Raw genomic sequence first — 72,089 nt, forward strand, 5'->3', positions numbered from 1 at the left:
TAGGAAGGAAATTAGACGAAAAATACGAAAAGGAAGACTCAAATCTCATTCATGCTTGTCGAGAAGAGAACAAACACATGTTAGTTTTGGAAAAAGAGGTCATTTAGTGCCCATCGCCCACATAAAAATCCCATTTAACCGTAATTGTACATGACAGTTATTATACAAGTTTGATGTATCTTTCAGTAGATACCCTTGTCTTGAGTGATATTATACAGTTTTAATGTCCTATATGTACATGTATCTAAAGTGAATGAATATGTCATTGATTTAGTTACAATAAATCAATTAAATTATGATTAGGAAGTTGGTTCAATTGTCTTATGCACTAGTGTTTGTCTGTTTGTCTTTTTATTTTTTAGCCATGTCGTTGTCAGTTTATTTTCAAAATATGGGGTTGACTGTCCTTTTGGTATCTTTCGTTTCTCTTTTAAGATAATTAAAATATTCTTGTCTTTAAGATAAATTTGTTATTACAAAAGATGTGATATGCTTGTCAATGTGAGATACGGTGTGAACAAATTGGTTCTCCAAAAACTTTGGGCTTTGGTCATTGTTTAAGGCCGTTCGATGACCTACAGTTGTGAACGTCTGTGTCAGTTGATCTCTTGTATAGATATGTATCATTGGCAATCCTACCACATCTTTGCATACGTTGTCGTTATATCTTGTTTTTGACCACTCACATTTGTGTATGAACATCGATGGTATAAATTTCAGTCGCTACTTGTAGTTTGTATTTATGTTGATGCAACACTTGCCTAGTTTAGATGTAGGGTTTACCTCCACCACATATGTATGTAACCGTCCAAACCGAAACCCCGTACCTGTAGGTCCGTTGTCGTTGAGTGCTGCTCTTTTCCGCATTTTTGTAATTTAAGTCTGGTCGTTTGTTTTTGTTAATGTTGTTAATTGATTCATAATATATATTTGCGATGCTTTTATCACGTCAAATTTGATAAGAGTTTTATTTATTGCTGACAAAATTAGGTTACCTCTTTTACAACACTATCTGTATTGTACTGGCAATTTTTGTTTCTATATAAACAATAGTGTCAAATGCAAGATTCATTGGAACTTTATTCATATCATTTGTACCATTTGACCGTGGCTTTTTTTTCCTACATGACTTCTCTTACTTGTAAATTGAAAATATTAATTATATTTAATTTTGGGATAATTGAGTTTTTTTTTCAGTCTTATAGTTCAAAACTAATGTGTTTTGTAAACTTTTTTTTGCAGATATTTATAGACATATTGTGTTTTGAATTCTCTTTTCTTTGATTTGTTTAAGTACATACATAATAAAATAAGCTTATGACTAGCCATGCTAAAAGACGGATGACTATAAGAAACGTTGCAAAGCGTTTTTTTCAATTCTAATACATGCACTGTAAAGACGTATGAATAATCTAAGATAAGATAAGAGTATATATTCTATACGTTGTTTTGCTTCATTAATAAACTATTTCTAAAACATGTAGCAATACACGATTTGTAGTAATCGAGAAAATTACATATTTATTCACCGATTTCAACATATGATTTAATTAATCTGTCAAAGTTAAACGGCGTTCCATTTTACATCGATTCGAGGGGACTAAAGAGGTACTTTGTGTTCGATTATTTAAAAAAAAAAATTAACACCATATCTTCTTGTTTTTTCTTCTCTTTTGAGAAGCTATAATAAATGTTTTCTTCGTAACAATTAAGTATCTTTTTTTAAACGTTTTTATGTACCACGTTATAACATTAAATGTGTGTGGTATGCTATGGAGTGATATCGTTACATATGACGAGCAAAGATAAACATGTCTGTAAATAGTAATGTACATACTTAGTTTTTCCTATTCAACTATAACAATTACAGAAAAAAAAAATACACCGATTTATAAGAGAACATTAACATTAGAAAACAAGTCATATCAGATCATTTTCTAAAGAGACCTCCTCATATTAAGCAGTAATTGAGATAAAATGATATTTGTCGATATGTCATTCAACCCAATTTTCCTTTTATTAATGACTAAGACAGTAACAATCAAAACCAAGGAGTAAACAAAGACTCACAAAACCAAAGGACATTTACATCAACAGTTATAAATAATAATTAAGAAACAACATGAACTCCACTTAAAACCGGGAGTGAAACCAGGTGCTCCGGAAGGGTTAGCATTTCCTGCATCGTATACGGCACCCGTCGCGTTATTTCTTTGTTCAGTTCGATAATGATGGAAGAATATCAGATATGATTTCTTACACACTTTTGTCATAATGGCCAATCAGCTCATGATGGCGACCGTAAAATGTCTTGAGAGATGACCTTAATTTGATTGATTCATAGCCCTATCTTAGCAACTTTTGAGAAAGCAGTATTCCTCGTTCAACAAAATCAACGTACGTTGAGCTAGCTCGAGAGTAACGTATCAATTGAGACACATATACTCCATATGCTGGTGCCGCTGGGATGTTGCTACACATAAATGGAAAGTTGACTTAGAAAATTAAAATCATCGCGTTTGTCATAAATTTTGGGTTTCAACCTACCATCGGTAGTCATTTCGAGAGAAAGTTCTAAATATGAATCAGATTTATCTGTGTCGGTAGTATCTTTAATATCAAGTTCATTCGGATATATTAAAAGTAAGTGATCAATGAATTTATTATTATTAAGAGACAGTAAATCATCAATATACCGAAAGGTGAAATTAAAAGACTGGGCTAATTTCTTTTCTGCTTTCTGTACAAGCCCTTGGATAAGTTCTGCTTCATAGGAATATAAAAACAAATCTGCAAGTATAGGAGCGCAATTGGTACCCATTGGGATTCCAATAGTCTGTTGGAAGACCAAACCTCAGAATTCAACAAATATGTTGTCAATTAAAAAGTCCAGCATGGCAGTGATATCCTTGTCGGTATATTTTTTCCTTGACTCTGTATGATTTTTCAAAAAGTAAGCTGATTTCCAGCCCAAAACTAGATATTTAAAACGTCTAGTGCCCTTTTTGTTAAAGAAACATGAGCTGACGAGTTCTTTCAGTCGAGCGTTAAGTTTAGTATGTGGAGTAGAAAAATCAAAGGGTTTAATGTTGGTACAATGTTTTAATGATTGAGATTGTAAATTCACCAATAAAATATCATCACAATCGTCTTAACTTACGTTACGCAAATGTTTATTAAGATTTCTTGCCTCTATGTCTATTTTCTATAACTAAAACTATGAAGATTAAATGCATGACAAATTTATAATCAATGCAAGCATCTTATTGTTTTATAAACATTTTGCTAAAATTGTAGCAACCACATAGCGAAAAGGCGAAGCAACAATTGAGAATAAAGAGATGGTAAACTACATGTCATTGAATGATAAGCAAGTGTAAAATGATTCTAAAATAAGATAACACGTGCACCAAAATATTTAACAGATGGTATCTATAAAACAAAATTTCTTTATCAATGGAAACGTATGGAAAACTTAACAAATTTCCAAGAGAATCGAACACTTGAGAACACGAATTTAAACAAATGCAATGCTAATTGTTCAGAGTAGTTAGCTACTTTAACTGTAGAAAATGCTACTACAGGCGAACAGAATAGCCCTTTCGTTGTCATTCCATAGTTTGTATTTAACTGATTTGAAAAATAGATTGTTTCTATGTACTAAACTTACAATAATGGACTTTATTTTGTTTCTTCTGCTTTACACAATGTCAATATCGGTTAATTTTAAATAAGTGCAACAAATACAACTTCCGATTTACACAATGTCAAACATTTGTTTGGTACAGATCAAGTACATCAATTTTAAAATTCCGAAACTAATATTACCAAGATGATTTATTTCCTGATTGAAAACATATTTAGTACGTTTAGAGGATGTGTCTTTTTGAAACCATCGGCATTCCAATAGGAACAAACTGTGCCCCTCTTTTCGACTTGTTCATTTATTCATATAAGGCTGACTTCATACATATGCTTCTTAGGAAGAAAGAAGAGAAGTTCGCATCACTCTGTACTCTACGCTATAAATATGATGTTATTTCACTTAAAATTCAAAATTTGGTGACTATGTTGATTAAATATGTCCCCTCGAACTTTAGATAAATGAAATAACAGATAAAGTTAAGTCTGTCTTATACCTTGATATAGAATTAGAAATTAACGATGAAGGTCTTTTTTTACATAGCAACATTACATCAACGCCTGCATACGGAGTAATATCTTCATGTTGAAACGATATTACAGGGCTTGTATTTCTTATGATGATTTACTTGGTAGATCGTTGCTGATCACAAAAGCTAGTAAAGAGTAAAAAGTTCAAGTCATTCCTTCTTAAAATTTGTGGACACCATCACGAGTTGGTTGACCGTTAAGGAATATCCGTTTCACAGATAATAATAGTTATCAAAGGTACCAGGATTATAATTTAGCACGCCAGACGCGCGTTTTGTCTACACAAGACTCATCAGTGACGCTCATATCAAAATATTATAAAGCCAAACAAGAACAAAGTTGAAGAATAATAACGGATATGTTCTTATGGCATTATTACACTCCCGTACCCATTCCCAAATGTGACAAACCGAATTAAACTAATTACAGGGTTTGTAATAACAAGAGCAATACGTCGTAACCACAATCTAGTTTTCGTTTCCTTGATATAAAGGAGGGGTTAACACACCACCAACAGTCAGCATCAGACAAAATATGTAGACAAAAAAATGGCAAACAGATTTATATTGTAAACGATCAAATAGAGGCGGAAATGTTCTATTTGCTTATGCTCCAGAATTTATACAGTCCTTATCATTTGGTGATGGTTATTTCTTTTGCTATTTTTTTCTATTGTTTGTTTACGATTTCCTCGAATGGCTATACAAATCATTTTGTGGCATATTTATTATAACTTATAAAATGTTTTCTAATTTTCCCTCCAAAGATTAAGATCTGGTGATGGTATTGAATCACAATGTAGTCTTCCTTTTCTGAAAAATAAAATAAAATAAAAGACTTGTCAAATGCAACGTTCGACATTGCCATGAAATATATCAATAAACAAGAACTTACAGTTTGTAAAGAGCAGATCTTTTCAAGTATACTATTTTTCATTGCAATATACAAGTTGATGTTCGCTATGTAAATGCAAATACAGACAGACGTTTGTGTATGGATAGTCTTTTCCAATTTCATCATAATAATGATTTCATATTATGTATATTCCAAGTAAAGGGAAAGTCATTTATTTAATTTGTGTTACAATTATCAAATTCCTTAACACTATAGTCGGGTTGTGCTGTATGGTCAAATATCTTAATCATTTAAATTAATTTCATATACTACTAATCGATATATTGTATTTGCAGTTTATAAACGAGTAATTGATTATCAAAAACGTCCTTAGTTGATCAATAGGAATAAATCAACGTACAGTTTGATGTCTTTAATATTTCTTTAGCAGCTGTCATAAAAATGGGGGGTTAACTTAGATATACACATGTAACACCAGGTTAAACCCACAGTTTTCCTTGGAAAAAATTATGTACCAAGTCTCGAATAATATTTTTGTTTCCATTTGTGTCGTTGAGTTGAAAAGTTTATTGTTTGATTTTGTCTATTTTTCTCCCTTTTAAAATAAAAGTTAGACTTCGGTATTTTTGTTTATGCTAATCTGTACTGGATGAGATCATGTCTTAATAAGCTATAAGAATTTAAACGCATGATACATACCTGCCTCCTTTTTCAAAAACCTTAGATTGTATGGTATTCAACTTAAGGCTCCGACAATAAATACCAGCAAATGTTTGTCTCTTTATATCATTTAGCTGATCTAAAAGAATATCGAAAAATATTTTTACGACATGCATACATAGTGTTTATCTAGAAAATCATCTTTATATCGAAAAAGTAACTTACAATATTAAGTATTGTGAATTTCAATAGTTTATATAGCTTTCTGAAAATGTCATCTGTACCTTGTTAGAGCTGGAGCAGTTCTATTTTCAAGCGAATGTATGAAAATTATTCGGTATATAATTGTCAACTTATGCATTTACAGTTTCACTGGATTAAAAGCGGTCAAAGTGATATTGTAAAGTCTAACCAATATAATTTTTTTTCGAGAAAAGATATCAAGTTACAAATGTTACAAGTCGTCTGAAAACATATCTTTGATTGTTTTTATTCTTCTTCATTGTAATTGATCTCTATTTTGTGTTTGTATACTGTTGTTTTTCCCTTCATCATTATTTTCATAACTAAACTTGATATGTGTGTGTTAATTGAAGGATATTATGCTTTTCTTTGTTTAAATGTGTATGCATTTGTTTGGTAGTTTTTTTTTAGTTTTTGTGTATTCCATTGATATAACCCGCCTCTCTGTTTGCATATTTCAAAACGAATACAGATCAATAGGTAACATGTGTATTAAGTTTCAAGTTGATTGGACTTCAACTTCATCAAAAACTACTTTGACCAAAACCTTGAACCCGAAGCAGGACAAACGGACGAACGAACGAACGGACGGTTGCACAGACCAGAAAAAATAATGCCCATAAATAGGGCATAAACAGAATACAAACATGAAGGCCATGGTTTCCTACCAAGACGTGTTCATTTCTAACTACGACTTGCTTCAACTCAAAATACGACCGGCTGATTTCCAACTAAGATTTGTTCATTTCTAACTAAAACTTGTACTTTCTAACTATGTCTTTGTTCAATTTTCCATATGACCGGCTGATTTCTAACTAAGACGCGTACTTTCTAACTAAGAGTGGCTTGTTTCAAACTAAGGCTTGTTCATTTCTAACTAAAAGTTGTACTTTCTAACTACGACTTGGTTTAATTCTAAATACGACCGGCTGATTTCCATCTAAGACGTGTTCATGATCATTTCTAACTAAAACTTGTACTTTCTAACTACGACTTAGTTCAATTCTATATACGACCGGCTGATTTCCAACTAATGTTCATGTTTCCTTTGATAAATGAACAAACTGTCATGAATTAAGGTTAGTATTTCAAAGGCTGAACTTATTGGAATGTAGCTATGGTTATATGGACCTTTCGGTCATTTTGCTCTTCAAATATTTTTAACTTTTAACATCCTTGGCTTACTTATTCTTGGATTTGGATGTTCCTGATGACAATTTGTCATTTAAAGCGCTTACAACGCATGACGTTGATGAAGAGATATTTGTATCTCTATCACTTTATCGGTACCTTTTCTGGTGAACTTTAAGTTGTACCATGACCTATAGTTGTTAATCACTGTATCATTTGGTCTCTTGCGGACAGTTGTCTCGTTGGCAATTATACCACATCTTTTTTTATATTTTGGTCATTGGTGATATTATCAACTACGTACAACAATCTGTAATCAGTGCTTCGGTACATGATTTATAACATATCTGTCTATAAAGTACAAAATTAACATAAACCTCCCTTAGCCATAGTTGATCTAAGTTGGATTAAGGGTTTTTCTATGTGCATGTTGGACATACAGATCTTCACGTGCTTCAGTACTCATACATCCTTTGCTTTCAAAGAAATGTATTGATAGATTGATGTATATAACAGCACCAAACTTGTTATATTGACTTCTGCTTAATTTCCTTCTACATGTATGATCTATTTCTAGCATAGATAAAACACATTAAGCTTTTGTCAAAACACTATATCACTGAATTCAAGCTCAAATTGGACTGGTAGTAACATATGCGTCAAACAAAGAAAACTACATATGGGTACTAATATTGACAGATATGACACTTTTCCAATTTTTACTAGTTTTGATTTGTTAATATCTATTCAAAAAACACTGTTCTGGCATATATGTCTTTATTTATTAGAGATTCTTACTTAAATTTAAATAAAGTGGTCCAATTATAAAATATAATTGATAATTTGGTCCCCCTTTTTTTCTACATGTTGAAAAAGGAGAGTAATTTGGTAAAAAAACATACTTTTATGTATAAACATGGATCAACAAGAATAATTTATATATCTCCAAGCTAGACAACTTGCTAAAATGGTTATTAAATGCATTTCCAGTGAGATTTTGGAATAAGTATGCACCAATTTTCCTTGAAATAAAAAAGCTCATTAAGAAACCCCAAAAAAACATGAACAATCACTACATAATTTGACAAAAAGCAATATTTATACTATAAACTAGTCATAATATACAAGATTTCTTTGGTTTAAGGGTTAAATAATGCAAAAATAAAATTTCAGGTAAAATCTGAACTGTGTGCATGCCAAATGTCCAAAAAAGGTTAAAACACCTTATTGAAGCAATTCGAAGGCTGTAATTTTTTGTAGATTGTTGAATATAATAAATAGTTTAACATGATTTCTGACAACTAATATGACCAATTCTCAATGTAAAGGGTATGACTTCTAAAGATAGAATTCCACATGCCTGTCAGTTATAGGTATAAAACCACTAATTTATAGCTCCATTGCATTCAATGTTAAATTCTGCAATTTTAAGAATTTATGGCTACTTTGTCTTAAGTTCGAATAAAGTGTCAGTTATTTGATGTCAAAGCTGTATCTTATTCTGACTTGTACTGCAAAAATCAACATACCTTTAATTGCATATTAGAGCGTACTGGTTCCCTGAAGTTTGATAGTACAAAAACAGGAACGTCTGATCTGAACAACCGGTCAAATGTGCCCTTCTATTAAAATTTCATATACTTCTTTATTATTCAAATAAATCTTTCAACAAGGTTTGTACAGTGATCCCAAGTCCCTAAGCTTTCATTTGATACCACAATTAACCAAATTTACCCGCTATTGACAAAGATACAGCTATGCGTAGGAACTACTTTGTTTAAAATATGTACTACTTTCTTGTATGTTCTTTCCGACCGGGCCTGAATTAGTGGTTCTATACTTAGAAACGACAAGTGACACATGTTAATGATGTGAAGAAATTATCAATAAAAGAAATAGGTAGGTTATGCAATGAAATATGTGAGATAGGTTATGCAATTAAGTTCGTGAGGTTGGTTATATAATGAAGTTCGTATGAGATTAATTTCGAGGAAATATGATTGCCACTGGAAATGATGATATAATAGATAGGAACAGATTTTTTTCTCTTGTAACAGGACACCTAAGTACTCATTACAGAGTTGCTGCAAGGACAATGCATACGAAGAGAGCTTTGCAATATCATTACACGTGTCATCTAATTTAAGCTCCCCATTCTTATCGAACATGGCTGCATTTACCCTGCACAACCGAATGGAAGCCTCACTTTGACAAGGGTTTTAACTGATGGGCTGGAGAAGACCAACTAAACTCAATAGTTAAGCTTTGAGAGTTCCAAATGAAAGAAAATTTAGAAAGGCCATTCGGATGCAAATTAAAATATATCAATATAGTGATGTTTTCATTTTCAGCTACGGCATGTCAATGTTCAACTACATTGTTTGAACGTCTTCCTCAGGTAATTCTACTAATTATTTATAGCCAATTTTTATTTCGAACTAAAATTTTATTTCAAACATACCTAATGTAAAACCGGTGTTTTGGAACTTATTTTCGTAAAAGAATCGGTCACCTTCTTTGTACCTCTGAAATTGTTGTGCTATCAAACATTTGAAAGTCGGTCCAAGTATTTCACCATTGCAACTTGGTTTTTCTGTAATCCCTCCAACAAATAAATCTACGTCATCGGGATGCCTATTTTAAAATATACACATTTTTTTTATTAATATCTAATATCCTATACCGAGTGAATGTAAAATTGTCTAAAAAGTAAAAAAATAGAAAATCAGAAGACATAAATTACAAATAAAACAAGAACAGATACAATCATGCTCAAAATAAAAATAAAAACACCCAGATGAAAATACATGCAAAAACAAGAAAACAATGAGACCAAAACCTGTATTTTTATAAACCGCAGTATTTCGTCATGTTGATACTTCGCTGCTTGAGTTTTTTGTATTTAAAGGTAAAGAAAAATGCAAGAACACCAATATCATAATTTGAACTTGTAATTCAAGAGAACAATAACTTAATTCAATTTGTTTATCAAGTATGTGCATCAGTGTATCAACAAATTTGATAATAGATATAGGAAGATGTGGTGTGAGTGCCAATGAGACAACTCTCCATCCAAAAAACAATTTATAAAAGTAAACCATTATAGGTCAATGTACGGCCTTCATCAATGTTTACAGTTTATGAGTAAATAGGTCAGATCGATTGCATTTTGTTATAGTAGTATGAACACACAGGTTGAGACTAGACCGAAAGATATCGTTATGATTAAAGATAATGTGAACGCTAACTGGTTTTATTTAGATCGATTCAAAATGGATCGTTTACACAAATGATAGTGTGAACGGGATCTAGATCGGAATAAATAGGACTTATGAATGATACACAGAAGAAAGTTACATTGTGCTATTCCTCAACAGGAAAAAAAGATAGACACATTGTTTTTTCTCTTCAAATTATGTCTTACACGAAGTCTTTCGGCGCTCAAAGCAGATATCGACAAAATATCAGTATGCAGACAACCTTATGATAAATACGTTTCTGTTCACTCTCATCTTCATTATTATTGATAAGCGTTACATATCCCACGCTCATTGTTCATTCAGTTACATATCAATATAAATTATATGTTATATTTCAGAGACATTTACCTGTAAACTTGTGACAGTTTCTTTACTGTATCGTGATCATGATCACGAAATCCCATTGATCCTGTGTTAAATACGTTTGCTGGGTACAGACCACAGTACATCCGCAACTTATTATAACCTGGAATTCCGTGGTCTCTTCCTCTTTGTATATTTAGAGATGCAAGGTCAAATCCATCACTGGGTCCATCAAATTTTGTTTCAAACAAATGGTTTCTAATCTGGTCCGATATGAATCTATCTCTTTTTCGCATCAGTGTTTCAGCCATCCATCGACCCATTCGAGTTGGACCATAAATGTTTAAGTCACGCATTTTGTCGTTGTTAAAGAAATCTCGCCTCATTTCTTCAAAAGCTTTAATTTTGAAATTTCTATCCATCGAACCAATATGACGTCCAACTAACGAATGTCCAAATCTAAACGCAGCTGCGCCAAATTCGTTTAAAGTACTTGGGTCAGCGTAAGCACTAAAAGAATCACGATGACCAGTTTTTGAACTTATCAAATTTGAACCATATGCCATGTCTCTACCTACAAGCAATGGCATAAATTCGTTGTAGATAATATGCTGATATATTCCAGTCAGAATTTTCTTGGACTCCTGAAACAGTTTTTCGTCGTTCCAATGACGGTTTAGTTTACTGAGTATTCCTGCTATTCTGTTATGTTCCCGCAGGAAAACGATGTGAATTACTGTCAACATTGGAATTTCCTGGAATCTGTAATCCCCTAAAAATAAATGTTACCTTAAGAGCATATACTTTACTGTTTTAATACATTTTGCCAGGAAATCCATGTTTTGCGATCGTTGGTAGTAGGTTAACGAGGTGACACAGATATATTCTTTTCTTTGTTGCATCTGTTATGCAATGATGATACGGTCATATAAAGGATTACAATTAGACCTTTGTCATTTAAGTTATAATTGTTTACCATTACCAAAACTTTTATCTTTACATTATATGCATGTTTGTTATTTTCTGTCGTCTTTGCCCATGATGTTGATCTCATCATATATTCTATAACAAAACATCAGTGTTAGACAAATTTGAGACGATTTAAATCACGGTAATTTTCGACTCTCAAAAATTGTTCGCGCAAATTAGTTACAAATGATTTTCCTTAAAGAACACAATATATTTTTATTCCTATTCAACATTCATTTGAACAAACAAAAAAGACTTACTTGTTCTTTTGATGCGTTTATAAGTTTAAATGTATTTACATGTGTGAAGCACAATGGAATGTCCAACTACCAATACGTGGGAACAACTTTTACTTTATCGTTTCGAAAATATCTTTGACATTGAATATATAGTTCCTGTCTATGTATGGCTTACAAAGACCACAGTGACTTCGCAGTATGTATTGCGTGATGAAAGACTGAACTATAACCTATTGTTAGGACACTGGTAGAGTAGCCTTAAAGTATCGAATAGATATTGAGTGAAGAAGGATGTAGCTTTTTTTTTTCTTTGGAATTATTGTTCTATATTATAAAGCAAGGGCTCTGTAGACATTCGTAGTGGTAACAATTTATTAAGGAAAAACACAAATGTCTTACCTTTAAGGAGAGTAAAGGAAAATAATACCTTACACATTTGAAGCGTTCAAAACGCTTGATTAACTTTCAGCAGCAACGCCGATACTTGAAACTTTGAAGCCAGTGAAATCGTAGAAGTAGAAACGTTAGAAAATAACGCATGTAATATACTATTCGCTCAGTCGTATTTGTCTCTAAGTAAAAGAAATATATCTCACCCGAATTGAAACACACTTGGTCTGGTAGACAATCGCCAACAGGTGGACCGTCAGGTAGAAGATCGTCTTTGCTCGCATTGAGTCGCCCACCTGCATTGTACAATAGAAGTATTGACCGTTTTGATATACAAGTGTGTTGCTCTACTAGTTAACACCCATTCTCCGTAACAATCAACCAAAGTTAAGCACGGATGGTCCCCGATTTTGTTGAAACTTTCTGACAACAACCATTGACATGAATTATGAAAAAAGTCTGTACATATGCATGTTACCCTGAATTATGTATGGTTGCCATGGCAGGCTTTAAAATGTAGAAAATATCTGATTTTTGCTATTCTAGGCTTACAGTCACTAATATACAGCCTAATATGTTTGATGCAGTTTATGTCTTATGAAATTCTTTAAAACACTTTTTGAATGACATTTTTACACTTTTTCTGATATTAAACTCAAATTGACGTTTTTAATCTAGGTTAGTAGTATGAATCTTAGCATATTCTTATGCAATTATGAACCAACTTTTTTCCTAATTGATGATGCAAACACGCATACATTCCTGAATAAACAAAATAATAGCATTTATTCAAAAAGATTGTTTTTCTCATTTATGCAAACACAATTTTTGGGGCTAATTAGATTTTTTTCATAAACATTGGATAAAAATGGCAAAAATTGCCTGAAATCTGAGTTATTTGCCTTTTAAGAACTCACCGAAGTTTAAAGATAGAAAAAGTCATTTGTTTATCTACGCAAGAATGAAAACAGACGTCTGCAACATGTTTTGCTTCTTTAAATCAATATCTGTTATACTGTATATCTAATTTAAAAAAATATCTATATACATGTTTCATAATGGATTGTCAATTTTATAACAATGACAAGCCTTTACTATGTTCAGAGGACATAAAAGTCATAACAAACTTGAGGAAACATGTGATGAAAAGGGTTGTGTAGAATGTGGTCTGCTCCCGTCGATCGCCTTCATGTAATTTACAAATATGTTCAAGCCATTGTTCAATGTACTTGGAAGCAATGAAAAAAAACCCCAACTTTTTCAAATATCTGAACTCGTTTTTTCAGTGACTTTTTTTGTGATATACATTTGACGTGACTCTGTACTTATGTATCCCGTCATACTTTGAACCACACTTTTATTTTATTTATTATTATTACTTTAACTGTTAAGTCAGTTTTTGTTATATCTATATTGCGTGACTGTATTTATGCATCCCGTCATACTTTGAACGACAAAATTATTTCATGTCTACCTGTGCGAATTTCAAACGCGCAATTTTACACCAGTACTCAAAATCCCCCTTCATGGATGAGTGCATTTTACATAGACAACTTAATCAAAATGAGGATGTTAATTTGATATATGCCTTTTTGTGCTTCTTCGTTACATTTGTTGTTTTTATAGTGATTAAGATAATAACACAATGTTGACTGCTGTACCCCTATTTTTGACATTTTTACCTATTGTGTCTATTTGTTTTGTTCACGCATCGGTGACAATATAATGGAATTTGATACGACTGTCATACAAGTGAGAGGTTTAGCTAGCTTTAAAACCAGGTTCAATCCACCATTTTCTACGTTTGAAAATGCCTGTACCAAGTCAGGATTATGACAGTTCTTGTCCATTCGTTTTTGATGCGTTTTGTTATTTGATTTTGCCATGTGATTATGGACTTTCCGAATTGATTTTCCTCTGAGTTCAGTATTTTTGTGATTTTACTTTTTAAACCTATTTCCATGACCAAATTTCTTGTATTTAAAGTGTATGTTTGCTTTGTATAAAGTTCCTTACAGGAGAAATACATTTTTGCCTTTATTCACACACCTTTGTAAAAATAATCTAACAGTGACAAGTCTAAAATTATATAAGGATCTTTTTGGGTGGTTTTAGGTCACTTATTATGAATGCATATATGAAAATTTGTCAAGCACATTTACATGTATGGTAGGTTATGCTTCCTTTTAAACTATTTAAAATAAGATGCTGTGCTGACCTTGTCAAGCTGTAACCACATACACTGAATACTGTACATGTACAGAACTAAACATTAATCATATGAATAGATATCCTTAACACTAAACATGGGAATGATAAATATCCTTAACATGAAACATGGGAATGATAAATATCCTTAACATGAAACATGGGAATGATAAATATCCTTAACATGAAACATGGGAATGATAAATATCCTTAACATGAAACATGGGAATGATAAATATCCTTAACATGAAACATGGGAATGATAAATATCCTTAACATGAAACATGGGAATGATAAATATCCTTAACATGAAACATGGGAATGATAAATATCCTTAACATGAAACATGGGAATGATAAATATCCTTAACATGAAACATGGGAATGATAAATATCCTTAACATGAAACATGGGAATGATAAATATCCTTAACATGAAACATGGGAATGATAAATATCCTTAACATGAAACATGGGAATGATAAATATCCTTAACATGAAACATGGGAATGATAAATATCCTTAACATGAAACATGGGAATGATAAATATCCTTAACATGAAACATAGGAATACAAATCCTTTACATGAAACAAAGGAATAAATATCCTTAATATGAGACATAGGAATAAATATTCTTAACATGAAACATAGGAATAAATATCCCTAACATGAAACATGGGAATAAATATCCTTAACATGTAACATAGGAATAAACATCCCTAATAAGAAACATAACAAAAAATCCTTAATACGTGTAATATGAGACACATGAATAATATCCTTAACATAAAACATGGGAATACATATTCTTAACAAGCAAAATAGGAATAAATATCTGTAAACATGGAACATAGGAAATTCAATTGAAATAAAAAAAAAAATCCTTAACATAAACAATTTGAATAAACATCAAAGGAATAAAACATGGCAATAACTAGAAATATTGGAAAAACATAAAACTGATAACAACTTATTCTTAACATGAAAGCACTTTAAAGATTTTAAAGAAAAGTACTACCAGTCTTTAACTGTCTATCATATTGTTATATGAATAACACCCAAATTAAAAATTTCATTTGAAACAACATGTACTCAAAGGTCTTCAAGTGTTATGCCCCCCCGCCGGAGCATTAAGTTTAACCCTTGTCCGTCTATACGTACGTTCCCAAGTTGGTTTCCATTCTAAAACTTTAGTTTGCCTTAATCAAATGTTATGAAACTTATACACAATGCTTATTACCACAAAACAAAGATCAAATTCGAAATGTGGTTGTGTCATTTGAATTGTCCAAGAGTTATACTGTATATTTTGTTTCCATTCTCCAACCTTAGTTTGATTCAAAAAACATTATAACACTTATACACAATGCTCATTACCACAAAACACAGACCAAGTCTGATTGTAGTAGCGTCAAATTAACCGTTCTAGAGTAATGCCACTTTAAAAATGGGAAAAATGCTGATTTGTTTGTTTCCCTTCTCTAACTTAAATTTGCATCAACCATGTTAACCTAATGTTATGAAACTTATACACAATCCTTATAACCAAAAATTCAGAAAAAGTACAAACTTCTGCAGTTATGTTACTTTATAACTTTATATGATATGCAAACGGGGGATTCATCTGTGCCCCATGAACACATTCACCATTTACTTCAATTACATGTATAAGTCCAAAATACAAGCATTTAAAACCATTTACTGAAATACAATAAAAACAATGATTTAATATTTTTTTCATTATATCATTTTAATTGAAAGACATGCAGATTAATACAATAATTCATTGTTGTTACACACTTTAAAACAAATATATGTAGTAAAGAATTAAATTTTTATTGTTATTTTCTCCTTATATCTTGATTTTATTTCAAACTATTGCAGTTAAAAGTGTTGCATTGTTAATCCTAGAAGATACATGTAGTTTGGAAACATGTAAAAGTGAACAAGCTTGTTCGAGTCAAACTTCAGATTCTTCTATTCGTAATTCCTTAAAGCTGGAAGCCTTGAATAGATTTCTCAGTTTTCATGTATAATTATTTTGGCAATCTGTATTTCAAGTACATTTTTTGGCTTTAAAAAAAATTGAACAATGTAACTCGGAGTAGGTTAGTCGATATAAGCCGATTCTTATTAGAAATATATTTTGAACTGGAATATATTGGTCTTCAAGTCCACCTATAGTCCATCTCTGCGTGTAGGATTTCTTGCCGCTTTAATTTGTAGGCCTATTTGTGGTTTTTGGCTGCTTTTTGGTCAGGTTGTTGTCTCCTTGGCACATTCCTTGTTATTCCATGCTTAATTCTATGTATTTAAAGTAACTTTTTTTTAATAAAATTTTCTGTCATTCATTTTGTTAACTAAAATATACTTTTAGTTGTAAGGTGTTACAAGAGACATCATCAATTTTTTTTTTTCAAGGTGAGCTTTTATGTGACAGCTTTAATGTTCTATTTTATGTTCATTTCAGAGAATGGAAATGGAGAAAAATGTACTATTACATGTACTACATACGCAAATGTCCCGAAGACAGCTGCGCAAGAGAATTTTCAACATCAGCAGCAGTGATGAGTATGTCCTCATAGTCGAGTGTTTGTTAAATGGTGTAAAAATGAAAATATCAGAAAAAGCAAAACGATTGTATGCAGACAAAATCCATATTTTTAGAATCAACAAATAATTTAGTGACACTTAATTCTAGATAAAGTTCTTCAAATGGGATGGGGCATCTAAGTCACCAAATCAAAAGTCACATTCAGTCAACAAATAAGCCAATATATTTTATATGACTGAAAAATCTAACATTGGAAAGGTGACTGGTAACCAGGTAGATCCTTATGTGGCTGATGATAATATGAGAAATTCCTCTTTATACAACATGTACAAAAAGCAGCATATTTTATCAGGACAAGAAATTGCTTCATTTTTCTCCCGCTTTTGTCAGAAAGAGAAAACTACTTAGTTCTAAAGACTATGTAGCAGCAGAGGAAAAATACAGAAAAGATAATAGAGTGCTTTTGGAATCAAATAAACAGTTAAAATATTCTTTAGTTTTAATTCTTTTGTTTAAAGGAGAAGGTGCGCTAAGGGCCTTTTTTGGTAAAAAAAAATGAAATGTTTCACTAATCAGATTATTTAACAAATAAACTCATCATAGATACATTTACCAAGATTGATATTTTACATTTACGCCAGATGCACGTTTCGTCTACAACAGACTCATCAGTGACGCTCGAATAAAAAAAATGTTTAAATGGTCAAACAATGTACGAAGTTGGAGAGAATTTGGGACCAACAATTTCTAAATGTTTTGCCAAATACAGCTAAGGTAATCTATTCCGGAGTTAGAAAAGCCTTAGTATTTCAAAAATTAAAAGCTTTGTTAACTGTTAAACTATTATTAAGAACATACCAATGATAACTCAAGACGGAGTATGTTGTTTAGCATCTTTAAAATGTGAACTTAAATATCTTTGAAATAAAATGATTATTTATAGAGATTTTACAGTCCAAAAGTAGAAAAATCCAACAAGTCTTCGATATTTGCAAAGAAAACACAGAAATATTGACATGAAAGGTGCTATCTTTATAAAAAAAAATATTATCATAAATTATCTAGTTAAAAAATGAACAGGAAAATTGACCAAAATGAAAACGTTTTCAGGTAAACATGCAGACAGGCTTATTTAATGGTATAACCAGTAAACAGCGTCTCGTATTTAAGTTTTCCTTTCCTAAGCTTTTAAACAAATAAAAGATAATCAAAATTTTTAAGTTCAAAGTTCCATGAAAATATAAGCCAAAAATTGTCTTTGATGCACCTTTTATTGATATTTGAATACATATATTTTCATGTGGTATTTGTAAGTTCATGAATCACTCAATGCAATGCTGAATAAATATTTTGGAAAATTATAAAAATGAATGAATCACAATTTGAAAGATTAGCACATAATTTTGTTATGATTAATTAAAATCCTAACTAAATATATTTAAAAAATATTTATTTCATTTTGTTTACAAAATGTTCCAGTACTGTCATACATAAATTAAGGAAAACAGTTTAATGTTACACTACTGTTATAGATAAAATTATGATAAAGTTTTATGTTTAACTACTGTTAACTAGAGTTATTGTATGATAAACATGTACATCTAAAAAGCTCTGGCTCAAATAATTGTGTCTTTGTAAATATTGAAGTAAAATTTATGAATACACTATTTAATTTGTCTGAGTCACTTTATGTTATTCCTCAAAATTACAGATGACATTTTTGATCAGTTCACCTTTATTGCCACATGTACAGTCTCTTATATTCGTAAGATGACTTTTGTTTATCTCTAAAATCTATTTTGATGAAATACTCATCAAATTTTTTTTTCTTCAATTAAGATAAAAATGGTTGCTTGAACTTAAATCTGTGAAATAGCATTGTCTTCTTTATCATAACAAGGCTATAGAAAACATCATGACAACATTGAAAGCAACAGTCCTATAATTTGTTATTAAAATTGTATTTCTCCTGTAAATAATAAATAAAAGGTAACGTAAGATTAAATAATTTATTGATAAACTTTAATTAACATTTTTAATGAAGAAACTGAAAAAAAATTGAAATTTTAACTTTTTTGTTTCCACTGTTACCAACCTTGGAAACAAAATCCCCAAGAACTTTGGCTATACATCACCATAAACTGTATAAATTGGGTATTACATATACCTGTTGAACTCTTCCATATATCCAAGGATCAAGTCAGGGTAACATAAAATATTTTATATTTTTAAATTCAGTCATTATGTCAATTTGTAATGATATTTATATCAATAGTATAGGTATTTTAACCAATATATTGCTATTCAAGTGCATATTAATGCCTGAAGTTGACCTATTTCATAGTTGAAAAGAAGCAATTTCGAAGGTAAAATTAGAATATCCTGTTACCATGGCAACCATGGTCCATAGCAACAATATTATTTTTTTAAAATTTATACATAAAGGTGTGAAAACTTACAAAATTTAAAACTTTTCTGAGACTAAACGTGCAACACCCTATATCTGACATGGTTGATATTTACAGAGAATCCATGTTAAATTGATGCCCTATTAAATATTATAAATATACCAACAAAACTTGTTTGACCAAGTGTTTCCAAGGTTTTAAATCAAAATTGGTACAACGAAGACCAATACTAGGATTTTTGATATCAACAACACTTACGTAGGTTTTGATCGCACCAAATTGATTGGTATAAATTGAATTAAACCAAATGTGCTCACATGTACTTCAACGTTTCTCGATTGTAATTTGTTTGTAAATCTAACATTCCTTTCAAACGTACGCGTTGAAAAGGTGACAAAAAAGGAATGAAAGGTATAGAAAACAATGAACGTATTCACTCAAAAAAACTGAAATTTGTCTACATTTCAATTTCTATCATTGCAAAATATATGCAAAGCATGTCCTAATTTCAAGCAAGTAACTAAAGTCTGCGCGTCCATGTTTGCGATCAATTATGCGAGAATTCACCATTCATTTTATAAATAAACGACTGTATGCAAAATACCAGCCTTTACTCTCTTCTTGCGTTTGTTATTGGATATTTGAGACTGGTATAAATCAGACTGTGCATTTACTTTAGTATAAAATTAAATTCATGTGTGGCTATTGATTTAAGTTTTCTGTCTATCTTCCTTTTAAATTTTGACTATCCATTGTGATCTGCAACAATACACATGTAAGTAAAAACGAAGATGTGGTATGGTTGCTAATGAAATCCAATGAAGCAGATATAGATAACTATGAGAAAACCCTATATCGGTTGTGAAAGTCTAGATATCACATAATGTATATTTTGAAGAGCTAATAAAACCTTCAAACCTATGTGTACCTTCCAATTGTCGTAGTTCATTAACACGTATCTGGCTGCTTCCATAGGTTGCTGATAAGTCCAGGAAAGCAGTTCGTTCGTTTAGTTGTTGTCTGGGACCTACAAGTGATAATATGTAATTTGTTTATTATCTTTACAACGTATTGTGTAGTGTTTTTTTGGTTTTTTGTGAACATTTTTTACTTTTACTGTTTAACTCATTTTTGGTAAAATGCGCGGCTTAGTATTTTTACATTCAGCTGTGATAATACTTTCGTAATCTTGTCTTTGGTTTTTGTGTCTGTGTTTTGTTTTTACAGTGTCTATATGCCATATTGCTTTTCTTTTTTAAGTGAGCAAGTTTCATCTCAATGCTTTACAGTTTAATGTATTATGCCTGTCTGTTTAGCTGACTCATTGTTGTCAATATAATGTAATTCTGTTTGACTGCCATTCAAAGAAAAGTTTAAGGTACCTATAAAACTAGAATAATGTACCAATATACAGGTGTATGCATTAACCATGTAAAACATAAGAAAGTTTTACATTCGTTGGATGTTCTGGAGGTTAAGATTGTGCTCACAATTAAGAATGGACTTTTTGTTTTGAATTGTCAATGGATTTTCTCTTTTGTTTTACTTTTTGGCAAAAACATAATTATTGTGATCTAGCTGAAATCTTAAATCACTGCTTTAGACGCCCATAACTAACAAAAAGAAGGTAATAAAGAACTGAGATCAGTTCTTTTAAAATTTTAAACACAAGGCCGCCAGAAAAAAATAGGTTGACCTTGGCTTTCGAAACCACATGTTGAGCCGGTTCTGAATAACCTTAGATAACTCCCATTTAGTTGTGAGGTTCGGTTGCTAATTTTTTTAGTTTTTAATATTTTGTTTTGATTAACGTTTTTTTTCTGTTATATTTGCCATGGTGATGTCAGTTTATTGACTTATGATATTGATCATGGCCTTTGAATTCTTCAACGTCCCATGTTCATCAGGCAACTTAGTATAAACTAGAATATAGGTGCAACGCTTAAAAGGTAATTCTGGATCTCAAGAGCAATTCCAATTACTTTTAAGAAACAATACTTCACGAATCGGTTGACAGTTACGGAATACCTGTTTCAAAGATGACGACGGATATGTTCCTACAGTTGTTACCATAATACCACCCTTCTTTATCCTTATGTGACCTTCTAATTAGACTCGTCACAGTGTTTGTACTTATATGAGCAACACGACAGGGACACCAGGTGATTAGGAACTGCTGAATCATGTGGAGCACCCGGAGCTAATCACTGGTTTTGGATAGTTTTCGTCTTTCTTAGGGTTTAGTTTTTTTGAATTTGCGTTTGTTTACTGTTGTCATCTTTTGGATTATGTTGCGATGCTGTTGTCAGGATATGTTTGACTTATGAGTTTGAGTTTAATGTGCCATTGTTATATTTCGGCTATCCAATACATAAATGCCTCGTGAAAAATATGAAATGACATGCTAGACGGTTCTCTTTACATATATCATTTTATGTTATACGAATGTTTTACCTGGAAAACACCATTCTGATGGGGCTGGTTTATTCCTCACAAAATGCATGCACTTAGTACGAAAATCGTTCTGAAAATGATCATCTGGAATTTCGAATGGAAAACAATGCTCCCTGAAAGTAATAATTATCTTTATTCAATTACAGGTTTAAGGTAATGTAGAGTTTATTTTTTTAAACTAACTAGTTTGTAAACTATATGTTTTTCCGAATATATAGTAATAACTCTGCTTTTCAAATGGCAAGAAAAACAAGAAATATATGAAAATATGAGACCGTTAACTCATCTATTGACAAATATAAAAACATACTTAGGTTTTACACAGTCTTCATCACAATCTTCTATTTTCTGTTCATTGAATATATCTGTAAAAATGAAAGAAAGAGTAAGGCAATATGTTTTATGTATTTATTTCATAGCACTGAATAATTCTAACTGTATTCAAGTAAGACTCGTTTGACAATAAAAATTTCTTTACATGAACCCTACGGAAGTAGCTTTAAGGTTTTTAATTCAATACTGTCCATAATTTTGCCCGGCCGAGAGATTTGATATGGTCTTTATATTCAAAATATAAGGTGTGTAAAAAATAAGAAATGTTTTTCTGTATGCAATCTACCAATATTCTTTGATTGTTGGTTGCTAAACGTCTAGTTGAAAATATTTAAATCATGTTCAAGACAAGCGAATCTTGTAATAGAGGTCAAAAATTAGAAACTGAGGGTACATTGGTTGGATACAGAAATGTTAATTATGGACTCCTAAAAGAATTGTTGCAACGCTTCTTAACGTGCAAAGACCGTGGTTTTTTCTTTACATTAGATATCGGATTCAACGTCCCCCTTCTGAACGGACGTGCCTACGTACTTGTGCATTCCACATAACCAAGCTGACGCCTCATTTCGGCAAGGTTATATTGTAATTCAGAAGAATACTAACACTAACCATATTTAAGTGACGACATCAAAAGATCGATGAAGGATAAGAAACTTAAATCAAATATTTTGGGGGTGGGGGTAAAATTGCTGCAAGTTTTGTATATTCAAAATCGATTTTACATATATCTATATTGACCAATCAATTTTTCCAAAATTAAGTTAAAAAGAGGGGGAGGGGTTAGTGAAAACACTATGTGAATACAATGTTATACCTACATTGAACTTTTGATGTCGTCCCCTTTTGTCAAGTATAGGCTATTAAGATGTTGATGAAGTCGAAACATACACATGCAACACCATAAATTTTAAATGTTGCAATGAAACCACCCGTGAGAAAATGATGAGCATTGCATGAGTAAATATAAATATATAAGAGAGTCAAACTGATAGATAGAAAATAAACTGACAATGCCACGGCTAAAGACAAACAGACAAATAATAGTACACAAAACACAACAAAGAAAACTAAAGACTAACTAACATACAATACTCGATTAAAACGTCAGTATCAGTAATAATATACCTAAATCGAACAATATATGATGTAATGGTCACACTACGGTAAACATGACCACGGAACCAACTTAACCTGATTTGCTTTATAAATAGCGTTCAAATTCATTGACCGCATACACAGGAATAGCAAAGATGGACTAACCTACACCCCTTTCAGGTCAGTTATTTTTATATCAATGAACAAACCGTTTTTGTCTTTGTTTACCTACCGTTGGCAGTAGAATTAGGAATCTTTGTTGCCGGCGTTTTGATAACGTCATGATCCACAAACTGTGCAAAGTGAACTAAAGTAAGAGTATATCTTGTACTTTTAGGAGATCTAAAATCTTCTGTCGTACTCAATACCACATTCGAGATTTCTCTGGGACTTGTCAATTTACCATTTTTACCATAAATTCTTGGAATATGTCCTAAATTATCAGCTAAAAGAGAAAAAAAGAAAACGTTTTGAAAATACCTGTTTATTAATAATCATGTATTTTATTGTATGCAATCGATCGTGTTATTAACGAAAGGTTTGTAATTTCATTATATTTTCAATAAGATTTGTTTTAACAGCTTTTGCCTTGTTTCAGTATACCTGTTTAACTTGTGTTGATACCTTTGTTTGAAATCTTTTAGCTTAGTTTACCTTGTTGTCTGTAAAATTTAAAGGATATCAAAATAATTTGTTCACGATTTTATGTTGCAGGCCAATGATTTTGTCTCTCCTTTAAGAATTCGGGGGCCAGCTGAAGGACGCCTCCGGGTGCGGGAATTTCTCGCTACATTGGAGACCTGTTGGTGACCTTCTGCTGTTGTTTTTGTTCTATGGTCGGGTTGTTGTCTTTTTGGCACATTCCCCATTTCCATTCTCAATTTTACTTGTTTTTTGTGTGTTTTAAATTCAAAATCTGCTTTTAATGTTATTTGCAGGTTGCTTGGAAATTTCTGTAGAAGATTTTAAGTCACTGTTACATGTATAAGAATATATTGGTTATTATTTGATATTTTATAAACTACATTACCTATAGCTACATGCATTTATTCCTTAATCTCGTTCTAAAGTTACTTCGACAAATTTTTCATACAATCATGTACGGAGTCAACCTTAAATCCACCTTATCCGCAAAAATGATAAATTTACGATAACAAAGATGATCAGACCTGTAAGGGTCGTCATGTTAACACTTTCGTCTTATACGTTTTTAATTCAATTCTCAGGTATTGTAGACCAAATACGAACAATGTTGGCCAGAATTTTATTCTAAAAACTTTTTCTAATGGTCGGAATAAACAATCAAACTTTAAAAAATCAACCCCTAAAAATATAATTAGGGTCATTTAATCATAATTATACATATTCCAGAAATAAAACCAATATGCTTAAACTAATCTGGGTGTAATTTTGAAAAATGAGTTATTTCCCCTTTTTGAAAATCTTTGTTCAAAAGATTGAAAAAACTGTAGCAGACAACTTGATTATACTATTGCTTGATCACTCTTCCTTGTTTAACAACAATTATCGTTGACATATTCCATTAATGAATTATGAATGTTGCTTGTCCATTTTTTAACAATTTCCTTTAGTCTAAAAATCAAGCAATAGCCAAATCCAATAGTATATCTGAACTTCTGAAAAGAGGGCTTTTGTTACGGTAGACTTGGACATGACGTGTCTGCCAATTCAATACTGTGAGAGACAAACGGCTTGGTTTGCTAAGCGTGGCATCACCTGGCATATAGCGGTTTGATTGGCTAAAGGCGAAGAAGGATTTTAAAACTTTGACTTTTTACATTTCTTTGCCAACCCAACTGCACAATGTTCAGTCACTTCAGCATTCATATAATGTGACATTGCCAAAGAAGTTGTTAAACTCAAGCCAGAGTTAACAAACGTCAATTTCTACTCTGATAATGTAGGATGGTAGAAAAACACACTATCAATTGCACTACTGTATGCCAACGCTGGACCATCAATAACATCATATTATTTCTGACCGGCTAAAGATGGGAAAGGTCTGTGTCAGAAAATCTTCACACGTCAGAAATATAGCGATACGTCAATGAGGAACATGCTGTACTAGATGCAATCGACGGGAATGATACATGTTTTATTAATTTTTTTTGGGTGGCGTTTTATACAATACAAGAATTTGTTTGGTATAAACGGTGCAAAAAGCCAACATTTATTTAATTGGTAATATGAAAAAAAATATGGGGAATGCATGAGTAAGACAAATTTGCATTAAAGGAAAAAACAGATGGATGTCAGCATCCTGTAGTGCTTAATGGTCTTCAACAGTGAGAAACAGTCCATACTGCATCACAAGCACTAAAAGAGGGATGAAAGATACCAAAGAGACAGTCAAACTCATAAATCGAAAATAAACTGACAATGCAATAGCTAATAGTTATCAAAGATTATAATTTAGTACGCCAGACGCGCGTTTCGTCTACATAAGACTAAATATGAAAAAGACAAACTCACACCACATCTTCCTATATCTATCTATAAACAATAGTACTCATGACACAACATAGAAAACTACAGAATAAGCAACACGAATCCCACAAAAAACTAGGGGTGATCTCAGGTGCTCCGAAAGGGTAAGCATATACTATTCCACATGTGGCACCCGTCGTTTTGCTTATTTGATTAAAAAAATCCGGTAAAAAGTCTAAATGACCCCCCATCAATGTCAAACTGTATTATAGTAACTACAAATCCAAAATAAACATTACCTGATTAAAATAAATATCTAGGGAAGGAAAGTGAAGAACTATAAGAAATATCCTATGGGAAGGCTTTTTTGTTGAGGTTTGTTCTAATATTCAACAATGGGGAATCACATTTTTCTGAATGGTTAGTGAAAAATATGAGTTAGACTGTTGTCAACCTTATTGTTTTCACATTTCATTTGCATTTTATCAATTGTCGAATAGTTGGATTGTTGTTGGAATTTTCAATGCAAGGGTTTGCCCTTCGAAAGATTGGCTGACAATAATTTGCTCAACAATATATCTCTCTGACTGAATGATATCTGTAACAATAAGTGCAACTACAAAATTCTAAATGTTATGTCTGCCTGGTTGAGAAATAGTCTTGACATTTTAGTCACTGTAATAGTATTTTGCACATCTTATATTACCTGAGTTATCTGATTAAAATAAGAAATTTGTGTTGTGTTAATATCTTTACAACTGTATCATGTGTATGATAGATAGATTAATGTGAAATATGTGTGATTTTGGAAGAAAAAAATAACAAGTTATATGTTCAACTTTGATTCAAAAGAATTTTTCTTTATTACTCAAAAATAATTTAAAATAATTTGAATCTCATAATCCCCAATGTTAAACAAAAAGAAACAAAATTCTCGTTAAATATAATGAACCCAGTAATAAATAAAACAACAGTAGTATACCTCTGTTCAAAAATCATAAATCGCTTGAGAGAAAACACATCCAGGTTACCAACTAAAACTGAGGTAAACACATCAAATATAAGAGGAAAACAACGAAACAACAGAAATACTAAAGTGCAACAAACAAAAACAAACGACAATGCAACACACAGAGAATTGAACTATAAGGTAACAATTGCCATTTTCCTGACTTGGTACAGGACATTTAACAGTAAAATGGTGGGTTGAATCTGGTTTTGTGGCTAACCAAACCTCCCGCGTTCATGGCAATGTTAAATATAACACTAAAATGACAATATGACATGACTACAATACAATAAAATGGAAAAACATTCAGGATAGAGAAATACACAAAATAACAATATAAAAAAACATGTTATTAAAATTATAAGGTTTATAATTTAATACGCCAGATGCGTGTTTCATCTACATAAGACTCACCAGTGCACTTATGAACTCAGTTGTTTAATCTCAAAACTGTATTTTAAGATCATCATTAGAAGTCTCCATTCCATAATTCATTGATATTGGTGCCCTATTTCTATTTTTTCTGTTCCATAAAAACACAAACAAACCAAAAAAGTCGATGTGAAACCCTGACCCTCTTTTATAAGGTTTGTAATAATGTTTCCATGTCTAAGCCATAGGTCAGTCATTTGAACAAATATATTTAACACACACTAATATCTATATAACATGTTAGTTGGTTTATATGGTCGAAATTATCCGTTTTAATAGGAAAGATCTGCATTGGTCTACATAGATATAGGAAAATGTGGTATGAGTGTCAAATAGACAACTCTCCATCCAAGTCACAATTTATAAATGTAAACCATTATAGGTCCAGGTACGGTCTTCAACACGGAGCCTTGGGTAACAGCAAGCTATAAAGGGCCCCAAATGAACAGTTTACACCTCCTTCTATGACCCAATTTGAATTATCTGCCAGTAATTAAAAATATATGTACCCAGGGATATTTTCTCATGAATAATTAGCTGAATACCAAATCTTTACGTTACGTGTACAATGGTGTAGTGAGTCATGTTTTGGATATGGTATTGCCAAAATAAAAACTGTAGACCGAAACTTGGTCAAATCTTAACCTTTTTATCACAGATCATCACTACCTATTGGCTGTAATATAAACAGATCATAGATACCATTTTTTTTATATTTACACCAGACGTGCGTTTCGTCTACTAAAGACTCATCAGTGACACTCGAATCAAAAAATGTTTAAAAGGCCAAATAAAGTGTGAAGTTGAAGAGCATTCTATACTCATTATCACCATTTATGATCTACTTAATTAAATGTGTTTTTATCAAGCATATGCTGTTTTGTTTTTAATGATTAGCTATTTGAAGCTGTCTGCAATGAAAACTTAGCTGTTCGGAATTGAAACCTAGTCATTGTGAGGAAATTATTTTTTTTTGTTGCTAAAGAAAACTTGTTTCCTTAGCAACGACAGGAAGGACCTGGCTGATTAAGATTTGAACCTAACCTTTATGAATAATGCAACTAACTTTGATGTTTGAAGTAGTTATTCTATCACATTATTTTTTTTTGAAGTGGTCAGATGTTGGTTGGTGCATAGAGATTGACGTTAAGATATTTACACTTCTGACAATAATACACAATCCAACAATATATTTGATTAGAATGATAAACCTTTATAACTAACAATCTCACATTAAAAAATAAATAAAATAAATGTATATGTTGAGAATGCTAACTTCCATAGCAATAAATAAATAAATAATGATAAAAAAAACAACAACAAAAAACTGAAATTAGGCAGGTATGTTGTTTAAAGGATAATTTAACTTACGGTCCCCATATTCAGGATCCACAAACCTTGCCTGAGCTGTTAATGCGGCACCTTTCAATACATCAGTGCTAGGATTATTGCATGACCCGTCTGGCATTCGATAAGGATAACTCGATTTACAATTCGCCCTTTGAGGTTTTAAATGGTTGCATATTTCCGATATTTTAGGATAAAGGATTGCAAGAGCCTCTTGCACCTGTTGACTCTTTAAAGGTAGTCCGGTACTGGAAAAAAATGTGCAACAAAACTTGTAATTATTAAAGCAAAAGTTAGAAATAAAGTCAAGTAAACTGTAGTAAAGAACTACATGAGTTCATAATAGCTGGTAACATATATTTAGAAACCCGGTTAATAACATTCCTATATGAAATGCTATTTTCTAAAAATGTTCCTGATAAAAAGTTCGTACCGATAAGTTTTTTATACCCCAGAAACACAGATTTTCGATGCTCAAAGAAACGCTTCTGTTCTTATATCTACTACAGAAATAATTACAGTTCCAGGCAATTTCTTCTTACGGGAATATTTTTCTTCACCTATTTATAGTGAAAATGTGTAACCATTTTACGCTTCCTGTCTTACATTTACGGGAACAGCAAATATTTGGCCGTTGAAAAACATTGGAGAACAAGTTTTATTGACAAGTACATACCATAAATTGTACTGAAAGTGTAGAACAAAAAGACCAAGAAAAAATATCGACAGCAGAATGCATTTATAGATGATAAGTATAAGTCAAATGCATGTCTCTGTGACACATGATTATATGTGTCAAATAAAATTTAATCTATAGCGTTTAGATGGAAGGACTTGCAAGCTGACATAACCTGTTTTTATAGCTAGATAAATTTCTCACTTATATGGAAGCCGCATACAATTTCATTATGTTGACAATGTTAATAGGGTACAGCACTTTTCGCGGTTTTGCGAAGATTTTTAATCCTTTAAAAGCATTATAACTGCTTGGAAGAAGGGCGTTTACTGGTACTTTGCGATATAACAGATCAATGCCTCCGAAATGAATTATGTCCGGATTAAACGTTTATATAAAGGAGACATTGGTTTGTGCATAGTGACAAGACAAACGTAAACAAGTTTGCTTAGTGTCATCATTTGCAAAGCAGGAGTTTCACCACATGGCAAACAAATCGCTTAAGAAAAATATAATTAAAATATGGATCGATCGATCTGATATGTTAACAGCGTTTGACAAAACAATCAAAATGTGGAAGACACTGATGTTTAATCTTTTTTCAAAGATGTATGTTAAATTCGTACTTTATTTGGCCTTTTTAACTTTTTTTGGATTCCAGCGTCACTGATGAGTCTTTTGTAGACGAAACGCGCGTCTGGCGTATATACAAAATTTAGTCCTGGTATCTATGATGAGTTTATTCGTTCATTTTTTTAGTAGATGTTTTTGTGTTCTGTTAAATTGTTCCTTTTAAAATTGTTACACGATGATGACTGCTGTACCAATATTTTGACTATTTTATTCATTTTGTCTGTTTAGTTAACGCATCATTGTAAATATAAAAAAGGAATTTGATGAGACTGTCATTAAAGTGAGAGGGTAAGCGCTATAGAACCAGGTTTAATCCACCATTTTCTACATTTGAAAATGCCTGTACCAAGTCAGGAATATGACAGTTCTTGTCGTTTCGTTTTTGATACGTTTTGTTTTTTGAATTGCCATGTGATTATGGACTTTCCGAATCGATTTTCCTCTTAGTTCAGTATTTTTGTGATTTATCGATTTCCGGGATATTAGAAAATCGGCAGTAAGAACTTTGAAGATTAACTAACGGCAAAATTTAATATTGTGTCGTAAATTCTTATTGAAAAAAGGAAGTAGGAAGCAGTGAAGATAATAAAAAATCTACAATGTGGTAGATGCTTTCGCGGTGTACACAGTCTGTTTGTTAACCTACATTTAGTTATATGCGTCGAAAAATAGTAACGTTAATTTTAAAAGTAATAAAAATTATCAAATAATATTAATTTTAGCTATTATTTTAAAATAATGATTTCTGGAATAAGTAAGTATTATTAGTAATCAAAAGACTGGCACAAACCTAAACAAAAAAGCAACCATACAACACTTATTCAAAATTAAAGATATCCTCCCGCCAAAGGTCGGTGTTTCTTAATGAACATCCCAGTTTTCCTCCAACATAAAAATGACAGTCACATAAAAGCCAATATAGAAGCGTCAAGAAAACAAACTGTTTTTAGACGTTTATATTTTTTGATCAATCGATTTGTTATACTTTCATCAGCTTATATCTATACTTCGTATGTTTATTGCTCCTACCCCCAAATTTCATTAACAATCAAAAAAACAGAATGCAATGAATACTTAGCATGCGTCTTACGCATAAAGAAAGAGTTACAAATGCGATATAGGAACGTCAACGTTGAAAATGTGATTTTTTATTATCATTGTTGTAAAATTATCACTAGCCTTTTCATTTATTGGGAATTAACACTAAATTAATAAACATAATTATTTTTATAGATATATATGTACATATATTTTTACAGTTTATGATTTCTGATTATATCTGCAATTGGGATAATTGTCAATTTGAAGGTCCACAGAATCTCGTCATGCGACACATTATCTTAATACATGCTCCAACAGAAAAGGTACCGTATTTCTGCAACTTCAGAGCTACAAAGGTGTAGGTCCGGTAATGGCCGATTTTGGCCTCAAATTCAGGTTCATCGGACGAAAGATTTTGATCACTTTTTAAACACTTAAGTGTCTATTTTACTTGAACCAATTAGTTTATGTGAAAGATTTTAACTGATTTAGTCATAAAAAACGCACAGATTCAAGCTAAAATATGAAAAATATACCGAAAAATGTCACTTTTCAGATGGTTTTTGTCAAAATGAAAGTGGCCACATCCGTGTTCATCCTCAACCTTTATATATGTTATGTATTATCATAAAATACAACTGACATTCAATATTAAGGATGAACACGAATGCGGGCACTTTCGTTTAACACGAAAACCGTCTAAAATTTAACTAAAATGCAAGAATTGTGAAGATTTCGGTAATTTAGCATGACTTAATGGTACTAGTACCCGATATATGAGCATTGCATAGTCAAAAACAGCCCATATTTATGTAGCAGAAGCATTTTACTGTCCAAAAAATAACTAAAAGTTTACATTTTAACAATTTTGTAAAACTGCTATATTTTGGGGCCAAAAAGGGGTCTTACTGGACCTACTCCTTTAAAAGCCTTTGAAAGACGTCATTGCCTAATTTTGTCCACACTTTCTGTTAGAAACAGAAAATTCACAGAACTAAGACTATCTACAAATAGCAGGGGAATGTAACAATGTAACTTGGGGAAAAATCGTATCTGTGATTTGACTTTAAAGAAGGAAAAAGATCTTTACCCCGAACCAACTATTGTTCCAGTTTTGTTAAAATTAAATGAAGATTATACCGTTTACAACGAAACTGATGATAAACAAGAGAACACAGAGAATTAAATTGGAAAATACAACACAGAAAAAGAAATGAACATATCAGCCGATAACATAGAATAATTGGAAAAGAAGTTAGCAGCAAAATACCATGAAATTTTAGACTTGAAAAGAAAATTAAAAAACAATAACCTTTCATGCAAGGGTTCAATGAAATGTGGGAGGATCAGGTTCGTGAAAAGAATGAACAAAGAGACAGGAAAAGAGAGGATTGGATGAGGGGAAGGGTAGCTATAGAAAATATGGACACCTTTTCACCACTATCCAAGAAACTTTTTTGGCATTCTGTGTTTTATATTATTATATGATATTACTGATGTTTATTTTTGTATTGTAACTCATTTTAGCTGTTTCAGGGGTTTTGACTTGTATTTAAAGTTCAGGTAATTTTTCTCTAGAGGAATGAGAGACAGATGTTTTCCATTGTTGAATTTTTAATAATAAGTTTTGTGTACACCAATAAATGGTGAAGTCCTCGGTTGTACATACAACTATTTTTTGTTCTTAAAAATGTTTGGAAACTTTGTAAACAAAGACTAAGAGATATTGGTAATTTAAACTTGTTTCCATGTAGTTAAATGGAAAACATTTTTTGAATAACTAAAAGTTAAATTTTGATCCGGAATTGTAGTACAATTTTGCCTATATTATAGTGGAGTTAAATGGTGAAGTCCATCCCACTGTTTAAATATTACAGTAAGGCTACTAAGAGGTGAAGTCCTCAGTCCAATATGTTATATGATAGCTGTTCCATCAACCTGGCTAAAGAATTTTTAACAAAATGCACATGTTTTACTGGAACTTATCGCGCCAATCGTCAATACTAAGCTCATTAAAGAGTTCGGATTTGCAGGAATAGGAATGGGTTGATATCGCCAAGAAATTCTTAAAAGAGTTTCCAAATACAGCTAAGGTAGAAAAGCCTTACTAATTCAAAAAATTCAAAATTTTGTAAACAGTTAATTCCCAATGTTCTTAAATGCATGATTTTGTGATTGATATTGTGACACAGGGACTTTGGAAATGCATTAATTTCTTATTTCTTACAAAAAAACTGTTCATTAATTTGGATGGTATTTTTAATAATTTTCGGTCATTTTGATATTTGAACTCGCTCTCCGGACAATGTAGGCCTGTTGTTTGTTTGCTAATTCCTTAATTTTGATCTGAAGCACTAATGAAGATTCATTATTCGGATAAACGTGCACTAACAGTGCTATCATTAATGAATGAAACTTCTCCATTTCTTTAATTTGATTTTTAAAATTAAACGAAACAGAAAAATCAGCAGAAAGTCCACAAAATGAAACCTAATTTAAAATTACTTACTTACTTAAAAGTGTCGCAGATGCATCTAAAATAAACATTAAAAAACACTTTCCATGCAAAACGTTATGTTTTGTTCCGGCACAGTTATTTGCCTGTGTAGACACTAATGTTACACAAAAGAGTCAACGTCACCGAAGTCTTTCTATCTCCTTTGGCTTTAAAATCCCGGATGCAATGAATTAGTATCGCGGATAGTTTTGAAAGAAGTTTCGAAGTGTAAACCATGCAAGTAAACAATGAATCTTACGTACCGACCAAATACCAGTGTTTATGATATGCAAATCTCAAAAAATATATTGTTTTCTAGTTAATAGAATTTGAAGTCGGTGTTAGAATTTAACATGTTATCCTAAAGACCAAGCACGATTTCGCACTGGCGTATTGTATGGACTCATTTCTATGAGTATTAGTTATTTGTATCGTTTTGTTGATGCGTCATTCATGCATAAACCATATTTTCTTTAAAACTAAAAACAAAAGTGTAAAAGTGTCACTTACTCGCTTCGTATCCTCTTAGCAAAATCAGCAAATACGAGACCGGATATGGCAACGCTAAAAGCAGCTGCCGGATCTTCCATTTGGCCAGCAAATATGTTCATTCTATCTTTAGGGGTTCGACCAGATTGTCTTACACGAACAACAGGAGACACAGGTAATGGCACTGTAATGGCGGATATGTACTTCTGTTTAACATACAACGTTTGAATAATACATGTCGGGTACATAATTTGAACAAACCTAATGGTTGTAGGAAATTAAATAATTTCCATTCAAATTACTGTGACCGCGATATGATGAACTCTTGTCGATTTAACTTATCCCAGTTATGTATTTCTAAGCAGGTGTTGAATACAACACGTAAATTGTATAATCTACATTATGGCATGTAAATAAATATGGCAGATAAATATATGCAATGTGTACTTTGTTACTACTTTTATTCTTAATATTATAAAATTAAATTAAAAGTTAAAATGTTCAAAGATACATTAAAAATTGACTTCACCATAAATAATCAGTATTTAAATGTTCTCAGTTTTGATATTTTTCAAATTAGTCTTGTCATTAAGTTTTGTGTTTTTTTTGTTTTTTTTGTTACTGTCATAAATAAGTTTGTCCATTGTAATTTTTATATTTCTACAAGGATCCATACAGTTCTGAAATAATATCATCATATATAACTATATAAGACATTCTTGAAAATTTCATGAACCCATGTACTGTTTTCATCGTATTGGAAAAAAGGACCAATTTTAATGTGATGAAACATCGAGAAGAATATGTTCCGCAAAATTTTAAAATAGCAATGTCAACAACAAAAAAGGCACGGAAATTTCAGTTCTGCTTTTTGGTGCTGTTATTTCTATACCCCAAAAAATCCCATTTGTGGAAAAATTGAAATAATAAAAAAAGGCTCAAGTTAATTGAATAACATATCGAGATTATATTTTCCGAAAAAATTTAATTGGCAAATTAATAAAAACAAAAATTGACACGTACTTTTCATTTGTTCTGCTTTTAAGTTCCGTTTTTTATATAATATATAAAAAGCCAGTCTTGAAACAGACTGACATTTAAAAACAGAGCAGAGCAGCTACAATCATTAAAATGACGCAACTTACGTTTTGACCGATACTGTCGGGGAGCATACATGTCAACTGCGTCATCTAACGCCTTGTTTAAAATTTTGTACAATGTAGCATTTCCTCCTTGTGTTATACATGTTGTCTGTGTCAAGATATAGAATAGAAACAAAAGATAATGCGTTGACCGATATCATTCTGAAAAGAAATATCAAGTAAAATATATGATGAGTTCATTTACAACCACTGGGTCGACGCCACTGCTCGTGGAGTTTGTATTCCTCGTGCCAATTATTTAGCACTTTGGTGTTGACATGAATTATCATTGATAAAGATATATTTATAAATAAACTGTTTACAAATCATTAAAATACTTAGGCTGTTCTACATCAGGAATTGATTAGCTTGGCTGTATGGGTCATACAATTTCAATCCTGGTATCTATGATGAGTTTATTTTACATATATACAAACAGTCATTACAGTTCCGCGGAACCCTGTGTCTCGCCTGTGATTGGTGCATTCATCCACTCAACATTTGCTTTGTCCCTGTCTAATATGTTTTCGTGTATTTTACCAATTGGTTTTATGTATAAAGTCAAATATACCTAACCGAAAATGCACAACTTAAAAGAAATATATAGATGGACATATTTGATTTTGCAATCATTTTGATCTGGCCAAGTCTTGTTCAACTATATTCGTCTTGTGTTACGATGCCACAATAATGTGGAAGATCAGCAACTGGTAGAGCGAGCAAACTTACACATTCTGTTCATGGACTTGCTTCCCAGTGGTTTCAGTCTGTCATATTTGTTTTTCGTTCATTGTTGTAATACAATCGTTTCAATCATGATTTATAATAATTATAATTTATAGTGATCCAAACACGAATGGTGACCAATTAGTGCAGTACATCAGATAGTCGGCAGGGTTATAAATCACTGTAACAGCTGAGTTGAGACACAGACATTACACTTCGGAAACCAATTTGTGATGGTACGGTAAATAAAGGCAACAGCTGTTAAAAGTCATATAAATCGATTGAAATAAAAACAAATCCGGGTTACTTACTAAAACCGAGGGAAACTCATCAACTATTCAAACTTATTTAATGCTGATTTCAGTCGGTCTTCGTCGTGACTTTTTTTTAAGTAGTTTTTGTGTAAGGAGTGCATCCTGGTTAATGCCTCGATACAAATAAGAAATTGATATTATATTTTAATTTATCATGGTTATATCTATACAAAAAATTATCATTAAGATGACGACTTTACCTTTACTGTTTTTTTCTTCGAGTTCCTTAATGTTGATGTTCCATTGACTCCCTGAGATGAAGTGAACATTTCTAGGCTGCTTTGGGTATGTACGTGTTTCCAATGACGTTTCAAATATTATTGACATTAACATATTCACCTCTTTATTGTTTATAGTGTTATTTTCATATAAGTTTTTAATGTAAAGATCTCAAATAAGTATTAGCGTTTGTTTATAATCCATATCATAAAACAATACAATTATGTATACGATTCCGGAAGGTATTCACCGATCAATTGTCGGTACGATCTAACTGTTTATACATACAATATTTCCCCCGTATTATCACGATAATCGTCATCTATGAGGAAAACGATACTGTTTATGCTGTCATAGGTGACAATATCAACATTTTCTAAAATACCTCTTTTTATAATACAAACCTGGACCACATAGTTATGTGTGGTGTTCGTACTTCATTATTCTGATTAAAAATTGAAGCCAAATATTTTCATGACGAACTTCCAACGGAGCTTGTTTATGTTATCCATGCCCACCCTCATTTTTCACCAAAGTTATGAAATTTTGGAAGTCTTTTCGAAGAATTATCTAGAAAATATTTTAATGGGTTTGAAAATTAATAAAAAGATAAAAACACAAAAACTATATTGTACACTTACATTCATTCACAGCGATTCTTAGTTGACTTCCTTCTCCTTCACCCGCATTGGGTACACACAAGGCCAACTTAATGCTGAGACAAGTTAATAGTACTATTTTCCTGGAGAGCTCATATAATATGAGACGAACTTCGTCGGATTGAAATCGGCATTACTTAAATGAATTTAAGTACATGTACATGTGTTACCTTATTTTCAGATAAAAGGAATTTCTATGCATTGTCATGTTAAAATTATATTAATTAGTTATATATATATCTATTGCTTGCAGTTAAAATTAGATGGAAAGGTATTTTACAGTTTTTTTTTAAGAAGATCATATTTAACAGTTTATTCATTTTTTATTTAAAGAAGCAACGACAAAAATTAAATTGTGAAAATGGAAATACTTACATGGTATTAGAATTTAATTGCGAAAATTGAGTAGCGGTTATTTTTTAACTGCGTTTTCAATAAAAACCCTTTTACATGTCCAAGGTCAAACAATATTCAATATAAACATACTTTTAATGCGACTTCCCGTCAGAAAATATAGAAAAATACGTGACATGATTTATGTGATGTTTAATGATAATTGAAGACCCATAACTTAGTATTAAACGAAGTCTTGTCAATATTTGTAGCAGTTATTTTATGTGAAATATAACCTTTCTTAACTATGATAAAGAAGATTATCAAATGGTACATGCATTTATTTCCTTAAGTTTAGAGTTCTCAAAAGATGCTTTTTTTTTGTAAAGTATTATAAGTTATGAAAGTTATAAATCTTTTACAATTCAAAGTGAGCCGGTCTTGTTTTACACACCTTTCTATTTGGAGGGATGCAAACGTTAAAATGAATTTGTACCTTAATGAATGTGAGCATCTTCTGATTCAGAGGATTTAAGAGGCGAAGAAATATAACACCAGATTATCATTAGGACTACAAATATAGATACCATGATCCTATAAAGATGGAATACACACTTTTTGGGTTATCTCTTTTTCTACTGTATATATTTATGGAAAGCATAAAAACTTGGCGAAAAGTCATTCAAGTTATAATCTACTCCCTCAATAAAAAAAAAACCAACATATAATTGAGGCGTATGTGTGGTTCGTTTTATCTCTTTTTCATTGGTTAAAATCCGATTATAACGTTGAATGTTATTGTTTTTCCTCTAAATTTCCTATTGTGATGGCATAAAAAAAGATGACCATGTCTTATGACGTCACACAAAAATAACGAATAACAAATCAATTGGATCATGTGGGAGATTTAATTTTTTTTGTCAAACTTTATTAAGTCAGTATTTTCGAGTCCTGAGTAACAAAACGCGTCAATCAAACGGATATACATGTATGTACATCACAGGAACCTTCACGTAACTCGAAGGGTATTTTGTAGGGATGCTGTGTATGTTCCGGACCATATGAGTATTTGGACCATACGCGTATGGTCATGACCATATATGTATATACTCATATGGTCCGACCGTACGCGTATGGTCGGGGTAATTAACACTCTCTTATTACAGTTTACTTTTAATACTTCTTAACTCTTCATATGGTATGACCGTTCATTAAAAAGACGCTATCATAAAGGTAATTTTATTATTATATTATAATAAAAAGATTAGCTAAATAAATATAAGAAGTTTCACATAGTTAATTTTACTTACTTGTCAAAACTATAATAAATACAATTTATACCGATGGTCATTACCGATTTGTTATTACGAGTGAATGGCAATATGTCGACTTAAAAAATAAATTCAAAAAATTTCTTAATGAACTGTTACACAAGAAGTCATTGGAAAGTAACATAGTTTATTTAAAAGTTGTCTTGTGAATATGGTGACATGATAGCAATCATGTTACCGGCAATATTTGAGATCTAGAGCTTCTTAAAACACCGTAGACATATCGGAATGGCCAAAAACCTCGGTATCACTGTACGCAGCTACAAAAAGACTAGCTTTCCACTCGCAAACAAAAGGTGTAAATGAAAAGGATCGTGCACAACCAAGACTTGCAAATGCAAAAAAGCTATGATACCATTTGGAAGTACTGAAATGTCACCCCAAGCCTACATGCAAGAATGTAATTAGCGATGAAAACTAACTCTGGCATCAATATTTAAGTTTTACGTAGTATTTGAATTATAAAAAATATTACATTGTCATGTAATCGTCATTGTTTTTTTAGATAAAGTTTATGTATTATTGAAACTTTTATAACTTGATGTAATTTAAAAAAAAAAATACCTATATGGTCCAAATACTCATATGGTCCGGCCCGTTAATAACCAAACAAGTATTATACGCATATGGTCCGACCATACGCGTACGGTCGGACCATATGAGTATACCCATATGGTCATGACCATACGCGTATGGTCCAAATACTCATATGGTCCGGAACATGTATACCATCAAAATTGAAATTATTTCATTCTATTTTTAGAACACACTCAAGTTTTGGCATCTGTATTTTCCCGTGAAATAGGGTAAATTTTCAAATAAATTTGTTTGGCTAATTATGCCAAAATATTGTATTTCTATAATAGAAGGCAAGTTTAACACGTTTAATATATTTGAAAACAGTTTTTGTAATCAAACATTTTAACGGAAAAGCATATCTTTTATGGTGTCCTAGTAAAAATTGATTAACCTCCCCTGATTTTACTCTAATGTTTACATTGTAGTCAAACAGGAATCACATCTGCGGTTTTATATCAAGGAACATCCGTTATTGATGTATAACCATGCAGAAATTGAGATCGTTCTCGGGAATCGCTGTCATAAACTTTTTCGAGTACGTTCTTAATCCGATCCTCTTACTTCCGGTGACTTTGTTTACAACGGAGACCACTGCTGCAGACGACCAGGCGCCGGTAGCAGTGGTGGACGATGTATCGATAGTCAGGCTGAAATAAATAAATAAAGGACCATGTGGGGAACCGATGAACAGGCCCGTCTCATACCCCTCGTCCTTGAGGATGAGAAAACTTTGGGGGGGGGGGGGGGGGGGCGGGTTAAGCGGATACGGACAAACGTTCTCCGTTAAGAGCAGTCCTGCTGGACAATAACAAAACGAAAAGTGCGATCAGACGCAATATCCGATGAGGACAAGCGATTAGCTTACAACTTTTGGCTGTCGACGGAAATATCTAGACCAACAGGAAATAAAAAAGACGTTAAAAGAGAAAGGCTAGAGCCCCTTATATATGCGAGTCACATGATTCATATCTTAGAAAAAACACCAACTGAAGTGTATACTGCTTTTTTGGCCGAGTATCCTGATAAAAATGTCCCAAAGGTTTTTCGAGAAATGCAAACCTTTTTTTGTACGCCCTGTTAGAGAACAGGATCGCACAACATGCTGCTGTCGGTACCATATTGAGTTCAGAACTATTTTTTTCAGAATGTATGAAACAAAGAAAATTGATTCTCGAATCTACACACGATCGCGCTATTGTAGAGGCACGCTATCCCATTTTCAAAAGTCAAGCAGATATGTTTGCTGAAACTTTGTGTCCTAAAGGTACAAATAAAGAGCATTATAAAACAGAATGCTTGAACAGAAAATGCCAAAACTGTGGTGTTGCAAATCTCCTTTTAATGCCAGAGGAAAATGACACAACTGATGAAGCTATTGAAGTTACATGGGAAAAGTTTGAATATGTTAATGTTTGTACAAAGGGGAATCTGGAAAGAAAAAACTAATGCTAGTAAAAAAAACAACAAAAATAGGAACACTTTTCAAATTTCTACTGGAGCTTTTATCTACCTTTCCCTCACACCAATTCCGAGCAGCATGGCAAAACCAGCAACTCAAGGCTATTATATCGAACCTTTCTGCCAACGATTGTATTTGTATACACGACTTTTCAGAAAACTTTAGGTAAGTTTTCAATATAGGTATATGACATTAATCCTTTCAATATATCTGTCGGTAATTGAATCAAGCAATTTTATTATATTACGCATACAAGTACATGTAATCACAAAACTGGCATACTTGGCCAATATGTAATGTTTCTCAAAGCCTGAGGGAACAGACACACTTCGCCAATTCAAAAATTAAAATCGAGAACACCCTTGCATTTTTCACAGCCTAGTTGTCAAATCTTAGAGAAGATTACTATTTTAAATTGTCCGTAAAATTAACTCCGTATAATTGTTTGAAATTCATGTACATGTATTTATATTCCTTTTGACAAAAACTTGTAATCAATACAATATCGGAAATGCCAACAATTATTATTACAATTTTATGATGTTCTAAAAAATTCCATGCCGTGATTTTCAGCTGTTGAATTGAGAAAAACGATAAACATATTCTTTATTCTGTTTTAAAGGTGTTCAGCCAGAGAAGAAATACAAAGTTCCTATTTCCAATGCACAGAGGTGTCTCTTCACGTGTTGATCATTTATAGACACGCAGTTCTTGAGTACGACGGAAAGGACAGCACAACTGAAAACCCAAATATTATTAAGGAACATTTCTTTGTAGTTAGTAATGATGATAAGCACGATCATCATTTTGTCCATGAAGTCCAAATTAAGATAAAAGAATACTTGAATTCCATATCCTATAATGTGTCAACAATGCACGAATATACTGATGGTTGCCAATGTCAATACAAATCAAGGCACTGTATGGGTGATGTGTCAAATGGACAGCAAGATTTTGGATACGACAGACTCATAAGGAATTATTTTGAGACTTCACACGCTAAAGGTAAGTCGAAGATATCTTAATGATTTATCTATAGGTTTGTTCCCTAAGAGACAGAAAACTCATTCAACACGTATTGCACTCAGATAGTGGACGCACAATAATTATAAAAATAAGGAGATGTGGTATGATTGCCAATACTCACTTTCGTCACCACGGCACACAGTTTTTATCATTCTGGGATTCCGGAAATAAAACATCCATCTTCGCCAGATTAGATTACTAGAGGTGCGCGCCGCCCGCTTACCTTCAAATCTGTTAAACATGAAAAACTATCCGAATTTCAATACAATATTTAAAGAAATCATACAATAAGGTCAATTATACTGAATTTTACGCCGTGAAAAGACCCCCCTTTCCAACCCTTTCAAAATTCTGGATCCCCACACCAAACACATCTGAAAAAATTCCAAACGTGTCGCTTCTGTAATCTTCTTAACATTTGCAGTTAGTGTATTTCCAATACTTGTTTATGCCATAGTATTTACAATATCTGATCTAAATATTTATATTTTTCACTGTAGGCCCTCGAGATGCTGCAGGTGGATATGTTAAAAGACAAGCTGACTTAGCGATTTTAAGGAGGAAAGCAACAATTCAAACAGCTCATGATTTTTATAAATTTGCAAATGAAAACCTACAGGAAACTAGAGATTCGTCAGTTTGTTTAAGGTGTGTTTTCAGATTCATAGACAACATAGATCGGAATCGCGACAGGTACTTTAAGTCCATACCTCAGAACAGAAATATTCATCAAATCATTTCAGAACGAGAAGGCTTACTTTCGGTAAGAAATTTGTCATGCTACAGCTGTGATAGCTGCTTGCTCAACATGACTCATTCCTGTCAACATACAGAACTTGTCGGCTTAGTAAAAAATATACAAACAGAAAAGGAACGCAGGTGTGCAATTGTTGAAGATATCTCCCCAGATGACGATTTCGAGGAAGTTGATATGATCCGAAAAGGAAGTTTAGTCGCCTTATATACAGACGATGAAGGAGAAGACTTTTATCTAATGAAGGCAGGATCATGTCAAAAAAACTGAAAAGTTCGGAAACTGACGATTGGCAGGGTCAGTACCCAGAAGGAACTACCGTTATTCGTGGATTATATTACAGAAAAACAGGACCTTTATCGTACAGTTTAATTAAACGTAAAAATGTAATTGTGAGTGTCAAATCTGTCTTATATGTAACAAATGATATTTTGACGGACTCCGTAATTGATTTGTCCTTGGCCATTCACGAAGAAATAATTGGACTGGCAGAGCAAAGCAGTTTATAACAGACTATTCGGAATAAAATTGAACGAGTTATTTTGTCTTTGAATTGCTCTTATATTTTGTAAATTTCTTAAAAAGTAAACAAACAAACATTAAAAAAAGACAAACTAAAGAAACAATTAACGTAAACTGAAAGGGAAATAAACAAAACAAACATACAATCGAATTAAAAAACATCAAATTCAGTCTTTCAATGCCGTCGTTTTCAACGTTTCATTTTTCCATGTAGAAAACGTCGTAATTCGACGTTACGTTTGGTGACACCAGTATCGTGCGTAACGTCAATGCGTAAGTGATGGTTTTTAGAGTATTATATTCCTGAAAAAAACATTGATGTTAGGCAGCAACCATTTGATTTTCTTGGAGGGGGGTATGGATTTTTTTCTGGACAAACTTTTATTTTCGACTTCGGCGAAAAACAATATTTTTGTTTTGTAGACGGTCGAAAACAATTTTTTTATTTTAATTTTAGAACAACATATAGTGGCAGCTGAGGGTGAAACAAGCAATTTTTTTTCTCGGGGTAAAAAACAAACTATTTTTTTCTCCAAAAACTGGAAAACCTTTTTTTCCAAAAAAAATCCATAGCCCCCAGTATCAGTACAGTATTTGAAAATATTGAAAGACTTAAGACAAATGAAGTCTTGTTTTTTTCTAGAACTCAAAACAAAACAATATTTTGGCTTTTGCTCAGGAATCAAGTGAATAAGCTGCACAGCAGCATGCTCAATTAGTATGCTAACTTTCACAAAAAAACTGACTCGAAAGCCAGACGGTCTTTTGATACTGTATAGAAGTGGGATATTTTCTATAGATTGTTCATCATGTAACATTTATATAAGCCCGAGACTTAGAGATTGTTTGGTATCTATTGGAGGCGACAGCAAGAAAGTGTTAGTCACCTGTATATAGTATTCAGAGGTTTGATATAAGCAAGCAGAGGCATACATGCATCAATATGTAAAGAGTTTTTTTGAATGAAAAAATGGGGATGTGTTATAATTCATGTATAATAATCTTGCAAAAAGAGAAATAAGTACAGTGATAGTAAACTGAAGTGAAGATCATTTAGTGGCCTTCAGCTGTTGTCTCTTTCTCGATTGCAATATTAATTTTATAACAGTGATTGTAATTCCGCAATTTATAGTATTGTTTTTCTTTTTTCAACCAATTGATCCTGTATTAACCACGTTTTTTTTTGTTTTGTCAGCTTTATATTTACGGTTAATAGTTTCCTCAATATTATCAACTTTGTTTACAACAAGTGTAATAACTCTAGAGTGTGATATAATCCTATTTAATAGCTTAACCTATTTGTTATTTATTTTATTTTGATGGCAGTCACACCTGTGATGACGTTAAAGTCAATGGGTGTTTAACCTGGAACTGAACCCAAACATTTTTTTTCTTAATGCGATTTTATTTTAAAGAATATTATATGAAATAGGTTTTACATTTTTACTCCCAACAAAGTTGTAATAAATGGCATGAGACAAAGATTAACGTACAGTAGTAATTATTTCATGCTTATTGAAAACAAGACTATTTTTTTAGAAGTAATTCAGTAGTAATATCTTACAAGATTAAACAATCATGATGAAGTTTTAAAAATTTAAACCTGCCTTTGAAAACATAGGTCTTTATTGATATGGATAAAATTTGTGTATTGCAGTATGTCGCTTACACTGTACGAACCCCAAGGTACAATGTAGTTGTAGAAGGTCTTTAACGAACAAAAAACTTTGCACTGATCCTACACGATGTTGTTCTGAAAAAAACGGTAGAAGTCAGGAAATAAACATTTCTATATGGGTTATATTACGTGACGATGAAAAATTTTAAAGGGCAACGATAATGCGAATCAGATAAAAAAATATCTCATTTTAGGACATTTTTATCACCATTACTAACAGATTTGTTCTGAACAAAATATTGTAAGACACTCGAGATTATTCCGTCATATACTGGACAGTGTACGTACGAACGCTCAGGGGATGTACCTATTTAGGCGTAAAAGAAAGCCGACATTGTTATCAAAGGTACAGGAATTGTAATTTAATACGCCCGACACGCATTTCGTCTAAATTAGACGTTGTAAAGCCAAACAAGTACAAACTTGAAGAACATTGGGACCCAAAATCACAAAAAAGTTCTGCCAAATACGACTAAGTAAGGTAATCTAGTCCTGGGAAAAGAACCTCCTTAGTTTTTCGAAGAAATAAAAAAGTTTAGACAAAAGGAAAATTAATAAATAACCATATAAAGGAAGCACGATTCATAATTCGGCCGGTTGCATTAAACATGTTCGAAAAATTTCCCTAACCTATTTAGCTAATTTGTAAAAATAAATGACTGAAAATCGCAAGAAGGCTCTATTCACTGTTACGGTACAATATTGTTCTTATATCAATTGATGTTTGATTGATGTGGTTGCTCGACTCCAGTGTCAATAAATTCATGGAGGTTTTGTAATAAAAACGCCATTCCCGGGTAGATTGGATCTCAAGACAAACATTTGATACTGCAACGATCAACTTAATGAGTCCTCACGCAGTAATGAAAGCGCTGCAATCTTTAACAACGAGGCATTGGATGTTAAGTTCTTAAATCTGAGCTGACGTGACTGTGTACTTGTACATCTAGCAATACAACTGACTGCCGTACTTTGACGAGGGGTTAACTGCTAGTCGGGAAGAAATCAAAGTGACAATTGGGTAGAATTATTCAGCCCCTTTATGTTACGATGTTGATTTAAACGTATTAAAAACATTATTTTTGTTTACAAAAAAAAAACAGTTGTAACTTTCCCACCCCCAATTTCTTTTTTTAAAAGCCCTGTACCAAGTCAGGAATATGATCATTATTATATTATAGTTCGTTCCTGTGTGTGTTACGTTTTAACGTTGTGTTTCTTCTGTGTCGATTGTTTCCTCTTATATTTGAGTGTGAATTCACATTATTATAAGACGTGTCACGGTACTTTTCTATCCCAAATTTATGTGTTTAGTTCTGATGTTATATTTGTTATCCTCATCGCATTTTGTCTACTACACAGTTTGTTTCTTTGTAGTTTACATTTTAATGTTGTGTCATCATTCTCTTTTATTTAATGCGTTTCCGTCGGTATTGGTTTGTGACTGTATTTGTTTTTTTTTCTTTCGATTTATGAGTTTTGGATATCGGTATACTACTGTTGCCTTTATTTATAATAGGGAAATACAAGGCATTTTTTTTACTGAGAACATTTACAGATAAAAACACCACTTAATATCTCTTTTCAAAATGTTATCATCATTTTTGGTTTTTGAGCACAGCTATATCATGTTATAGAGGCGTATTTGTATTTGCGAAAAATACCAGTCAAGGGACTGTGAAATTTACTGAGCCGTTGCAAGGGAAAGTTGGTTTCAAAACTCTTTATTTTTTCTTTTCACAAATACTTCTCCATAATAAGATGTGTCTTCCATTAATGAGAGGTTTAGCGCTATAAAACCAGGTGCCATCAACCATTTTCCACATTTGAAAATGCGTGTACCAAGTCAGAAATATGACAGTTGTTGTTCGTCCGTTATTGGATTTTGCCATTTTATTTGGGACCTTCCTTTTTAAATTACACCTTATCGCTATTTGTTCGCCATTACTGAATTCCCGTAGAATTTTGACGTCATACAATAAAATATCTGACGCTACACTGGAAAAGTGATTGTAGCTTGCGTCAGAAGTTCAAGCGACCGGGTCAGCCGGGATTACCGATAAGGTGTAACGAGAGGGATGAATATTAAATGCATTCAATCGGAGTCAGCTGTAATCAATAATAATGTTTCCTTGGAATTGAGTAGTCACCTCTTATCCATAATAATGTTTCTTCATTATTCTTGTATCTACACGTGTTAGTGTTGTCTTATTGTGACGTCATGCATCTAAATGTAAACGTCATTGTCACCCCAACATTTAATCGTTCATTTGTACAGACGTCTTTTTTCCACTTAATACACACTACAAGACCCAGAATCTATCATTTGTAAAAAAATAAAAAAATAATCATTAAAACAAATACCAAGGCATGTGGAAGAATTTTAGGAATTTTCACTGGCATTGGTGAAAACAAGCAAATTCGTTTAAACTCAAGAAAAAAAAGGGTTAGAAAATGCAAGAAATGCTCCGGTCGGCTAACAATCTGTTTAAAATCTGACATTTTTATATAGGATTTAGGGTGTATTAATTAATATATTCCGCCTACATTATTATTATTTAGATCTTTACAGTCAATATCCTGTCTTATACAACAAGGCATATATATCTGAGCAATCAGTATTAACATTTTCTCAATACACCTTATCGCTATTTGTCCGCCATTACTGGATATCACACAGGTTCCCGTAAAATTTTGACGTCACAATACAAAATATCTGACGCCACAATGGAAAAGTGATTGTTGTATGCGTCAAAAGTTCAAGTGGCCGGGTCAGCCGGGATTAGCGATAAGGTGTATACTCAATAGGATGAAATCAATGTACAAGTTAAACAATCATCAGTGTGAGATGCAAGGCCGAAGAACGACGGTGGCATGTCATTATTGTATACTCTATTGGCCCTATAGAGAGTCTAAATTGAAAACTACGTTCAAACCTATAAACCTATGATTGCATTGGATAAAAACCCGCCTTTTTATACGCGTGCATGTAAAACAAAAGAGTATGGTCCAGTAAGACCCCTTTTAGGCCCCTAAATATAACAGTTTTACAAAATTGTTAAAATGTAAACTTTAAGTTATTATTGGACAGTATAATGCTTCTGCTACATAAATATGGGCTGTTTTTGACAATACAACGCACATATATCGGATACTAGCGCCATCAAGTCATGCTAAATTACTGAAATCTTCACAATTCTAGCATTTTAGTTACAAAAAAATCCGTACAAACAACGGTATATTGCTGGCTCATCTTTATGTTCCACCAAAGAATTGTCCATTAGATTGACTAAAACTCTGTCCGCAGTGAAAGAGTCTTCAGAAATACTGTGAAACTGTTTACTCGCGTAGTGGTATTTACCATATGTGGATTCTAAAAAATTCTAAAGAACTTCTAATTTTTAATCTAGGACTATTTCTTAAATGAGTTCTATCAAAACTTTTGGTTTTTTAAACCCTGCATACCACCATTCCCCATTTGAAATTGAAAAATCATCCACAATGCTTTCAACATATAAATGGTAGCATACGCTATAAATTTATTACTTTGGGATTTCATAAGGCATATTTCGTTAATAGTTACAAACAAAAAGGTAAAACATTAAAACATGCTACACAGAAGAACGAGTGGTAAGTATGCTGGGGTTTCCTATCGACAACATATTTGCTGAGTTTGGAAGTAAACTTTTCCAACAAACTGTCGGCATTCCTATGGGAACAAACAGTGCGCCTCTTCTGACCGACCTCTTCTTATGTTTTATATGAATGGGAGTTCCTCCACTTGTCAAATACAAGACAATCAAAGAAGCCAGATTATTTAATTTCACTTTCAGATATATTAAAGTTGTTCTTTCTATAAACAATCCGAACTTTTCTGATTGGGTTCTTTTAAATAAACTCATCATAGATACCAGCACTAAGTTTTGTATATTCGCCAGACACGTGTTTCGTCTACAAAAGACTCATCAGTGACGCTCGAATCTAAAAAAGTTTAAAAGGGCTAAATAAAATACGAAGTTGAAGATCATTGAGGACCAAAATTCCTAAAAGTTTTGACAAAAACAGCTAAGGTAATCTATACCTTAATATATCCCCCGAAATAAAAATTAAAGAAACAACAGACACTGCTTCCTCCGTTTCATTTTTAGACTTATATCTCGGATTTGACTTACACAGTCATCTCAGTACCAGAATCTATGACAAACGAGACGATTTCAATTTTAAAATAAAATAATATTTCCCCCAACTTAGTAGCAATAAACCAACTTCATCTTCATATGGGATATATATTCCCCAACTTATTCGATATTCAAGAGCTTGCAGGTCATACTCAGGCTTTGTAAAACGTCAGCAGTGTCTTGAGTAGAAAGTTGATGAACCAGGATTATGTCAAAGAACGTATCTTCCTTTTTTTCTAAACATGTTTATCGGAAGGTACCAAGACCGTGTTGATAAATATTCCGTATCAACTTCACAAGTAATACACGATGTACAGATTCTGCCTACTGATGTTGTTTATCATCTTAACAACGTGTTTATTGTTCTTTCATTTGTATTTGTTCTATTATTTTTTCTGTTTGATTGGTTTACGTAATATTTGACGTGGTTTGGTACTTATACATCCCGTCAATGTGTTTGTATTTTCTTTCATTTTATGGTGGTGGGTTTTGTGTATGCAACTTTTTGTATTTCTTTGGTCCTTATAACGTGACTCTGTACTTTATAAGATCCCGTCAGTATGATATTGTTCTAGTTCATGTCATTATGATATATTTCTATTATGAATTACAAATGCGTTGAACCAAAAACGTCAAAATCAATCAATCCCGTAGTGAAAATAGCTATTTTTGGACTATTTTAAATCGGTCTATTTCTGAATTTTATTTTCACATACTTTTTATTTTTATATATAATATTTTGTATGCTAAAATTGCCTATGTGAAATTTTAATAAAATTGTTTGTATGTACATATGAATTTTTCTGTCGGCAACGCAAATCAATACATGTTTTTTGTGTTCTGTTAAATTGTTCCTTTTAAAACTGTTACACGATGATGACTGATGTTCCCACATTTTGACTATTTCATTTATTGTGTCTGTTTGGTTAATGCATCATTGTAGACAGAACGGAATTTGATGAGACTGTTATCAAAGTGAGAGGGTTATCGATTTAATCCACCATTTTCTACATTTGAAAATGCCGGTACCAAGTCGGGAATATGACAGTTCTTGTCCATTCGTTTTTGATGCGTTTTGTATTTTAATTTTGCCATGTCATTATGGACTTTCCGAATTGATTGTTCTCTAAGTTCAGTATTTTTGTGATTTTACTTTTTATTTGAGTATAATTTTTGAAGGTGTTTTCTTTATAAAATCAGGAACATCAATACAAAATATAATGATGCCTTCACCCGAATTAGTATGATATTAAATCAAATTAATATGACAGTTCTTGTCCATTCGTTTTAGATGCGTTTTGTTTTTCGATTTTGCCATGTGATTGTGGACTTTCCGGGTTGATTTTCCTCTGAGTTCAGTATTTTTGTGATTTTACTTGTTACATAAATATATATGAAGTATGATAACACATCAAATCAAGGTTAAATGAATAAAATTACAAAAATTCAAAGCATAATACACCTTATCGCTAAGCTCGGCTGACCCGGCCGCTTGAACTTGGTGCATACAACAATCACTTTACCATTGTGGCGTTAGATATTTTTTATTATGACGTCAAAAATTTTATTGGAACCTGTGTGAGATATCCAGTATTAATGGCGGACAAATAGCGATAAGGTGTATTGTATGTAATGGCATATATGTTTTGTATTATCAATATTTTTTTGTGTTAAGTAATCAAATAATGGTTTTCATAACTTTTTCAGGGCACAGATCTTATGAATTGATATTCAGTTTAATAAATAGTTGTTTTCTATAATTTTAATTTTTTTTGCAAGAAAATATTTTCCATCTTCTATGACTGCAGTTCGAGCATATTTTGTTACCTCTCTTAATTTATGGTCTGAAATATCTACCCTTTTCAATCAAAAGAGGGTGGGAGCTAATTTTGTGAGATTCATGGAGCATTTATTCGATTTGGCAAATATTCATATATTTTGTCGTCTGACAGATGTATATAATTTCTATTGAATTTAAATTTCAATGAACACAGAATAATTAAGTCATTATTGCTAGTGGAGATTTAATTCCCCGAGGGTATCACAAGCCCAGTAGTCGGCACTTTTTGTGCTGACATGAATTGTCATTGATATGGTTATATATAGGTTATATATATAAACCTACTGTTTACAAAGTATTGAATTTTTTTGAAATATTAAGGCTTTTCTACCTTCATACCTTGATATTTTCCTCAATATTGACGTAGATGAACGACTTCACACGAAAATCTATGATAAACGGGACGATTTCAACTTCCCAATTATCAATTTCCTATTTCTCAGCAGTAACATACCCTCTGCCCCTTCGTATGGTGTTTACATATCACAATTGATATATTATTCATGTGCTTGTTCACACTATACGGACGTCATATACAGGAGTGTGCTTCTTACGCAGAAACTGCTCCAACAAAGTTATGAGGAGGACAGATAAAATTGACACTCCGTGAATTTTATGGACACCATCACGAATTGATGGATCCATACGTCTTTAACCAAACTAGCTAAGGACATTTTTACCACATGGTAGATTGTGGTTTGTCATTATGTCGTCTTATCTTTTAATTACCAATTGGACTTATTCCCGATTGTGACTGTTTTGCTGAATGTGAATTCGCATTACTATAAGACGTGTTACGGTACTTGTGTATCCCAAATTCATGTATTTAGTTTAAATGTTTAATGTTATATTTGTAATTCTCATCGGATTCTGTCAAATGTGTTGACGTCTTTTTTGTTATATTTATGTGTTATGGAAAGAAAAAATTAATCACCGCCTTCATTTATTTGATATAATTTTGTTCAACGAAATCTGTACGATAATTTACATTTGAAGTTGGATTCATAACAAACTGGACATATATATATATTATAGTTAATTAGTACGTCAGAGTCAGTGACAACTCTACAACAGATTGATCCATCAAATCGCCATGAATGATGGTGATACATGGATGTGTGAATAATGTATATACTCGTCTAAACATCAACCCAACAATGTTAGATCTGTAAATTTGCTTTTGCAAATTTGCTATTAATAAGTATTGCAATATGCATTGTGTTTAAATGTAATATCAGTATTTAGTTCTAATATAATCTTAAATCAATCCTAATTCTATCTTACTTTTGAATTATAGTTTTTTATATGTGACGTAATTTTTGTGCTGTTTCAGAAATTTCATAAATTCAAATGCGACATAATTTTTGTGCCTTTTCGCCATCGTATGTGACGTCATTTTTCAGAATTTATTGCGTTGAGGCCTAGCCTCCTTTCTGCCATACGGCCGATTTGGCCGATGCAGAAACAGTACCTTTAACTGCCAAGGACCAGCCCAAAGCCGATGTTTTTTTCTGCTGTGACGTTGTTACTTGACGTCATAGAGAAGTAGCAGTGCCCCGCGAAGCCAGCGTTGAAGAAAATCCGTTGTTGTTCAGAGTTCTGCTACCAGGCTCATGAAACTTTCCTTTGATGAAGGATGGAGTCGCCTCTTTCAATTTATTTTTACACAGAAGTTATTGTCATTTAATTACATTAACATAATACTTTCTATTGGTTTTTTTAAATGAACGGATATGTTTAAAAGTCGTCCCAGTTCCAATATGTTTTATAATTGTATAAATGCACCTTGCCATATTCTATGTATAATATAGCAATTAAACAAAACTTTGTTTTGTTGATGGGCAATACACTTAAATATTAAATAGAAGATGTGTATAATTGCCAATGAAACAAATCTACAAAAGAGACCAAAATAACACAGAATTTCGTTACACTTTTTTATCAGTACCGTTAATACCTTTTAACTGTATACTAGTATATCCCTCTAAACTCTTTAGAAAATTGTCATCGACTGTTTCTATGAGTATAAGCACGGAAACAAAGACAAAGTCGTAAGGATAAGGGGTCATCGGTAACACTAAATGCCGCATCCGGTGGGTGGTGGCATCAACAGAAACAATCAATTAACGATTCCGTTGTTTCGAGTACATGTACCAACGTAACATTAATTTCTGATACTGTATACCGTTCCTTTGGGTACCGAATATATTCTTTTGCGTGTCTACTGAACATTACGAGCTAAAAAGGGGTATATCACTCTTACACACAGCCCAAAAAGAGCGCCGATTTGAAAAATGTACCCTTGATTGGCAAACATCGGCTTTGACTGATGTGCAGCATCAATGACGTAATATGTGACGTCATAGACTTTGAGCAGCGCTAAAAGAAACATGGCTGCAATTGAACCAAATCCGTGGTTCCGGGTTCTCCCACCAGAGCCAATGAATGATCCACCATTTAATGGAGCACTCACTGGACCCATTAATATGCCGCCCAGAGATGCCGCGCCAATAGCTTACTTTTATTGGCTGTTTTCAATTGATCTCATCAAAGAATTTGTCAAACAAACTAACAGGTAAGTGAAATAATTTTTTCGGAGTTAACTTTTTTTACAAGGCTTCACTTTCACTGTCCTGTTAAATTGTTCCTTTTAAAAGTTTTGGATTCTCATATATTCTATGTATAACTTTTGGACTAGTTTGAATCTCGGTCTATTTCTGTAATTTATTCTTACATACTTTTGATTTTTTAACCCTGTATGCGTACATTGCCTATGTAAATTTTAAAATTGTTTGTGTGCACATTGAACGACAAATATATGTGACGTATATAATTTTTCTGACGTCAGACACTCAAATCAATCCATGTGTTCGTAGATAGTTGATGTTTTTGTGTCCTGTTAAATTGTTCCTTTTTAAAGTTTTGGATTCTCATAAATTCTATGTATAACTTTTGGACTAGTTTGAATCTCGGTCTATTTCTGTAATTTATTATTACATACTTTTGATTTTTTAACCCTGTACTAGAACACACCCGTGATATCGCGGGTCTGTAGCTGAATTAAAGAATATAACTATGCGTAAGCCTTATTTTAGTATTGGTATTGTCATCCGATAAAGTCATGCCGATTATAAGATGCACAGTTTTCTCTGCTTTCAACATCTTTCTGTTTGAACCCGTCGACCTGGAACTTATCAATTATTGGTATTATTAATTTTATTTGGAAAACAAAAGTCCCTGGAAAGGAGTATTTTTTTTAATCAACAGCATTGTCCTTAATGAGTTATAATTAAAGTTGAATTCTTTGATTCGCTGTTTAACGTCATTCCGGCTTACAAATTGAAAACTGTACATGCTGTACCTATACGTCTTATTTTAAGTCCAGAATTATATTATTCGTATTGTCATCTTAAAAAGTCATACTGATTAAAATACTACAATCGGGAACAATGTGACAATGATTGAATTTAGTAGTGACAACCCTGTGATTACGACCCGTGTATATAGCAAAATCCTAAATACAGCGTTTGGTGGTGCGCCTGTCAGATGCGGAACGTACAGATAAGGTAATAGGTAACAGGTGAATATACTATTGGTATCGGTATCGGATTCGACCCGGAACTTCTTAATTATTGGCAATATTAATTATGTGGGAAACAAAGGGGTCTGGAGTGGTGTAATTTTTAATCAACAGCATTGTACTATATTAGTTAGATATAAAGTTGAATTCTTTGATTCATAGTTTTTACGTGATGACGGCTGATAAATTGGACCTCGTAATTTTAGTATTATAGATGCGTACATTGCCTATGTAAATTTTAAAATTGTTTGTATGCACATTGAACGACAAATGTATGTGACGTATATAATTTTTCTGACGTCAGACACTCAAATCAATCCATGTGTTCGTAGATAGTAGATGTTTTTGTGTCCTGTTAAATTGTTCCTTTTAAAATTGTTATCGATGATGACTGATGTACCCATATTTTGACTATTTTATTAATTGTGACTGTTTATTTAACGCATCATGTAAATGTAGCGGAATTTGATGAGACTGTTATTAAAGTGAGAGGGTTAGCGCTATAGAACCAGGTTTAATCCACCATTTTCTACATTTGAAAATGCCTGTACCAAGTCAGAAATATGACAGTTCTTGTCCATTCGTTTTTGATGCGTTTTTTGATTTTGCCATGTGCTTATGGACTTTCCAAATTGATTTTCCTCTGAGTTCAGTATTTTTGTGATTTTACTTTTTTTTTCATAGCTATATTACAATTTTTTTTTTATCATTAAATAGAACTTCCGCGACACTGAAATGTTATATTAATGACACAGTCAATAACATATTCAACAAAGTCATATAAATTAAGAATATGTGATAACAATTTGTTGCATTTATGACATTGTGTCTTTCTAAAACATAATGTTGAAAATTTTATAAATCAACAGTATGTGATTACAATTTGTTTCATTTATGACATTTTGTCTTTATAAAATATGATGTTGAAAATTGTGAACACCTATTTCTCCGTGAAAATAAAAATAAATGTGTGTTTGTCCTACTGATATGTTATGTGTGGACCAATCCAAAAAATAAAAAAGACAGCCCAACATAGATATAGGAAGATGTGGTATAAATGCCAATGAGACAACTCTCCATCCAAATAAGAATGTATAAAAGTAAACCTTTATAGGTCATGGTACGGCCTTCAACAGGGAGCATTGACGCACACTGAACAACAAGCTATAAAGGGCCCCAAAATTACTAGTGTAAAACCAACGGTCTATTTAATTTGTCCACATTTAGAAGAAATTTTGTTTTATGAAATACTTGCTTCCAGGAAGCAATTTGCCGACACATTTTCCGTATTCAAAGTGATTTTAGCGTGAAGTACTGCTCGTAAAAATCCGGTGGTTGTAATACGCATGGATCTGCCACTGAAATAAACTATTATTAGATTGTACATGTCAAACACCTGCAGGAGTGGAATTTACGTTTTTTGGTGTACTGGCCAGCCAAATGACATTAGAAAAAAAACTGTTTTCGACTTGTCGCTAGAAAAGTAGATTGTTTTTCGCCAAAGCCAATGTCGAAAAAACGTTTATCGGGAAAAACAATCCATATTTTAATTCAATGTTAGGAATAAGAGTTTTTTTTAAGATTAAAAACACACACACACACACACACACCACTTAATCACCACCATCAAACAGATACATTTTCAAAGTAATATGGTAATTTAAAAAACCAAACTAAAATATTACGATTTAATAAAATAAACGTATATAATTATTTCTGATTACCTTTGTAGATATGCAAAGAATCTTTGTAATGAAACCATTCGTCAAACCAGACGATTTTCAAGAAAAAAAGCAGTGGCAGAAGGAGGGTAAACTAACCATACCCGAGTTTAAGGGGTTCCTTGCTGTCTTTTTTAACATGGGCTTAATTAGGAAAGTATCAATAGAAGAATATTGGAATAAGCACAGTCCATCTAAATCTACACCCTGTTTCCGTTGTATGTTTAGTAGAAACCGTTTCCAAAATATATTAAAATTTTTGCCCCTGGTGGACACCAAAAAACTGCCTAAGCGAAACGATCCAGCATACAGACCATCCCAAAGGTTCAAACCGTTACTTGATTTTGTTAATAGGAAATTTTTACGGTTTTATAATCCCCGCTGAGAACTTTCTGTAGATGAGTCCCTTGTGGGTACAAAAGGAAAAAATAGTATGTTGCAATATATTCCAAGCAAACGATCAAGGTTTGGTGTTAAATTCTGGATGTTGGTCGAGTCCGTGACCGGGTATGTATTACAAATGGATGTTTATCTTGGGAAACGTTTCGATCCCACTCCAGCTGGAACATTACAAGGGACAAATGTAGTTATGAATTTAATGAAGAGTTCGAATCTTCTTGGAAAGGGAAGTCATGTTTTTGCCGATAGCTTTTTTGCTTCACTAAATTTAGCTAAAAAATTATTGAGAGAGCGCACGTATCTCACCGGCACGATGAGAAAAAATAGACCTATGCCACAGATGATCAAAAATGCACGTCCGCAGGCAGGGAATGCCGTTTATTCGCGACAAAGACAAACCATGCTATGCCGTTTCCGAGACCACAATAGAAAAAAACCAGTTACATTGGTATCTACTTTCTATGATCCCATTAATACAATAAACGGTAAACCTAGAGTCATAGGCGCGTACAATACATTTATGGGTGGTGTCGACCTTAGCGACCAAATGATCGGAGCAACCAAATAAGCACAGGAAATGCAGTAAAGTATGGAAAAAAAATATTTATCACATATTTCACCGCATTATATTAACGCATATATTCTATACAGTCAAAACACATCTTTACCGGTTATGACCCGACTTCAGTTCAACCAATCGGTAATAGAAAGTTTAGCATCTGATTATTTAACGCACATACATGGTTAGTAAATCGGCAAACAAGAGTGACAAAACTTGACGGTAGAAAAGAACGAGATTGTGTTGTTTGTTCCGACAGAAAGCGAAACATAAGAAAAAGATCAAGAACCTCTAGTGTGCGGTGTACCAGAGGACTACATGCAGCTTGCCTTCAGAGGCACGAATGTTAATCATAAAAATATTTGTTAACTACAATTGTCTGATGTCTTTATTATCCTAAGTGTCTCAGTATGTCATTTACATCAACGATAGATTTTAAACTTTTCATCAAAATGTTCTTTCTTTCTCAATTTGAAATATATTTCGGTGGCAGTTTGGGATATTTTTAAATATTCATAAATTCTTTACAAAAAAGCAACCAAATCATTTCGATTACAAAAGAGTGGCAAAAGATACCAGGAGGACTTTAAAACTAATAGATCGAAACACACATTGCCAACGCGTTGCTTAAAAAAACCAGACGGATGAATATCAGTAATAACACATAAGACACAACATTGAAACCCAAAGACTAAGCAACACGAACCCCACTACTAACTTAGGATGATATCAGATCTCAGTGCTCCGGAAAGGTAAACAAAACCTGCTCAACATGTATCACCATACATGTTGCTCATATTATTACAAGCCCGAGAAATAGTCTAGTTCGGTAGGTCATTTTCGTGAAAAGGGAATGGGATTTTAGCAATGACATTCAGAATAATATTTATTTTTTATTTAACAAACGTTTTCGAAATTCAACACCAGCCACAAAACAACCCGCTAAAACGTTTCAAGATAGAATATAGATTTACCGAAAGGCGCCGCCAATAAAGCTGGAAGGAAAACAATAGACATACACAAACAATAAAAATACATTTCAAACAAACTGCATTTGAGAAAACCCAGTCTCATTTAAAAAACAGGTTTATCCACTGCAAAAACTGACTATTCAATATAAAATTTTTAAAATTAAGTCGCATTAAGACATAAAAAAATGTACAAAAAACATGATGATAAATAACACGCTATATTGAGCTTTAAAACCATTTAAATCAATGAGAGTATCAGTTTTTACAACCAATTATAAATTGCAATCAACTGCACCAATTAGTGTCATCAAAACGAGCAATCCTATGCAGGTACGACGTACAATAGCATGACGTTATCGATTGTTGTAAAGGTTGCCATGACGCTATTTGAAAACGTAAGTCGCTGGGCCGATTCTTGGCAGTCTTAAGGTAAAGCGGTTCCCAATATGTTGGCAGTCAAAGGGCTAGTCTGAGTCGGGTGTGTCTATTCTGTGTTGGTCTTAAGCATTATGCATTAGGGTTTAGTTTTCTGTAATTAGTTACTACTTCAGTTTCATTATGTGTATCTCTTTTATATTCATTTGATAAAATTTACTGTTTGCAATAGCATTAATTGTTCCAAATTATAAGGATGTTTTTATCCCAAGCATAAAAACATAGCCGTATTTGACATAACCTTTTTCAACTTTTGATCTTCAGTGCTGTACAACTTTATACTTTTTTCACTTTCGATCTTTTAAATCATGGCGTCACTGGTGAGACTTGTGTGAACGAGGTGCGTTTTTGGCGTATTGAATTTTAAACCTGTTGCTTTTTGTTATCTATTAATCGTGTGTTTCTTTGTCTAATATTTGTTCTCCTATTTATTTGTATTGTAGTCCTGTAATATTATGTTGTCATTTCAATGTTATGTTTAACATTCCTATTAAAGTGCGAGATTTGGCATGCCACAAAACCAGGTTCAACCCACCATTTTTTCCTTTAAAAATGTTCTGTACCAAGTCAGGAAGATGGCCGTTGGTATATTATTGTTCGTTTCTGTGTGTGTTACATTTAAACGTTGCGTCGTTTGTTTTCTCTTATTTTTGAGTGTGACTTCACATTGCGACAAGACGAGTCACGGTACATGTCTTTGTATTTGGTTTTGATGTCATATTTGTTGTTCTCGTGAATTTTGTCTGATGCATTATCCGTTTTTTTTACTAAAATTTAGTCCTGGTAGCTATGATGAGTTTATTTAATTGAACCTTCGTAAACTTCGGCATTTGTGTTTTTACAGGAAGACACATCTTTCCTCCACCGAATTTCGTTTCCTGGCATAATTCAATATGTATCAAAAAGAAATACTTTGACCACACAAATATCTTTTTGATTTACTGTTCAGTGTTGACTAGCGATAACACTACACGCTCTTCGTTCGATAGTTCACTACTTGATGAAAAAGATTGATTGAGTGACTGTACGATGCTGAACGCACATTTGCAACATTTTCATGCATGTTCACGAAGTAAACAAAACAACAAAACATGCAATAAATGGGACTTTTAATAGCGTTCGTCCGGAATAAAGTTTGAGCCATTATCGAATTACACTGGAAAAGAGTTAGTGTATATCTTATCGCTATTCCAGGCTGACCTGTCACGCTTGAACTATTGACGTCATACAACAATCACTACTCCATTGTGTGGTCAATATTTTAAGGGACCCTTTGTGATAACCAGTAATGGCTGACGAATACCGATAGGCATGAACAACACGCCACATGTTTCAAGGTGAAGTCGCTAATGTTATTTACATTTAGAGAGCAATGCACTCTCTACATATGGCATATAATGTTCTCATTCTGACCGACGTTCCTGCGTACTTGTACGTCCCTAGTCGGACATAGTGCAGTGTATATGTACAATTGCTTAAATCAAAATAGGACGAGGAAGTAAGAGTTGATCAAAACAAAATGTTTTGTAACCTTGCCACACCTTGATGTAACTGCCAAAGTAAGTAGCTTCACCAGAACTATATTTCATATCCTCTATGGTAAAATTTGATGTTAATGAAAAATCTTTCATTGATTGATTAAATTTGTTCACACTGGAAAATTTGAGCTAGATTTTAATTTTATGCCCCACCTACGATAGTAATGGTAAATGTTAAATAGTTTATTCTATCACCTCTTGCTCTACTTCAACTTCATACTTTGTTTGGCCTTTAAAACATTTTTTGAGCGACACTGATGAGTGTTTTGTAGTCGAAACGCGCGTCTCGCATAAATAAAACTAGAGGCTCTAAAGAGCCTGTGTCGCTCACCTTGGTATATGTGAATTAAACAAAGAAAGCAGACAGTTCATGACAAAATTGTTTAGGTGATTGTGATGTGTTTGTACATCTTACTTTACTGAACATTCTTGCTGCTTACAATTATCTCTATCTATAATGAACTTGTCCGTGTAGTTTCAGTGGAAAATGTTAGTAAAAATTTACAAATTTTATGAAAATTGTTAAAAATTGATCATAAAGGACAATAACTAGGAGGTCAATTGACCATTTTGGTCATTTTGACTTATTTTTAAGTCTTAAATTACTGTACATTACTTTAAAATTACCAATTTAGGGATAGCAACCTAACAACGAGTTGTCCGATTCATCTAAAAATTTCAGGGCAGATAGATTTTGACCAAAACAACAATTTTACCCCTTGTCAGATTTGCTCTAAATGCTTTGGTTTTTCAGATATAAGCCAAAAACTGCATTTTACCCCTATGTTCTATTTTTAGCCGTAGCGGCCATCTTGGTTGGTTTGCCCGGTCACAAAACACAATTCTAAAACTAGATAGGCTATGTTTGGTAAAATTTGGCCCAGTAGTTTCAGAGGAGAAGATTTTTGTAAAAGTTAACTAAGATTTACGAAAAATGGTTAAAATTGACTATAAAGGGCAATAACCATTTTGGTCCTGTTGACTTATTTGTAAATCTTACTTTGCTGAACATTTTCGCTGTTTACAGTTTATCTCTATCCATAATAATATTCAAGATAATATCCAAAAACAGCAAAATTTCCTTAAAATTACCAATTCAGGGGCAGCAACCCAAAAATGGGTTGTCCCATTCATCTTAAAATTTCGGGGCAGATATATCGTGACCAGATAAACATTTTGACTCCTTGTTAGATTTGCTCTAAATGCTTTGGTTTTTGAGTTATAAGCCAAAAACTGCATTTTACCCCAATGTTCTATTTTTAGCCATGGCAGCCATCTTGATTGGTTGGCCGGGTCAAAAAACACAATTTTTAAACTACATAACCCAAAGATGATTGTGGCCAAGTTTTGATTAATTTGACACGGTAGTTTCAGAGAAGAAGATTTTTGTAAAAGATCATGGAGATTGACGAAAAATAGTTAAAAATTGACTATAAAGGGCAATAACTCCTAAAGGGGTCAACTGACCATTTTGGTCATGTTGACTTATTTGTAAATCTTACTTTGCTGAACATTATTGCTGTTTACAGTTTATTTCCATCTAAAATAATATTCAAGATATAACCAAATAAAGGCAACAGTAGTATACCGCTGTTCAAAACTCATAAATCCATGGACAAAAAAACAAAATCGGGGTAACAAACTAAAACCGAGGGAAAGGCATTAAATATAAGAGGAGAACAACGACACAACACCGAAACGCAACACACACAGAAACGGACCAAGCAACAGACAAAACACCACGAGAATAACAAATATAACATCAAAACCAAATACATGAATTTGGGATAGACAAGTACCGTGCCACGTCTTATCTCAAAAATAAGAGAAAACACAAACGACTCAACGTTAAAATGCAACACACACAGAAACGAACAATATTATAACAATGGCCATCTTCCTGACTTGGTACAGGGGAATAAAAGTGGTGGGTTGAACCTGGTTTTATGGCATGCCAAACCTCGCACTTTAATGGCAAAGTTAAATATAACATTGAAATGACAACATAATATTACAGGACTACAATACAAATGAAAAGGAGACCATATTAGACAAAGAAAAGCATGATTAATAGATAACAAAAAGCATCAGGTTTAAAATTCAATACGCCAAAAAACGCGTCTTGTCCACACGAGACTCACTACTGACGCCCAGATATAAAAGATCGAAAGTGAAAAAAGTACAAAGTTGTACAGCACTGAAGATCAAAAGTTGAAAAGGTTTTGCCAAATACGGCATTGTTTGTATGCCCGGGATAAGAACATTCTTATTATATAGAACAATTCATGCTATTGCAAACAGTAAATTTTAACAAATGAATATGAAAGAGATATACATAATGAAACTGAAGTATTAACTAATTACAGAAAACTAAACCCGAATACATAACGCCCAGATATAAAAGATCGAAAGTGAAAAAAGTACAAAGTTGTACAGCACTGAAGATAATAACCAAAAACAGTAAAAGTTCCTAAAAATTACCAATTCAGGGGCAGCAACCCAACAACGGGTTGTCGGATTCATATGAAAATTTCAGGGCAGATAGATGTTGACCTGATAAACAATTTTACCCCATGTCAGATTTGCTCTAAATGCTTTGGTTTTAAAACTGCATTTTACCCCTATGTTCTATTTTTAGCCATGGCGGCCATCTTGAATAATTGGCCGGGTAAAAAAACACAAATTTTAAACTACATACCCCAAAGATGATTGTGGCCAAGTTTGGATTAATTTGGCCCAGTAGTTTAAGAGGAGAAGATTTTTGTAAAAGTTCATGGAGATATACGAAAAATGGTTAAAAATTGACTATAAAGGGCAATAACCATTTTGGTCCTGTTGACTTATTTGTAAATCTTACTTTGCTGAACATTTTCGCTGTTTACAGTTTATCTCTATCCATAATAATATGCAAGATAATATCCAAATACAGCAAAATTTCCTTAAAATTACCAATTCAGGGGCAGCAACCCAAAAATGGGTTGTCCCATTCATCTTAAAATTTCGGGGCAGAGATATCGTGACCAGATAAACATTTTGACTCCTTGTTAGATTTGCTCTAAATGCTTTGGTTTTTGAGTTATAAGCCAAAAACTGCATTTTACCCCCAATGTTCTATTTTTAGCCATGGCAGCCATCTTGATTGATTGGCCGGGTCAAAAAACACAATTTTTAAACTACATAACCCAAAGATGATTGTGGCCAAGTTTTGATTAATTTGACACGGTAGTTTCAGAGGAGAAGATTTTTGTAAAAGATCATGGAGATTGACGAAAAATGGTTAAAAATTGACTATAAAGGGCAATTACTCCTAAAGGGGTCAACTGACCATTTTGGTCATGTTGACTTATTTGTAAATCTTACTTTGCTGAACATTATTGCTGTTTACAGTTTATTTCCATCTAAAATAATATTCAAGATATAACCAAATAAAGGCAACAGTAGTATACCGCTGTTCAAAACTCATAAATCCATGGACAAAAAACAAAATCGGGGTAACAAACTAAAACCGAGGGAAACGCATTAAAATATAAGAGAACAACGACACAACACCGAAACGGACCAAGCAACAGACAAAACACCACGAGAATAACAAATATAACATCAAAACCAAATACATGAATTTGGGATAGACAAGTACCGTGCCACGTCTTATCTCAAAAATAAGAGAAAACACAAACGACTCAACGTTAAAATGCAACACAAACAGAAACGAACAATATTATAACAATGGCCATCTTCCTGACTTGGTACAGGACACTTTTAAAGGGGAATAAAAGTGGTGGGTTGAACCTGGTTTTATGGCATGCCAAACCTCGCACTTTAATGGCAAAGTTGAATATAACATTGAAATGACATCATAATATTACAGGACTACAATACAAATAAAAAGGAGACCATATTAGACAGAGAAAAGCATGATTAAAAGATAACAAAAAGCATCAGATTTAAAATTCAATACGCCAAAAACGCGTCTTGTCCACACAAGACTCACTACTGACGCCCAGATATAAAAGATCGAAAGTGAAAAAAGTACAAAGTTGTACAGCACTGAAGATCAAAAGTTGAAAAGGTTTTGCCAAATACGACATTGTTTGTATGCCCGGGATAAGAACATTCTTATTATATAGAACAATTCATGCTATTGCAAACAGTTAATTTTAACAAATGAATATGAAAGAGATATACATAATGAAACTGAAGTATTAACTAATTACAGAAAACTAAACCCGAATACATAACGCCCAGATATAAAAGATCGAAAGTGAAAAAAGTACAAAGTTGTACAGCACTGAAGATAATAACCAAAAACAGTAAAAGTTCCTAAAAATTACCAATTCAGGGGCAGCAACCCAAAAACGGGTTGTCGGATTCATATGAAAATTTCAGGGCAGATAGATGTTGACCTGATAAACAATTTTACCCCATGTCAGATTTGCTCTAAATGCTTTGGTTTTAAAACTGCATTTTACCCCTATGTTCTATTTTTAGCAATGGCGGCCATCTTGAATAATTGGCCGGGTAAAAACAACACAAATTTTGAACTACATACCCCAAAGATGATTGTGGCCAAGTTTGGATTAATTTGGCCCAGTAGTTTCAGAGGAGAAGATTTTTGTAAAATTTCATGGAGATATACGAAAAATGGTTAAAAATTGACTATAAAGGGCAATAACTCCTAAAGGGGTCAACTGACCATTTTGGTCATATTGACTTATTTGTAAATCTTACTTTGCTGAACATTATTGCTGTTTACAGTTTATCTCCATCTATATTAATATTCAAGAAGATAATAACCAAAAACAGTAAAATTTCCTTGAAATTACCAATTCAGGGGCAGCAACCCAACAACGGGTTGTCAGATTCATATGAAAATTTCAGGGCAGAAAGATCTTGACCTGATTAACAATGTTACCCCCATGTAAGATTTGCTCTAAATTCTTTGTTTTATGAGTTATAAGCCAAAAACTGTATTTTACCCCTATGTTCTATTTTTAGCTATGGTGGCCATCTTGAATGATTTGCCGTTTAAAAAAAACACAAATTTTAAACTAGATACCCGAAAGATGATTGTGGCCAAGTTTGGATTAATTTGGCGCAGTAGTTTCAGAGGAGAAGATTTTTGTAAAAGTTAACGACGGACGCCAAGTGATGGGAAAAGCTCACTTGGCCCTTTCTGCCCTGTGAGCTAAAAATGTTATCCTGGTATCTATGATGAGTTTATTTGCTTTTTTTTATATTTTGTTTTTGTTTCTGTAACAAGGCTAACACCTCCAATACAATGACCATGAATATGATGAATATTTACGGGAGCTTTATTCATTTTTAGCTCACCACCTGGCCATCACTTTGCGTCCGTCGTCGTTATCTTTTTCAAAAATCTTCTCCTCTGAAACTACTGGGCCAAATTAAACCAAACTTGACCTCAATCATCATTAGGTATCTAATTTTTTTTTTTAATGTGTCCGGTGATCCTGTCAACCAATCTAGTTTGCTGCCATGGCTAAAAATATAACATAGGGGTAAAATGAAGTATAACTCAAAGTAAGATTTACAAATAAGTCAAACTGACCGAAATGGTCAATTGACCCCCTAAGAAGTTATTGTCCTTTATAGTAAATTTTAACAATTTTCATAAAATTTGTAAATTTTTACTAACATTTCCCACTGAAACTACTTGGCCAAGTTCATTATAGATAGAGATAATTGTAAGCAGCAAGAATGTTCAGTAAAGACAAATGTACAAACACATCACCATCACCAAAACACAATTTTGTCATGAATCCATCTGCTTCCTTTGTTTAATATCATCCAATTCATGTTTCATCCCTTGTGTTGTTCTCTTTGTAAAAGACACTGCACTCACTGCTGTTTCCACTTTGTATAAGCTTCTTTTTTTCTGGTATTTTTAACAACATCAGAGAATTTACTTAACAGCAAATTAGAGTTTTCCTACACATTTACCATCATAACCATAATGACATCAATTTCTTGCTCGGAAATTTTTGGCCTCTTTGATTTTATCTCCTCCATGACTGATACTTCTTTGAAAATGACGTCATGATTTGACATCAAAATTCCATAACATAATGTATTGATTACTTAATTGAATATGCTTAAAGGTACATGACATTAGGATATCATGCAGTGTCTAATGTACAAATGGGTAATGTATGATTTAATAGATCAAAACAATATATAAAAAAAGAGACAACTCTCCATCCAAGTAACAATTGATTGAAGTAAACCATAAGTAAAGGCATTATAGGTCAAAGTACTTTTATTTAAATGTTGCATGATAACGCGCAATAGCTAATATTTCTTACATTCCTCTGGTAATTTTTAAGTACATGCTATCTGTGTGTGTATGTTTAGACATAGAAACATATCAGTCCACGGAAACAAAATCTAAACATAAATGTCCAGGGAACGTAGCGAACGAGCTATTTTTTATAATTATGTGAGCTTTTGTGGAATAATTCAATATGCAGTAACGTGATACTAAATCGTAAATACTTTTATGAAACAGATGAACAAAAGAATGTTGTCATGTATTAAAAATTATTGAATAGTTAAATGTTAATTCTCATTGTCCAGTCTGGTATCTATGATGAGTATATTTATATACATATAGCCAATGTCCGTCATTTCTACCAATTGTCACTACAATAATTGTGACTTTTTTTGGGAAACATTACAAGTCATAAAAAATACACATGCATGGTAAATAATAGTCTCTTTTTACAATATGAATAAAGGCAACAGTAGTATACCGCTGTTAAAACCTCATAAATCCATGGACTAAAAAACAAAATCGGGGTAACAAACTAAAACCGAGGGAAACGCATTAAATATAAGAGAACAACGACACAACACTGAAATGTAACACATACAGAAACGGACCAAGCATCAGAAAAAATCCCACGAGAATAACAAATATAACGTCAAAACCAAATACATGAATTTGAGATAGACAAGTACCGTGCCACGTCTTATCGCAATGTGAATTTACACTAAAAAATAAGAGAAAACAGACGACGCAACGTTAAAATGTAACACACACAGAAACGAACAATAATCTAACAATGGCCATCTTCCTGACTTGGTACAGGACATTAAAAATGGTGGGTTCAACCTGGTTTTGTGGCATGCCAAACCTCGCACTTTCATGGCAAAGTTAAATATAATGTTAGCTTGCTGCGCTCACTCGCTAAAAAAAAAAACAATTAAAAAACTTACAGCTTATATTTTATAGCAATTTGTAGAAAACCTGACAAATTATACATGCAACTTGATAATCCGAAGAAATTAAGTCGGGTAAGCATAATAAATGTATTGATAAAACTTCAATTTCAGTAGATTTGAACACAGTATTTAAATTTGATGGTTTTTATATTTTATTTTAAATGAAATATACAATGAAGTGAAATCTAATGTTTTGAATGATTAGGGTTTTAGTTATCACTATCACTCTCTATATCGTCTGTTCACCTTGTCCAAAATGGTATAAGAAGGTGGCTGATCAGATGTTCCATTGTTGAAGGTTAAGTTAAAAATTTCCACCATTGAAGGTTGCATTTTTAAAATGACCATACATTGCTGGATACAAGTTCGGTTGGAAGATAAAATTAAAATTACACGTCAGTTTATTTTCGATTTATGATTTTGACCGTCCCTCTAGTATCTTTCGTCTCTCTTTTTTAATAATGATTTTATCTTTCGATACTTTGTTTTGTTTACTTGTTGATAGTATTAATGATGTCTTTTTCTGCTGCTATAAGCAAGTTGTAGAATGAGATAAGTGACTGTGACTGTTCACCTTGTCCTGTCCTTTAAACGGTTGCAGTGTCTTGTCCTCGCACTGTGAACTGTGGGTCTCTCATAGTTATTTACAGTGCTTCAAATGTCATACTTTTTATGATTCTAGATTTTGATTTTGTCCCAAGTCTTTGAACCTTGTACCATAGTAACTTTGATCAATAATAACCATCTTGAAATCTTGTTCCTTGAATATAGAAAAAGAAAATCAGTTCATTTTTTCGAATTCACCAATGTAATTTTGTCTACATTAAATCATCTACTACATTGAACTTTTTTAATTATTTACAACAATAAGCATAACACAGATATAAGATAGATCTGGTGTCTTTCTAAGCACTCCTCTGGCATGTCTGGGCATGTTTCAAAAATGTAAAAACAATGCCGTATTTGGCGAAACCTTTTCAACTTTTGATCTTCAGTGCTGTACAACTTTGTACTTTTTTCACTTTCGATCTTTTATATCTGGGCGTCACTGTTGACTTTTGTGTGGACAAGGCGCGTTTTTTTTGGCGTATTGAATTTTAAACCTGATGCTTTTTGTTATCTATTAATCATGGTTTTTTTTTGTCTAATATGTTCTCCTATTTATTTGTATTGTAGTCCTGTAATATTATGTTGTCATCTCAATGTTATATTTAACTTTGCCATTAAAGTGCGAGGTTTGGCATGCCTCAAAACCAGGTTCAACCCACCACTTTTATTCCCCTTTAAAAGTGTCCTGTACCAAGTCAGGAAGATGGCCATTGTTATATTGTTCGTTTATGTGTGTGTTGCATTTTAACGTTGAGTCGTTTGTGTTTTCTCTTAATTTTGAGATATTGCGATAAGACGTGGCACGGTACTGATGCTTGTTACGTTTCGGTGTTATGTCGTTGTTCTCCTCTTATATTTAATGTGTTTCCCTCGGTTTTAGTTTGTTACCCCGATTTTGTTTTTTGTCCATGGATTTATGAGTTTTGAACAGCGGTATACTATTGTTGCCTTTATTTATATATGATGAAAAACAAGATAAGTGATTCTAAGTTTTTAAAGTACATTAAAAAGAACCTCTACCTAGAACATGCTGATTATAGAACTATAATAAAAATATATTTGTAAAAATTTAGTCACCCAAACTACCATAAATTCCTATAAAAAAATATTGTTTAAAATTTCATGCTGTATAGAGGCACACATATTTGTGTTCCACTCTTCACATAACTCCTCTGTAGGATGTTCTCCCATCATACAGATTTTAGTAGTTAAAACGGTAATATTTTTTGTTTCTTCTGATTTTCATGTTTAACATTGTTGTGTCCAATCTGATGTTTGAACACACTCCCCCCTTTTATATCTGTAATTATATCCATGATTTCCTGGTTGATGTAATTAATGTCCAATTCCAGCTCTGTTTGCATTTGATCAATTTCAACATCTGAAAATATGATGTGCCTTAGCCAATACTGTTTTTTAATGGATATCTGTTTAGGTTTGAATCCTTGTATTTGTTAAGCAGGCTTGGACAATTGGCACGAATTAAACAGGTATATTATTTGCTGTTAAAACTAATTGAATAGTTTTCAACTCAGAGACAATATCAATAACATTGCTGTTGCCTCTTAAAAACCTCAACTCTTTAGTGCATCTAAAATGGCAGGCAGAGATCTTGCAGTATATTGAATTGTGTTTGGTATGAAATATTCAGACAAGTTAATATGATCATCAGCAATTGCGATAGAAATCTGGCCTGCTTTTGACAACGCTAATTCCATTACAGTTGTATTTTCATTTTCAAATATTGCCTATGAAGTAAATCTGATCTTTTTTCATCAGATGAATAAAAAAAGTACGTCTTTTATTACAATTTCTAGCTGCATCTCGTTCCTTTGACCTTTCATTGTAGATTTAAGTTTTCATCTGTTTGCACCAACTCTATTAAAAGAACAAAAGGGTAATCTGGCAAGTACTGTTTAAGTAAGTACACTGCGTGAGTTAAACATTTTGAAACGACTTCTCAAAGGGCCCCTATACACGAAGCTTTAGTATAGTTACCACCTCCATGACCACTATCACTCTCAATATCGTCTGTTCGCTTTGTTCAAGTTGGTATAAGAAGGTGGCTGATCAGATGTTCCATTAATGAAGGTTAAGTTAAAAATTTCCACCATTGATGGTTGCATTTTTAAAATTACCATTCATTGCAGGATGCAAGTTCGGATTATAAAAATGAAAGTACACGTTGTCAGTTTATTTTCGATTTATGATTTTGACTGTCCCTCTGGTATCTTTCGTCCTTCTTTTTTAATAATGATTTTACCTTTTGATAATTTGTTTTGTTTACTTGTTGATAGTATTAATGATGTCTATTTCTGCTGCTCTAAGCAAGTTGTAGAATCAGATAAGTGACTGTTCACCTCTTCTTGTTCTGTCCTTTAATCGGTTGCAGTGTCTTGTCCTCGCACTGTGACCTGTGAGTCTCTCATAATTATTTACAGTGCTTCAGTTGTAATACTTTTTATTATGCTAAATTTTGATTTTGTCCATAGTCTTTGAACTTTGTACCATAGTAACCATCTTGAAATCTCGTTACTTGAATATAGAAAAAGGAAATCAGTTCAATTTTCGTATTCTGGTGTCTCTCTAAGCACTCCTCTTGCATGTCTGGACATGTTTCAAATATGTTTTTTTATATATGTATTTTTAACGAAAAATAAGATGAGCGATTTCAAGTTTTTATAGTAGATTAAAAAGAACATCTACCTTGAACATGCTGATTATAGACCTCTTTGACACATTCCCCATTTCCATTCTCAATTTCATCTATATTAAAAATATATTTGTTAAAATTTAGACACCTATAGAACCATAAATTCCTATAAAAAATATTGTTTTGAAATTTCATGCTGTATAGAGGCACACATTTTTGTGTTCCACTCTACATAACTCCTCTGTAGAATGTACTTCCATCATACAGATTTTGGTAGTTAAAACGGTAATATTTCTTGTTTCTTCTGATCTTCATGTTTAACATTGTTTTGTCCCATCTGATGTTTGAACAAACCCCCCCCCCCCCCCCCTTCCCCCCACCCCCCTTGTTATATCTGTAATTATATCAATGATTTCCTGGTTGATGTAATTAATGTCCAATTCCAGCTCTGTTTGCATTTGGTAAATTTCAGCATCTGAAAATATGATGTGCCTTAGCCAATACTGTATTTTTTAATGGATATCTGTTTAGGTTTAAATCCCTGTATTTGTGTATGCAGGCTGGGACAATTGGATCGAACTAAACAGGTATATTATTTGCTGTTAAATCTTATTGAATATTGTTCAACTCAGAGACAATATCAATGACATTGCTGTTGTCCCTTAAATACCTCATCTCTGTACCATTTTCATGGCTAAACTTTTCTGTAAGGTTGCAAAGATCTGCTGCTGTTATAACCCTACTATTATTATGCTCAATGGATACAATTTCATCTTTGAATTATCTTCATAAATTTGTGCTATTTTCCCCCCTGGTCTCACAAGTACATGGGTATTAAAATGTGTCCCAAAGCACATGTTGAGTTCTATATCATCGTATAAACGGGACCCCCTAGAAGTACAACCAAAAACTATATGTTTAAGTGCCATATTATAAAACTTGTAACAAATTATAACTAATATTATAATATTAAAACTAATAGTACTGAAATTGAATAATAGTTACAAAAGACATGTTTACTTAAGCATTATTTTACTGTGTAATCATTAGCCATCTCAAGCTACTAAGCTGAGGTGATGTTTCTTAGTTGAGAGATTCAGTACATTGGTCTTTTTGTGTAAAAAGTGTGTATGCAAATACTGGACATCGTGTTTGGTCATTCTTTATCTCCAATGCAATTGGCCCTGCTCACCGTAAATTGGGAGAAATTTTCACTCTGTCTTGATTTGGTTGTCTTTCACAGCAATTCTCGAGTTATTTATCTCCATTTGTGTTCAGTTTCAATGTTATATACGTCCAAAATAAACTGTTACTAGAACACACCCGCGAAATCGCGGGCATTCAGAGCGTAGTTGAAAGTATGTAATTAAGTGTTGTTGGAAGAATTGTAAATATTGAATAACTGGAGAATTTCAGCAAAAATATCAAATTAAGTCATGGGTTATTGGGGACAGGAAAATGTTTTTTTTTATATCCCTCCTTTATTTCCAAAATTCCTAATTTTTGGTTTTCTATCAATTTCAATATGAACATAATACATTGAGTATGTCAGGAACATTTACGTAAGGAGCCTGTAATTCAGTGGTTGTCGTTTGTTTATGTGTTGCATATTTGTTTTACGTTCATTTTTTGTACATGAATAAGGCCGCTAGTTTTCTGGTTTGGATTGTGTTACCTTGTCATTTCGGGGCCTTTTAAAGCTGAGTATGCGGTATCGGGGCTTTGCTTGTTGTTGAAGGTCGTACGATGACCTATAATTGTTAATTTCTGTG

The 72,089-nt window shown here is 32.6% G+C and overlaps 2 protein-coding genes and 1 pseudogene across 2 annotated transcripts; 2 read left to right on the forward strand and 1 right to left on the reverse strand.

Moving 5' to 3' along the window:
* Positions 1 to 4,888: 4,888 nt before the first annotated feature.
* Positions 4,889 to 35,188, reverse strand: LOC139494955 (peroxidase-like protein). The gene is made up of 12 exons (XM_071283079.1): positions 34,996 to 35,188; positions 33,872 to 34,034; positions 28,539 to 28,762; positions 23,511 to 23,723; positions 22,158 to 22,212; positions 21,848 to 21,960; positions 20,322 to 20,420; positions 12,430 to 12,519; positions 10,671 to 11,397; positions 9,524 to 9,696; positions 5,728 to 5,827; positions 4,889 to 4,985 (listed from the first exon to the last, which is right to left on the reverse strand). Exons 1-12 carry the CDS (start codon positions 35,024 to 35,026, stop codon positions 4,922 to 4,924), a joined length of 2,052 nt encoding a protein of 683 aa, XP_071139180.1. The 5' UTR covers positions 35,027 to 35,188; the 3' UTR covers positions 4,889 to 4,921.
* Positions 35,189 to 39,911: 4,723 nt separating this feature from the next.
* LOC139496090 (uncharacterized) lies at positions 39,912 to 42,945 on the forward strand. Its single transcript, XM_071284548.1, has 3 exons — positions 39,912 to 40,777; positions 41,235 to 41,617; positions 42,139 to 42,945. Exons 1-3 carry the CDS (start codon positions 40,599 to 40,601, stop codon positions 42,660 to 42,662), a joined length of 1,086 nt encoding a protein of 361 aa, XP_071140649.1. The 5' UTR covers positions 39,912 to 40,598; the 3' UTR covers positions 42,663 to 42,945.
* Positions 42,946 to 55,924: 12,979 nt separating this feature from the next.
* LOC139494498 (piggyBac transposable element-derived protein 4-like) lies at positions 55,925 to 56,878 on the forward strand (annotated as a pseudogene).
* Positions 56,879 to 72,089: the final 15,211 nt, after the last annotated feature.

Source organism: Mytilus edulis, chromosome 11, assembly GCF_963676685.1.
Source record: "Mytilus edulis chromosome 11, xbMytEdul2.2, whole genome shotgun sequence".
Taxonomy (NCBI): Eukaryota; Metazoa; Mollusca; class Bivalvia; order Mytilida; family Mytilidae; genus Mytilus; species Mytilus edulis.

Excerpts from the sequence above, each read along its gene's own strand:
- LOC139494955 (XM_071283079.1), bottom strand. The coding sequence starts at position 35,026 with ATGTATGCTCCCCGACAGTATCGGTCAAAAC. Across the intron at positions 23,724-28,538 it reads GGATCCTGAATATGGGGACC|CTGATAATTTAGGACATATT; the intron begins GTAAGTTAAATT and ends TTTCTCTTTTAG. Across the intron at positions 22,213-23,510 it reads TCCTAATTCTACTGCCAACG|ATATATTCAATGAACAGAAA; the intron begins GTAGGTAAACAA and ends TCATTTTTACAG.
- LOC139496090 (XM_071284548.1), top strand. The coding sequence starts at position 40,599 with ATGCTAGTAAAAAAAACAACAAAAATAGGAACACTTTTCAAATTTCTA. Across the intron at positions 40,778-41,234 it reads GACTTTTCAGAAAACTTTAG|GTGTTCAGCCAGAGAAGAAA; the intron begins GTAAGTTTTCAA and ends TCTGTTTTAAAG. Across the intron at positions 41,618-42,138 it reads TGAGACTTCACACGCTAAAG|GCCCTCGAGATGCTGCAGGT; the intron begins GTAAGTCGAAGA and ends TTTTCACTGTAG.